The following is a 72,089-nucleotide window of genomic DNA, read 5'->3' on the forward strand; positions in this document are numbered from 1 at the left end:
AGTGTACAAGATTTTGTGACCATTTGAAAAAAGTATCCCCATTTCAGACACTTTAATGGCTACTAGCAGCAAGCCTGTAAAATCTCAAATGCTCTTTAAGGGGGTGTGAGTTCTCGAGGTTTGATAAGGGCTAGGGGGCCAATATAAGGGCCAAGTACCAGCACCCATTGCACATCATTGGCGCACACCCCCCCGGCCCCTTCGATCGTCGGAACCCAAATGCCGCCGGTCAGGTTCTCCGGTGATGCTCCGGCGATGGTGCACCAGCAAAGAAAAATGTAGCACCAGCATGTACTGCCGCAACCCTCGGTCCGATCCGATCCTAGACTTGGAATGAACTCCGTATGCCTAAGTCAACCCATGAAACTAGCGTGCGGGCGTTGAACCGATCAGAGGGGCAGGATGCACAAGCCGGGGATCGGCCTGGTCCCTCTCTGCATGCTATCGATCCTGCTGCCGCAACCCTCGGTCCGGTCTGATCTTAGACTGGGAATGAACTCCGTATGCCTAAGCGAACTGATGAAACGAGCAGGCGGGCGGGCGGGCGGGCACTATGCCGGTCAGAGAGACGGGATGCGCAAGCTATGGATCGATAGGGTGGTAGGTGGGTTTAGGCACATCTTCATATTTCTGCATGAAAATGCCATTTTTATGGCTTGTAAATTCATACAATGGTCCCTCAAGCCTTCACGTGAAGTTTCATGGCAAGACGACTCATTTTCTATTTTTCATGATTTTTGAAACTTTTTACGGTTCGGGATTTTTTAAAATTTTTTCAGAAGGAGTTTCGGCCCCAAACTTGGTAGACGTGATCCTTGTATTTTTGTTGGCATGCATAAAAAAATTCAGCTAAAAACTCGAAGTGTACAAGATTTTGTGACCATTTGAAAAAAGTGTCCCCATTTCAAACACTTTAATGGCTACTGGTAGCAAACATGTAAAATCTCAAATGCTCTTTAAGGGGGTGTGAGTTCTCGAGGTTTGATGAGGGATAGGGGGCCAATATAAGGACCAAGTATCAGCACCCATCGCACATCATGTGCGGACCCCCCCGGCCCCCTCGATCGCCGGAACCCCAATGCCGTTGGTCAGGTTCTCGACGATGCTCCGATGATGGTGCTTCGACGAAGAAAAATGCAGCACCAGCACATGCCCGAGCCCAGCATGTGCTGTTGCAATGCTCGGTCCGATCCGATCTTAGACTTTGAATGAACTCCGTATACTTAGACTGAGAATGAACTCCGTATGCCTAAGTCAACCCACAAAACGAGTGTGCGCGCTCAGTCGGCCAGAGGGGCGGGATGCGCAAGCTGGGGATAGGTCGGGTCCCCCTCTGCGTGCTGTCAATCTTGCTACCGCAACCATCGATCGGATCCAATCTTAGAATGGGAATGAACTCCGTATGCCTAAGCCAACCGACGAAACGAGCTGGCGGGCAGGCGGGCGGGAGGGCACTATGCCTGCCAGAGAGACGGGATGCGCAAGCCGTGGATCGATAGGGTGGTAGGTGGGTTTAGGCACATCTTCATATTTTTGCATGCCAATGCCATTTTTATGGCTTGTAAATTCAACCAATGGTCCTTCAAGCCTTCACGTGAAGTTTCATGGCAAGACGACTCATTTTGTATTTTTCACGATTTTTGAAACTTTTTGCGGTTCAGGATTCTTTTGAAATTTTTTCGGAAGGAGTTTCAGCCCAAACTTGGTAGACGTGATCCTTGTATTTTTGTTGGCAAGCATAAAAAAATTTAGCTAAAAAGTCGAAGTGTACAAGATTTTGTGACCATTTGAAAAATGTGTCCCCATTTCATACACTTTAATGGCTACTGGCAGCAAACCTGCAAAATCTCAAATTCTCTTTAACGGGGTGTGAGTTCTCGAGGTTTGATGAGGGATAGGGGGCCAATATAAGGGCCAAGTATCAGCACCCATCGCACATCATGTACGCACACCCCCAGCCCCCACGATCGTCGAAACCGCAATGCTTTCAGTCAGGTTCTCCGGCGATGCTCCGGCGATGGTGCCTCGACGAAGAAAAATGCGGCACCAGCACATGCCCAAGCCCAGCATGTGGTGTCGCAACCCTCGATCCGATCCTATCTTAGATTGGGAATGAACTCCGTATGCTTAGACTGGGAATGAACTCTGTATGCCTCAGTCAACCCACGAAACGAGCGTCCGGCCGCTCAGCCGGCTAGAGGGGCGGGATGCGCAAGCTGGGGATCGACCGGGGCCTCCTCTACGCGCTGTCGGTCCTACTGCCGCAACTCTCGGTCTGGTCCAATCTTAGACTGGGAATGAACTCCGTATGGGTAATCCAACTGATCAAACGAGCGGGCGGGCGGGCAGGCGGACAGGCGGGCACTACACCGGCCAAAGAGACAAGATGCGCAAGCCGTGGATAGATAGGGTGGTAGGTGGGTTTAGGCACATCTTCATATTTCTGTGTGCCAATGCCATTTTTATGGCTTGTAAATTCATACAATGGTCCCTTAAGCCTTCACGTGAAGTTTCCTGGCAAGACGACTCATTTTTTATTCTTCATGATTTTTGAATTTTTTGAGGTTCGGGATATTTTAAAATTTTTTCGAAAGGAGTTTTGGCCCCAAACATGGTAGACGTTATCCTTGTATTTTTGTTGGCATGCACAAAGAAATTCAGCTAAAAACTCGAAGTGTACAAGATTTTGTCACCATTTGAAAAAAGTGTCCTCATTTCAGACACTTTAATGGCTACTGGCAACAAACCTGTAAAATATCAAATGCTCTTTAAGAGGGTGTGAGTTCTCGAGGTTTGAGGAGGGATAAGGGGCCAGTATAAGGGCCAAGTACCAGCACCTATCGCACATCATGTGCGTACACCCCCCGCCCCCGGATCGTCGGAACCCCAATGCCGCCGGTCAGGTTCTCCGACGATGCTCCGTCGATGGTGCCCCAATGAACAAAAATGCAGCACCAGCACATGTCGAATCCCAGCATGTGCTGCCGTAACCCTCGGTCCGGTTGGATCTTAGACTGGGAATGAACTCCGTATGCTTAGACTGCAAATGAACTCCGTATACCTAAGTCAACACACAAAATGAACGTGCGGGCGCTCAGCTAGCCAGAGGGGTGGGATGCACAAGCCGGGGATTGGTCGGGTCCCCCTCTGTGTGCTACCGATCCTGCTGCAACAACCCTTAGTCTGGTCTGATCTTATACTGGGAATGAACTCCGTATGCCTAAGCCAACCGATGAAATGAGCGGGCGGGCGGGCATGCGGGCCCTATGCCGGCCAGAGAGACGAGATGCGCAAGCCGTGGATTGATAAGGTGGTAGGTGGGTTTAGGCACATCTTCATATTTCTACGTGCAAATGCCATTTTTATGGCTTGTAAATTCATACAGTGGTCCCTTAAGCCTTCACGTGAAGTTTCATGGCAAGACGACTCGTTTTCTATTTTTCACGATTTTTAAAACTTTTTACGGTTTGGGATTTTTTAAAATTTTTTCAGAAGGAGTTTTGGCCCCAAACTTGGTAGATGTGATCCTTGTATTTTTTTTGGCATGCACAAAAAAATTCAGCTAAAAACTCGATGCTTACAAGATTTTGTGACCATTTGAAAAAAGTGTCCCCATTTTAGACACTTTAATGGCTACTGGCAGCAAACTTGTAAAATCTTAAATGCTCTTTAAGGGGGTGTGAGTTCTCAAGGTTTGATTAGGGATAGGGGGCCAATATAAGGGCCAAGTACCAGCACCCATCACACATCATGTGCGCACACCCCCCGGCCCCCTCGATCGTCGGAACCCTAATGCCGCCAGTCAGGTTCTCCGGCGATGCTCCGACGATGGTGCCCCAACGAAGAAAAATGCGGCACCAGCACATGCAAAATCCCAGCATGTGCTGTCGTAACCCTCGGTCCGGTCGGATCTTAGACTGGGAATGAACTCCGTATGCTGAGACTGAGAATGAACTCTGTATGCCTAAGTCAACCCACGAAACGAGAGTGCGGGCGCTCAGCCGGCCAGAAGGGTGGGATGCGCAAGCCGACGATCGACCGGGTCCCCCTCTACATGCTGCCGATCCTCTTGCCGCAATACTTGGTCTGGGCTAATCTTAGACTGGGAATGAACACTGTATGCCTAAGCCAACCGACGAAACGAGCGACCGGGCGGGCACTACACCGGCCAGAGAGACAGGTGCGCAAGCCGTGGATCGATAGGGTGGTAGGTGGGTTTAGGCACATCTTCATATTTCTGCTTGCCAATGCCATTTTTATGTCTTGTAAATTCATACGATGGTCCCTTAAGCCTTCACGTGAAGTTTCATGGCAAGACGACTCGTTTTCTATTTTTCATCATTTTTGAAACTTTCTGCGGTTTGGGATTTTTTAAAATTTTTTGGGAAGGATTTTTGGCCCCAAACTTGGTAGATGTGATCCTTGTATTTTTTTTGGCATGCACAAAAAAATTCAGCTAAAAACTCAATGTGTACAAGATTTTTTGTGACCATTTAAAAAAAGTGTCCCATTTCAAACACTTTAATGGCTACTGGCAGCAAACCTGTAAAATCTCAAATGCTCTTTAAGGGGGTGTGAGTTCTCGAGGTTTGATAAGGGATAGGGGGCCAATATAAGGGCCAAGTACCAGCACCCACGCACATCATGTGCGTACACCCCCTGGCCCCCCCGATCGCCGGAACCCAATGTCGCCTATCAGGTTCTCCAGCGAAGAATAATACGGCACCAACACATGCCCGAGCCCAGCATGTGCTGCCACAACCCTCGGTCCGGTCTAATCTTAGACTGGGAATGAACTCCGTATGCCTAAGTCAACCCACAAAATGAGCGTGCTCAGCCTCGGCCGGGTCCCCCTCTGCGTGCTGTCCATCCTACTGCCGTAACCCTCGATCTGATCCAATCTTAGACTGAGAATGAACTTTGTATGCCTAAGCCAACTGACGAAACGATCGGGCGAGCGGGCAGGCACTACACCGGCCAGAGAGACGGGATGCGTAAGTTGTGGATCGATAGGGTGGTAGGTGGGTTTAGGCACATCTTCATATTTCTGTGTGCCAATGCCATTTTTATGGCTTGTAAATTCATACAATGGTCCCTTAAGCCTTCACGTGAAGTTTCATGGCAAGACGACTTGTTTTCTATTTTTCACGATTTTTGAAACTTTTTGCGGTTCGGTATTTTTTAAAATTTTTCAGCAAGGAGTTTTGGCCCCAAACTTTTTAGACATAATCCTTGTATTTTTGTTGGCATGCACAAAAAAATTCAGCTAAAAACTTGAACTGTACAAGATTTTGTGACCATTTGAAAAAAATGTCCCCATTTAAGACACTTTAATGGCTACTTCCAGCAAACCTGTAAAATCTCAAATGCTCTTTAAGGGTGTGTGAGTTCTCGAGGTTTGATGAGGGATAGGGGGCCAATATAAGGGCCAAGTACCAGCACCCATCGCACATCATGTGCGCACACCCCCCGGCCCCCACGATCGTCGGAACCCAATGCCACCTGTCAGGTTCTCCGGCGAAGAAAAATACGGCAACAACACATACCCGAGCCCAGCATGTGCTGCTGCAATCCCCGGTCTGGTCTAATCTTAGACTGGGAATGAACTCCGTATGCTTAGACTGAGAATGAACTCCGTATGCCTAAGTCAACCCACAAAATGAGCGTGTGGGTGCTCAGCCGGCCAGAGGGGCAGGATGCACAAGCTGGGGATCGGTCGTGTCCCCCTCTATGTGCTGCCGATTCTGCTGTCGCATCCCTCGGTCAGATCTGATCTTAGACTGGGAATGAACTCTGTATGCCTAGGCCAACCGATGAAACGAGTGGGCAGGCAGACGGGCGGGCACTACGGTGGCTAAAGAGACGGGATGCCCAAGCCGTGGATCGATTGGGTGGTAGGCGGGCTTAGGGACATCTTAATATTTTTGTGTGCCAATGCCATTTTTATGGCTTCTAAATTCATACAATGGTCCCTTAAGCCTTCACGTGAAGTTTCATGGCAAGACAACTCATTTTCTATTTTTCACGATTTTCAAAACTTTTTGTGGTTCAAGATTTTTTAAAATTTTTTCGAAAGGAGTTTTGGCCCCAAACTTGGTAGACGTGATCCTTGTATTTTTTTTTTGGCATGCACAAAAAAATTCAGCTAAAAACTCGAAGTGTACATGATTTTGTGACCATTTGAAAAAAGTGTCTGCATTTTAGACACTTTAATGGCTACTGGCAGCAAACCTGTAAAATCTCAAATGCTCTTTAAGGGGGTGTGAGTTCTCGAGGTTTGATGAGGGATAGGGGCCCAATATAAGGGCCAAGTACCAGCACCCATCACACATCATGTGCGCACACCCCTCGACCCCCCCGATCGTCGGAACCCCAATGCCGCCGGTCAGGTTCTCCGATGATTGTGCCCCGGTGAAGAAAAATACGGCACCAACACAAGCTCGGGCCCAACATGTGCTGCCACAACCCTCGGTCCGGTCTGATCTTAGACTAGGAATGAACTTCGTATGCTTAGACTGGGAATGAACTCCGTATGCTTAGACTGAGAATGAACTCCGTATGCCTAAGTCAACCCACGAAACGAGCGTGTGGGTGCTCAGCCAACCAGAGGGGCAGGATGCGCAAGCCAGGGATTGGTCAAGTCCCACTCTGCATGCTGTCCATCCTGCTACCGCAACCCTCGGTCCGATCTGATCTTAGACAAAGAATGAACTCCGTATGCCTAAGCCAACTGACAAAACGATCGGGCGAGCGAGCGGGCACTACGTCGGCCAGAGAGACAGGATGCGAAAGCTATGGATCGATAGGGTGGTAGGTGGGTTTAGGCACATCTTCATATTTTTATGTGCCAATGCCATTTTTATGGCTTCTAAATTCATACAATGTTCCCTTAAGCCTTCACGTGAAGTTTCATGGCAAGACGACTCGTTTTCTATTTTTCACGATTTTTAAAACTTTTTGCGGTTTGGGATTTTTTAAAATTTTTTTGGAAGGATTTTTAGCCTCGAACTTGGTAGACGTGATCCTTGTATTTTTGTTGGCATGCACAAAAAAATTCAGCTAAAAACTCAAAGTGTACAAGATTTTGTGACCATTTGAAAAAAGTGTCCCCATTTTGGACACTTTAATGGCTACTGGCAGCAAACCTGTAAAATCTCAAATGCTCTTTAAGGGGGTGTGAGTTCTCGAAGTTTGATGAGGGATAGGGGGCCAATATAAGGGCCAAGTACCTGCACCCATCACACATCATGTGCGCACACCCCCCCGGCGCCCTAGATCACCGAAACCCTAATGCCGTCGGTCATGTTCTCCGACGATGCTCCGGCGACAATGCCCCGACAAAGAAAAATGTGGCACCAACACATGTCCAAGCCCAGCATGTGCTGCCGTAACCCTCGGTCTGGTCCGATCTTAGACTGGGAATGAACTCCGTATGCTTAGACTGAGAATGAACTCCGTATGCTTAAGTCAACCCACGAAATGAACGTGCGGGTGCTCAACAGGCCAGAGGGGTGGGATGCGCAGGCCGGGGATCGGCTGGGCCCCCCTCTGCATGCTGCCAATCCTGCTGACACAACCCTCGGTCTGATCCGATCTTAGACTGGGAATGAACTCCATATGCCTAAGCCAACCGACGAAATGAGCGGGCGGGCGGGTACTACACCAGCCAGAGAGACGGGATGCACAAGCCGTGGATCGATAGGGTGGTAGGTGGGTTTAGGCACATCTTCATATTTCTACATGCCAATGCCATTTTTATGGCTTGTAAGTTCATACAATGGTCCCTTAAGCCTTCACGTGAAGTTTCATGGCAAGACGACTTGTTTTTTATTTTTCATAATTTTCAAAACTTTTTGGGGTTCAGGATTTTTTAAAATTTTTTCGGAAGGAGTTTTGGCCCCAAACTGGAAAGACAGGATCCTTGTATTTTTTTTGGCATGCAAAAAAAAATTCAGCTAAAAAATCGAAGTGTACAAGATTTTATGACCATTTGAAAAAAGAGTCCCCATTTCAGACATTTTAATGGCTACTGGCAACAAACCTGTAAAATCTCAAATGCTCTTTAAGGGGGTGTGAGTTCTTGAGGTTTGATGAGGGATAGGGGACCAATATAAGGGCCAAGTACCACCAACCATCGCACATCATTTGCGCACACCCCCTCGACCTCCCCAATTGTCGAAACCCCAATACCACCGGTCAGGTTCTCCGACGATGCTCCGGTGATGGTGCCCCGACGAAGAAAAATGTGGCACCAACACATGCCCAAGCCTAGCATGTGCTGTTGTAACCTTCGGTCCAGTCTGATCTTAGACTGGGAATGAACTCCGTATGCTTAGACTGGGAATGAACTCCGTATGCCTAAGTCAACCCACGAAATGAGGGTGTGGGGGCTCAACCGGCCAGAGGGAAGGGATGCGCAAGCCGGGGATCGACCGGGTCCCCTCCGCGTCTTGCCGATCTTGCTACCGCAATCCTCAGTTTGGTTCGATCTTAGACTGGGAATGAACTCTGCATGCCTAAGCCAACCGACGAAACGAACGGGTGGGCGGGCACTACGCCGGCCAGAGAGACGGGATGCGCAAGCCGTGGATTGATAGGGTGGTAGGTGGGTTTAGGTACATCTTCATATTTCTATGTGCCAATGCCATTTTTATGGACTGTAAATTCATACAATGGTCCCTTAAGCCTTCACGTGAGGTTTCATGGCAAGACGACTCGTTTTATATTTTTCACGATTTTTGAAACTTTTTATGGTTCGGGATTTTTTAAAATTTTTTTGAAAGGAGTTTTGCCCCAAACTTGGTAGACGTGATCCTTGTATTTTTGTTGGCATGCACAAAAAAATTCAGCTAAAAACTCATAGTGTACAAGATTTTGTGACCATTTGAAACAAGTGTCCCTATTTCCGGCACTTTAATGGCTACTGGCAGCAAACCTGTAAAATCTCAAATGCTCTTTAAGTGGGTGTGAGTTCTTGAGGTTTGATTAGGGATAGAGGGCCAATATAAGGGCCAAGTACCAGCACCCATCGCATATCATGTGAGCACACCCCCCCGACCCCCCCGATCGTCGGAACCCTAATGCCGCCGGTCAGGTTCTCCGATGATGCTCTGGCGACGGTGCCCCGGTGAAGAAAAATGCAGAACCAACACATGCCCGAGCCCAGGATGTAATACTGCAACCCTCGGTCCAGTTCGATCTTAGACTAGGAATGAACTCTGTATGCTTAGACGGGGAATGAACTCCATTTGCCTAAGTCAACCCACGAAACGAGCGTGTGGGTGCTCAGTCGGCTAGAGGGGCGGATGCGTAAGCCGGGGATCGACCAGGTCCCCCTCTGCGTGCTACCAATCTTGCTGCTGTAACCCTCAATCCAGTCCGATCTTAGACTGGCAATGTCCGTATGCCTAAGCCAACCGACCAAACGAGCGGGCGGGCGGGCGGGCACTGCGTCGGCCAGAGGGACGGGATGCGCAAGTTGTGGATCAATAGGGTTGCTGGTGGGTTTAGGCACATCTTCATATTTCTACGTGCCAATGCCATTTTTATGGCTTGTAAATTATACAATGGTCCCTTAAGCCTTCACGTGAAGTTTCATGGCAAGATGACTCATTTTTTATTTTTCACGATTTTCGAAACCTTTGCGGTTTGAGATTTTTTAAATTTTTTCGAAAGAAGTTTTGCCCCAAACTTGGTAGACCTGATCCTTGTATTTTTGTTAGCATGCACAAAAAAATTCAGCTAAAAACTCGAAGTGCACAAGATTTTGTGACCATTTGAAAAATGTGTTCCCATTTCAGACACTTTAATGGCTACTGGCAGCAAACCTGTAAAATCTCAAATGCTCTTTAAGGGGGTGTGAGTTCTCGAGGTTTGATGAGGGATAAGGGACCACTATAAGGGCCAAGTCCCAGCACCCATCACACATCATGTGCGCACACCCCCCCGCCCCCCCCGATCACCGGAACCCCAATGTCACCGATCAGGTTCTCCGACGATGCTCGGACGATGGTGCCCCGGTGAAGAAAAATGCTGCACCAACACATGCCCGAGCCCAGCATATGATGCCGCAACCCTTGGTCCGATCCGATCTTAGACTAGGAATGAACTCCGTATGCTTAGACTGGGAATGAACTCTATATGCCTAAGTCAACGACCAGAGGGGCAGAATGCGTAAGTCGGGGATCGGTCAGGTCCCCCTCTGCATGCTATCGATCCTGCTGGCCCAACCCTCAGTCCGATCTGATCTTAGACTGGGAATGAACTCTGTATGCCTAAGCCAACCGACGAAATGAGCGGGCGGGCGGGCGGGCACTATGTCGGCCAGAGAGATGGGATGCGCAAGCCGTGGATCGATAGGATGGTAGGTGGGTTTAGGCACATCTTCATATTTCTGTGTGCCAATGCCATTTTTATGGCTTGTAAATTCATACAATGGTCCCTTAAGCCTTCACATGAAGTGTCATGGCAAGATGACTCATTTTTTATTTTTCACAATTTTTAAAACTTTTTACGGTTTGGGATTTTTTAAAATTTTTTCGGAAGGAGTTTTGGCCCCAAACTTGGTAGACGTGACCTTGTATTTTTTTTGGCATGCACAAAAAACTTCAGCTAAAAATTCGAAGTGTACAAGATTTTGTGACCATTTGAAAAAAGTGTCCCCATTTCAGACACTTTAATGTCAACTGGCAGCAAACCTGTAAAATCTCAAATGCGCTTTAAGGGGGTGTGAGTTCTCGAGCTTTGATGAGGGATAGGGGCCCAATATAAGGGCCAAGTACCAGCACCCATCGCACATCATGTGCACACACCCCCCCAACCCCCCCGATCGTTGGAACCCTAATGCTGCCAGTCAGGTTCTTCGGTGATGCTCTGGCGAAGAAAAATGCGGCACCAACACATGCTCGAGCCCAGCATGTGCTGTGTAACCCTCGGTCTGGTCCGATCTTAGACTGGGAATGAACTCCGTATGCCTAAGCCAACCGATGAAACGATCGGGCGGGCGGGCACTACGCCGGCCAGAGAGACGGGATGCGCGAGTCGTGGATCGATAGCGTGTTAGATTGGTTTCGGCACATCTTCATATTTCTGCATGCCAATGCCATTTTTATGGCTTGTAAATTCATACAATGGTCCCTTAAGCCTTCACGTGAAGTTTCATGGCAAGACGACTCATTTTCTATTTTTCACGATTTTTGAAAATTTTTGCGGTTGGGATTTTTTAAAATTTTTTCGGAAGGAGTTTTGGCCCAAACTTGGTAGACGTGATCCTTGTATTTTTGTTGGCATGCACAAAAAAATTCAGCTAAAAGCTCGAAGTGTACAAGATTTTGTGACCATTTGAGAAAAGTGTTCCCATTTCAGACACTTTAATATCTACTGGTAGCAAACCTGTAAAATCTCAAATGCTCTTTAAGGGGGTGTGAGTTCTCGAGGTTTGATGAGGGATAGGGGGCCAATATAAGGGCCAAGTACCAGCACCCATCGCACATCATGTGCACACACCCCCCTCGACCCCCCCGATCGTCGGAACCCCAATGTCGTCGGTCAGGTTCTCCGGTGATGCTTCGACGAAGAAAAATACGGCACCAACACATGCTCGACCCCAACATTTGCTGCCGCAACCCTCGGTCCGGTCCGATATTAGACTGGGAATGAACTCTGTATGGTTAGACAGGGAATGAACTCTGTAAGCCTTAGTCAACCCACGAAACGAGCGTGCAGGTGCTCAACCGACCAGAGGGGCGGGATGCACAAGCTGGGGATCGACCCGGTCCCCCTTTGCGTGCTGTCGATCCTGCTGCCGCAACCCTTGGTCCGATCTGATCTTAGACTGAGAATGAACTCTGTATGCCTAAGCCAACTGACGAAACGAGCGGGCAGGCGGGCACTACGCCAGCCAGAGAGACGAGATGCGCAAGCCGTGGATCGATAGGATGGTAGGTGGGTTTCGGGACAACTTCATGTTTCTCCATGCCAATGCCATTTTTATGGCTTGTAAATTCATACAATGGTCCCTTAAGCCTTCACGTGAAGTTTCATGGCAAGACGACTCGTTTTCTATTTTTCATTATTTTCAAAAATTTTTGCGGTTCGGGATTTTTTAAAAATTTTTTGGAAGGACTTTTGGCCCCAAACTTGGTAGACGTGATCCTTGTATTTTTTTTGGCATTCATAAAAAAATTAAGCTAAAAACTCAAAGTGTAAAAGATTTTGTGACCATTTGAAAAAAGTGTCCCCATTTCAGACACTTTAATGGCTACTGGCAGCAAACCTGTAAAATCTCAAATGTTTTTTAAAGGGGTGTGAGTTCTCGAAGTTTGATGAGGGATAGGGGGCCAATATAAGGGCCAAGTACCAGCACCCATCACACATCCTGTGCGCACACCGCCCCCCGACCCCCCAGATCGTTGGAACCCCAATGCCGTCGATCAGGTTCTCCGGCGATGCTCCGACGGTGGTGCCCCGGTGAAGAAAAATGCGGCACCAACACATGCCTGAGCCCAACATGTGCTGTCGCAACCCTCGATCCGTTCCGATCTTAGACTAGGAATGAACTCCGTATGCTTGGACTGGGAATGAACTCCGCATGCCTAAGTCAACCCACGAAACGAGCGTGTGGGTGCTCAGCCAGCCAGAGGGGCAAGATGCCCAAGCCGAGGATCGATCGGATCCCTCTCTCCTTACTGGCGATCCTACTGCTGCAACCCTCGGTCTGATCCGATCTTAGACTGGGAATGAACTCTGTATGCCTAAACCAATCGATGAAACGAGCAGGCAGGCGGGCGGACACTACACCGGCCAGAGAGACGGCATGCGTAAGCTGTGGATCGATAGGGTGGTAGGTGGGTTTAGGCACATCTTCATATTTTTGCATGCCACTGCCATTTTTATGGCTTGTAAATTCATACAATGGTCCCCTAAGCCTTCACGTGAAGTTTCATGGCAAGACGACTCGTTTTCTATTTTTCACGATTTTCAAAACTTTTTACAGTTCGAGATTTTTTAAAATTTTTTCGTATGGAGTTTTGGCCCCAAACTTGGTAGACGTGATCCTTGTATTTTTGTTGGCATGCACAAGAAAATTAACCTAAAAACTCGAAGTGTACAAGATTTTGTGACCATTTGAAAAAAGTGTCCCCATTTCAGACACTTTAATGGTTACTGGCAGCAAACCTGTAAAATCTCAAATGCTCTTTAAGGGAGTGTGAGTTCTCGAGGTTTGATGATGGATAGGGGGCCCATATAAGGGCCAAGTACCAGAACCCATCACACATCATGTGCGCACACCCCCCTCGACCCCCCCGATCGCCGGAACCCCGATGTCGCCGGTCAGGTTCTCCGGTGATACTCCGGTGATGGTGCCCCGATGAAGAAAAATACGGCACCAACACATGCTCGAGCCCAGCATGTGCTACCGTAACCCTCGATTTGGTCCGATCTTAGACTGGGAATGAACTCCATATGCTTAGACTAGGAATGAACTCCATGCGGGTGCTCAGCCAGCCAGAGGGGCGGCATATGCAAGCCGAGGATCGGCCGGGTCCAACTCTACGTGCTGCCGATCCTACTGTCGCAACCCTTTGTCCGGTCTGATCTTAGACTGGGAATGAACTCTGTATGCCTAAGCCAACCGACGAAACGAGCGAGCGAGCGAGCGGGCGGGCGGGCGACACTACACTAGCTAGAGAGACGGGATGCGCAAGCCGTGGATCGATAGGGTGGTAGGTGGGTTTGGGTACATCTTCATATTTCTGCATGTGAATGCCATTTTTATGGCTTTTAAATTCATACAATGGTCCCTTAAGCCTTCACGTGAAGTTTCATGGCAAGATGACTCGTTTTCTATTTTTCATGATTTTTGAAACTTTTTGCGGTTCGGGATTTTTTAAAATTTTTTCGAAAGGAGTTTTGGGCCTAAACTTGGTAGACGTGATCCTTGTATTTTTGTTGGCATGCACAAAAAACTTCAACTAAAAACTCGAAGCGTACAAGATTTTGTGACCATTTAAAAAAAGTATCCCCATTCTAGACACTTTAATTGCTACTGACAGCAAACCTGTAAAATCTCAAATGCTCTTTAAAGGGGTGTGAGCTCTCGAGATTTGATGAGGGATAGGGGGCCAATATAAGGGCCAAGTACCAGCACCCATTGCATATCATGTGGGCACACCGCCCCCCGACCCCCCCGATCGTTGGAACCCCAATGCTGTCGGTCAGGTTCTCCGGTGATGCTCCGACGATGGTGCCCCGACAAAGAAAAATGTGGCACCAATAGATGCCCTAGCCCAGCATGTGCTGCCGCAACCCTCGGTCTGATCCGATCTTAGACTGGGAATGAACTCTGTATGCTTAGACTAGGAATGAACTCCGCACGCCTAAGTCAAACCACGAAATGAGTGTGTGGGTGCTCAACCGGCCAGAGGGGCAAGATGTGCAAGCTGAGGATCGATCGGATCCCCCTCTGCTTTCTGCCGATCCTACTACCGCAATCCTCAGTCTTATCTGATCTTAGACTCGGAATGAACTCCGTATGCCTAAGCCAACCGACGAAACGAGCGGGCGGGCGAGTTGGTGGGCACTACGTCGGCCAGAGAGACGGGATGCGCAAGCCGTGGATCGATAGGGTGGTAGGTGGGTTTAGGCACATCTTCATATTTTTGCATGCCAAAGCCATTTTTATGGCTTGTAAATTCATACAATGATCCCTTAAGCCTTCACGTGAAGTTTCATGTTAAGCAGACTCATTTTTTATTTTCCATGATTTTCGAAACATTTTGTGGTTCGGGATTTTTTAAAATTTTTTCAGAAGGAGTTTTGGCCCCAACTTGGTAGATGTGATCCTTGTATTTTTGTTGGCATGCACAAAAAAATTAAGCTAAAAACTCAAAGTGTACAAGATTTTGTGACCATTTGAAAAAAGTGTCCCCATTTTAGACACTTTAATGGCTACTGGTAGCAAACCTGTAAAATCCCAAATGCTCTTTAAGGGGCTATGAGTTCTTGAGGTTTGATGACGGATAGGGGGCCCATATAAGGGCCAAGTACCAGCACCCATTGCACATCATGTGCGCACACCCCCCCGATCATCGGAACCCTGATGCCGCCGCTCAGGTTCTCCGGTGATGCTCCGACGATGGTGCCCCGGTGAAGAAAAATACGGCACCAACATATGCCCGAGCCCAGCATGTGCTGCTGTAACCCTCGGTCTGGTCCGATCTTAGACTGGGAATGAACTTTGTATGCTTAGACTGGGAATGAACTCCGTATGCCTAAGACAACCCACGAAACGAGCGTGCGGGTGCTCAACCGGCCAGAGGGGCGAGATGCACAAGCCGGGGATCGATCGGGTCCCATTCTACGTGCTGCTGATCCTGTGGTCACAACCCTCGGTCCGATCTGATCTTAGACGGGAATGAACTCCGTATGTCTAAGCCGACCGACAAAACGAGCGGGGGGGCGGGCGGCACTGCGTCGGCCAGAGAGACGGGATGCGCAAGCCGTGGATCAATAGGGTGATACGTGGGTTTAGACACATCTTCATATTTCTGCATGCCAATGCCATTTTTATGGCTTTTAAATTCATACAATGGTCCCTTAAGCCTTCACATGAAGTTTCATGGCAAGACGACTTGTTTTCTATTTTTCACGATTTTCAAAACTTTTTGAGGTTCGACATTTTTTAAAATTTTTTCGAAAGGAGTTTTGGCCCCAAACTTGGTAGATGTGATCCTTGTATTTTTTTTGGCATGCACAAAAAAATTCAGCTAAAACCTCGAAGTGCACAAGATTTTGTGACCATTTGAAAAAAGTGTCCGCATGTTAGACACTTTAATGGCTACTGGCAGCAAACCTGTAAAATCTCAAATTCTCTTTAAGGGGGTGTGTGTTCTGGAGGTTTGAAGAGGGATAGGGGGCCAATATAATGGCCAAGTACCGAACCCATCGCACATCATGTACGCACACCCCTCGACCCCCCCGATCATCGAAACCCCAATGCCATCGGTCAGGTTCTCCGAGGATGCTCCGGCGATGGTGCCCCGATGAAGAAAAATACGGCTCCAACACATGCCCGAGCCCAGCATGTGCTGTCACAACCCTCGGTCCGATCCGATATTAGACTGGGAATGAACTCCGTATGCCTAAGTCAACCCACAAAATGAGCGTGCGGGTGCTCAGCCGGCCAGAGGGGCGGGATGTGCAAGCCAGGGATTGGTCAGGTCCCCCTCTGCGTGCTGTCGATCCTACTATCACAACCCTCACTCCAGTCCGATCTTAGACTGGGAATGAACTCCATATGCCTAAGCCAACCGACGAAACGAGCGGGCGGGCAGGCGGGCGTGCACTACGTCGACCAGAGAGGCGGGATGCATAAGCTGTGGACCGATAGGGTGGTAGGTGGGTTTACGCACATCTTCATATTTCTGTGTGCCAATGCCATTTTTCTGGCTTGTAAATTAATACAACGGTCCCTTAAGCCTTCACGTCAAGTTTCATGGCAAGACGACTTGTTTTCTATTTTTCACGATTTTCGAAACTTTTTGCGGTTTGAGATGTTTTAAAATTTTTTTGGAAGGAGTTTTGGCCCCAAACCTGGTAGCTGTGATCCTTGTATTTTTTTTGGCGTGCACAAAAAAATTCAGCTAAAAACTCGAAGTGTACAAGATTTTGTGACCATTTGAAAAAAGTGTCCCCATTTCAAACACTTTAATGGCTACTGGCAGCAAACCTGTAAAATCTCAAATGCTCTTTAAGGTGGTGTGAGTTCTCGAGATTTGATGAGGGATAGGGGGCCAATATAAGGGCCAAGTTCTAGCACCCATCACACATCATGTGCGCACACCCCCTCCCGCCCTCCCCGATCGTCGAAACCCCAATGTCGTCGGTCAGGTTTTTTGACGATGCCCCAGCGATGGTGCCCCGACGAAGAAAAATGCGGCACCAACACATGCCCGAGCCCAGCATGTGCTGCCGCAACCCTCGGTCCGGTCCGATCTTAGACTGGGAATGAACTCGTATGCCTAAGCCAACCGACGAAACGAGCGGGCGGGCACTACATCGGCCAGAGAGACGGGATGCGCAAAACGTGGATCGATAGGGTTGTAGGTGGGTTTACACACATCTTCATATTTCTGCATGTCAATACCATTTTTATGGCTTGTAAATTCATACAATGGTCCCTTAAGCCTTCACGTGAGGTTTCATGGCAAGACGACTCGTTTTCTATTTTTCACAATTTTTAAAACTTTTTTCGGTTCGGGATTTTTTAAAATTTTTACAGAAGGAGTTTCGGCCCCAAACTTGGTAGACATGATCCTTCTATTTTTTTTGGCATGCATAAAAAGATTCAGCTAAATTCTCGAAGTGTACAAGATTTTGTGACCATTTGAAAAAAGTGTCCCCATTTTAGACACTTTAATGGCTACTTGCAGCAAACCTGTAAAATCTGAAATGCTCTTTAAGGGGGTGTGAGTTCTTGAGGTTTGATGAGGGATAGGGGGCCAATATAAGGGCTAAGTACCAGCACCCATCGCACATCATGTGCGCACACCCCCCGGACCCTCCCGATCGTTGGAACCCCAATGCCGCTGGTCAGGTTCTCCGACGATGGTGCCCCGGTGAAGAAAAATGCGGCACCAACACATTCCTGAGCCCAGCATGGGCTGCCGCAACCCTCGGTCCGGTCCGTTCGTAGACTGGGAATGAACTCCGTATGCCTAAGCCAACCGAAGAAACAAGCAGACGGGCGGGCACTACGCCAGTCAAAGAGATGGGATGCGCAAGTCGTGTATCGATAGGGTGGTAATTGGGATAGAGGGCGAATATAAGGGCCAAGTACCAGCACCCATTACACATCATGTGCGCACACCCCCCCGACCGCTCGGATCGCCGAAACCCCAATTTCGCCGGTCAGGTTTTCTGGCAATGCTCCGACGATGGTGCCCCGGTGATGAAAAATACGACACCAACACATGCCCGAGCCCAGCATGTGCTACCGAAACCCTCGGTCTGGTCTGATCATAGACTGGGAATGAACTCCGTATACTTAGACTGGGAATGAACTCCGTATGCCTAATTCAACCCACAAAATGAGCGTGCGGGTGCCCAACCGGCTAGAGGGGCGAGATGCGCAAGCCGAGGATCGAACGGGTCCCCCTCTGTGTGCTATCGATCCTGCTGCCGCAACCCTTGGTCTAGTCTGATCTTAGACTGGGAATGAACTCCATATGCCTAAGCCAACCGATGAAACAAACGGGTGGGCGGGCAGGTAGGCACTACGCCGGCCAGAGAGACGGGATGCGCAAGCCGTGGATCGATAGGGTGGTAGGTGGGTTTAGGCACATACTCATATGTTTGTGTGCTAATGCCATTTTTATGGCTTGTAAATTCATACAATGGTCCCTTAAGCCTTCACGTGAAGTTTCATGGCAAGATGACTCATTTTCTATTTTTCATGATTTTTGAAACTTTTTGCGGTTCGGGATTTTTTTAAATTTTTTCGGAAGGATTTTCGGACCCAAACTTGGTAGACGTGATCCTTGTATTTTTGTTGGCATGCACAAAACAATTCAGCTAAAAACTCGAAGTGTACAAGATTTTGTGACCATTTGAATCTTTTTAGCAGAATCTTTTTGTGCGTGCCAAAAAAAATACAAGGATCACGTCTACCAGGTTTGCGGCCAGAACTCCTTCCAAAAAAATTTTAAAAAATCTCGAACCGTAAAAAGTTTCCAAAATCGTGAAAAATAGAAAACGAGTCGTCTTGCCTTGAAACTTCACGTGAAGGCCTAAGGGACCATTGTATGAATTTACAAGCCATAAAAATGGCATTGGCATGCAGAAACATGAAGATGTGCCAAAACCCACCTACCACCCTATTGATCCACGGCTTGCGCATCCCGTCTCTCTGGCCGACGTTGTGCCCGCCCGCCCGCCCGCTCGTTTTGTCGGTTGGCTTAGGCATATGGAATTCATTCCCAGTCTAAGATTGGACCAGACTAAGGGTTGTGGCAGTAAGATTGGCAGCACACAGAGGGGGACCTGGCCGATCCCCAGCTTGCGCAACCCACCCCTCTGGCCGACTGAGCACCCGCACGCTTGTTTCATGGGTTGACTTAGGCATACGGAGTTCATTCCCAGTCTAAGCATACGGAGTTCATTCCTAGTCTAAGATCGGACCAGACCGAGGGTTGCGACAGTACATGCTGGGCTCGGGCATGTGCTGGTGCCACATTTTTCTTCACCGGGGCACCATCGCCGAAGCATCGTCGGAGAACCTGACCGGCGACATTGGGGTTCTGGCGATCGGGGGGGCCGAGGGGGGTGTGCGCACATGATTTACGATGGGTGCGGGTACAGTGGCCCTTATATTGGCCCCCTATCCCTCATCAATCCTCGAGAACTCACACCCACTTAAAGATCATTTGAGATTTTACAGGTTTGCTGTCAATAGCCTTTAAAGTGTCTGAAATGGGGACACTTTTTTCAAAAGGTCACAAAATCTTGTACACTTCGAGTTTTTAGCTGAATTTTTTTGTGCATACCAAAAAAAATACAAGGATCACGTCTACCAAGTTTACGACCAAAACTCCTTTCCAAAAAATTTTAAAAAATATCGAACCATAAAAAGTTTCCAAAATCGTGAAAAATAGAAAACGAGTCGTCTTGCCTTGAAACTTTACGTGAAGGCCTAAGTGACCATTGTAAGAATTTACAAGCCGTAAAAATGGCATTGGTACACAGAAATATGAAGATGTGCCTAAACCCACCTACCGCCCTATCGATCCACGACTTGCGCATCCCGTCTCTCTGGCCGGTGTAGTGCCCGCCCGCCCGCCCGCCCGCTCACTCATTTTGTCGGTTGGCTTAGGCATACGGAGCGCATTCCCAGTCTAGGATCAGATTGGACCGAGGGTTGCGGCAGCAATATCGGCAGCACACAGAGGGGGACTCGACCAATCCCGACTTGCCCATCCCGCCCTTCTGGCCGGTTGAGCGCCCGCACGCTTGTTTCGTGGGTTGACTTAGGCATACGGAGTTCATTCCCAGTCTAAGCATACGGAGTTCATTCCCAGTCTAAGATCGGACCGGACCGAGGGTTGCGGCAGCACATGCTGGGCTCGGGCATGTGTTGGTGCCGCATTTTTCTTCGTCGAGGCACCATCGCCGGAGCGTCGCAGGAGAACCTGACTAGAGGCATTTGGGGTTCCGACGATCGGGGGGGCCGAGGGGGTGTGTGCGTACGTGATGTGCGATGGGTGCTGGTACTTGGCCCTTATATTGGCCCCCCATCCCTCATCAAACCTTGAGAACTCACACCCCTTAAAGAGCATTTGAGATTTTACAGGTTTGCTGCCAGCAGCGATTAAAGTGTCTGAAATGGGGACAATTTTTTCAAATGGTCACAAAATCTTGTACACTTCGAGTTTTTAGCTGAATTTTTTTGTGCATGCCAATAAAAATACAAGGATCATGTCCACCAAGTTTGGGGCCAAAAATCCTTCTAAAAAAATTTTAAAAAATCCTGAACAGCAAAAAGTTTCAAAAATCATGAAAAATAGAAAACGAGTCGTCTTACCATGGAACTTCACGTGAAGGCTTCAGGGATCGTTGTGTGAATTTACAAGCCATAAAAATGGCATTGGCATGCAGAAATATGAAGATGTGCCTAAACCCACCTACCACCCTATCGATCCACGGCTTGCGCATCCCGTCTCTCTAGCTGGCATAGTGACCACCCGTCTGCCGGCCCGCTCGTTTCGTTGGTTGGCTTAGGCATACGAAGTTCATTCCCAGTCTAAGATCGAATCGAACCGAGGGTTGCGGTAACAGGATCGGCAGCACACAGCTCGGCCGGCTAAACACCCGCACGATCCTTTCGTGGGTTGACTTAGGCATACAGAGATCATTCCCAGTCTAAGCATACGGAGTTCATTCCCAGCCTAAGATAAGACCAGACTGAGGGTTGCGGCAGCACATGTTGGGCTCGGGAATGTGTTGGTGGCGCATTTTTCTTCGTCGGGGCACCATCGTCAGAGCATCATCGGAGAACCTGACCGACGACATTGGGGTTCCAATGATCGGGGGGCCGGGGGGTGTGCGCACATGATGTGCGATGGGTGCTGGTACTTGGCCCTCATATTGGCCCCCTATCCCTCATCAAATCTCGAGAACTCACACCCCCTTAAAGAGCATTTGAGATTTTACAGGTTTGCTGCCAATAGCCATTAAAGTGTCTGAAATGGGGACACTTTTTTCAAATGGTCACAAAATCTTGTACACTTCAAGTTTTTAGCTCAATATTTTTGTGCATGCCAACAAAAATACAGGGATCACGTCTACCAAGTTTGGGGCCTCATTCCGAAGAAATTTTAAAAAACTCGAACTGCAAAAAGTTTTAAAAATCGTGAAAAATAGAAAACTGGTTGTCCTACCATGAAACTTCACATGAAGGCTTAAGGGACCATTGTATGAATTTACAAGCCATAAAAATGGCATTGGTACGTAGAAATATGAAGATGTACCTAAACCCACCTACCACCCTATCGATCCACGGCTTGCGCATCCCGTCTCTCTGGCTGGCGTAGAGCCCGCCCGGCCCGCCCGCTCGTTTCATCGGTTGGCTTAGGTATACGGAGTTCATTCCCAGTCTAAGATCTGACCGGACTGAGGGTTGCGGCAACAGGATCGACAGCACGCAGAGGGGGACCCGATCGATCCCCGGCTTGCGCATCCCGCCCCTCTGGCTGGCTGAGCGCCCGCACGCTTGTTTCGTGGGTTGACTTAGGCATACGGAGTTCATTTCGAGTCTAAGATTGAACTGGACTGAGGGTTGTGGCAATAGGATCGACAGCACGCATAGGGGGACCTGGTCGATCCCCGGCTTGCGCATCCCGCCCCTCTGGCCGGCTGAGCACCCGCACGTTCATTTCATGGGTTGACTTAGGCATACGGAGTTCATTCCCAGTCTAAGCATACGGAGTTCATTCCCAGTCTAAGATCGGATCGGACCAAGGGTTGCGGCAGCACATGCTAGGCTTGGGAATGTGTTGGTGCCGCATTTTTCTTCGTCGGGGCACCATCATCGGAGCATCACCAAAGAACCTGACCGACGGCATTGGGGTTCCGAGGATCGAGGGGGCCGAGGGGGTGTGCACACAAGATGTGCGATGAGTGCTGGTCCTTGGCCCTTGTATTGGCCCCTTATCACTCATCAAGCCTCGAGAACTCACACCCCCTTAAAGAGCATTTGAGATTTTACAGGTTTGCTGCCAGTAGCCATTAAATTGTCTGAAATGGGGACACTTTTTTCAAATGGTCACAAAATCTTGGACACTTCGAGTTTTTAGCTGAATTTTTTTGTGCATGCCAACAAAAATACAAGGATCACGTCTACCATGTTTGGGGCCAAAACTCCTTTCGAAAAAATTTTAAAAAATCTTGAATTGCAAAAAGTTTCAAAAATCGTAAGGAACAGAAAACGAGTCGTCTTGCCATGAAACTTAACTTGAAGGCTTAAGGGACCATTGTATCAATTTACAAGCCATAAGAATGGCATTGGCACGTAGAAATATGAAGATGTGCCTAAACCCACCTACCAACCTATCGATCCATGACTTACGCATCCCATCTCTCTGGCTGGCGTAATGCCCGCCTACCAGCCCGCCCGCTCGTTTTATCGGTTGGCTTAGGCATACGGAGTTCATTCCCAGTCTAAGATCGAACCAAACCAAGGGTTGCATTAGTAGGATCGGCAGCACGTGGAGGGGGACTGGTCGATCCCCGGCTTGTGCATCCCGCCCCTCTAGCCGACTGAGCGTCCGCACGCTTGTTTCATGGGTTGACTTAGGCATACGGAGCTTATTCCCAGTCTAAGCATACAGAGTTCATTCCCAGTCTAAGATCAGACCGGACCGAGGGTTGCAGCATTACATGCTGGGCTCGGGCATTTGCTGGTGCCGCATTTTTCTGCACCAGGGCACCATCACCGGAGCATCGCCAGAGAACCTGACCAACGACGTTGGGGTTCCGGCGATCGAGGGGGCCGGGGGTGTGCACACAAGATGTGTGATGGGTGCTGGTGCTTGGCCCTTATATTGGCCCCCTATCCCTCACCAAACCTCAAGAACTCACACCCCCTTAAAGATCATTTGAGATTTTACAGTTTTGCTATCAGTAGCAATTAAAGCGTCTGAAATGGGGACACTTTTTTCAAATGGCCACAAAATCTTGTACACTTTGAGTTTTTAGCTGAATTTTTTTGTGCACGCCAACAAAAGTAGAAGGATCACGTTTACCAAGTTTCGGGCCAAAACACCATTCGAAAAATTTTAAAAAATCCCAAATCATAAAAAGTTTCCAAAATTGTCAAAAATAGAAAATGAGTCATCCTGCCATGAAACTTCACGTGAAGGCTTAAGGGACCATTGTATGAATTTACAAGTAATAAAAATGGCATTGGCATGTAGAAATATGAAGATGTGCCTAAACCCACCTACCACCCTATCGATCCACGACTGGCGCATCCCGTCTCTCTGGTCGGCGTAGTGCCCGCCCGTCTGCTCGTTTCGTCGGTTGGCTTAGGCATACAGAGTTCATTCCTAGTCTAAGATCAGACCAGATCGAGGGTTGTGACAGTAGGATCGGCAGCACACAAAAGGGGACTCGGCCGATCCCCGGCTTGCCCAGCCCGCCTCTCTGGCCGGTTGAGTAACCGCACGCTCGTTTCGTGGGTTGACTTAGGCATATGGAGTTCATTCCCAGTCTAAGCATAGGAGTTCATTGCCAGTCTAAGATCGAACTAGACCGAGGGTTGCGATAGCACATACTGGGCTCAGGCATTTGTTGGTGCCGTATTTTTCTTCGCCGGGGCATCATCACAGGAGCATCGCCGGAGAACCTTACCGACGGCATTAGGGTTCTGGCGATTGGGGGGGCCGAGGGGGGTGTGTGCACACATGATGTGCGATGGGTGCTCGTACTTGGCCCTTATATTGTTCCTCTATCCCTCATCAAACCATGAGAACTCACACCCCCTTAAAGAGCATTTGAGATTTTACAGGTTTGCTGTCAGTAGCCATTAAAGTGTCTGAAATGGGGACACTTTTTTTAAATGGTCACAAAATCTTGTACACTTCGAGTTTTTAGCTGAAGTTTTTTGTGCATGCCAAAAAAAAAATACAAGGATCACGTCTACCAAGTTTGGGGCCAAACCTCCTTCCGAAAAAATTTTAAAAAATCCCGAACCGTAAAAAGTTTCAAAAATCGTGAAAAATAGAAAACGAGCCGTCTTGCCATGAAACTTCACGTGAAGACTTAAAGGACCACTGTATAAATTTACAAGCCATAAAAATGGCATTGGCACGTAGAAATATGAAGATGTGCATAAACCCACCTACCACCCTATCGATCCACGGCTTGCGCATCCCGTCTCTCTGGTCGGCATAGTGCTCGCCCGCTCGTTTTGTCGGTTGGCTTAGCCATACGGAGTTCATTCCCAGTTTAAGATCAGACCAAACCGAGAGTTGCGGCAGCAGGATCAGTAGCGCGTAGAGGGGGACTCGGCCGATCCCCAGCTTGCAGATCCCGCCCCTCTGGCCGGCTGAGCGCCTGCACGCTCATTTCGTGGGTTGACTTAGGCATACGGAGTTCATTCCCAGTCTAATATCGGACTGGACGGAGGGTTACGGCAACACATGCAGGGCTCGAGCACTTGCTGGTGTCTCATTTTTCCTCATCGGGTCACCATCGCCGGAGCATCACCGAAAAACGTGACCGACTTCATTGGGGTTCCGACGATCGGGGGGGCCAAGGGGGGTGTGCGCACATGATGTGCAATGGGTGCTGGTACTTGGCCTTTATATTGGCCCCCTATCCCTCATCAAACCTTGAGAACTCACACTCCCTTAAAGAGCATTTGAGATTTTATAGGTTTGCTATCAGTAGCCATTAAAGTGTCTGAAATGGGGACATTTTTTTCAAATGGTCACAAAATCCTGTAGACTTCGAGTTTTTAGCTGAATTTTTCTATGCAAGCCAACAAAAATACAAGGATCACGTCTACCAAGTTTGGGCCAAAAATCCTTTCGAAAAAATTTAAAAAAATCTTGAACCGTAAAAAGTTTCAAAAATCATGAAAAATCGAAAATGAGTCATCTTGCCATGAAACTTCACGTGAAGGCTTAAGTGACCATTGTATGAATTTACAAGCCATAAAAATGGCATTGGCATGCAAAAATATGAAGATGTGCCTAAACTCACCTACCACCCTATCGATCCACGGCTTGCGCATCTTGTCTCTTTGGCCAGCATAGTGCCCACCCACCCGCTCATTTCGTCGGTTGGCTTACGCATACAGAGTTCATTCCCAGTCTAAGATCAGATCGAATCGAGCGCTACAGCAGCAGGATCGACAGCATACGGAGGGGGAACCCCGCCGATCCCCGGCTTACGCATCCTACCCCTCTGGCGGGCTGAGCGCCCGTACGCTCGTTTCGTGGGTTGACTTAGGCAAACGGAGTTCATTCCTAGTCTAAGCATACAGAGTTCATTCCCACTCTAAGATCAGATCAGACCGAGGGTTGCGGCAGCACATGCTAGGCTCGGGTATGTGTTGGTGCCATATTTTTCTTCGTCAGGGCACCATCGCCGGAGCATCGTCGGAGAATCGGATCGACGACATTGGGGTTCCGACGATCGGGGGGCCGGGGGGGTTGTGCGCACATGATGTGCGATGGGTGCTGGTACTTGGCCCTTATATTGGCCCCCTATCCCTCATCAAATCTCGAGAACTCAGACCCCCTTAAAGAGCATTTGAGATTTTACAGGTTTGCTGCCAATAGCCATTAAAGTGTCTGAAATGGGGACACTTTTTTCAAATGGTCACAAAATCTTGTACACTTCGAGTTTTTAGCTGAATTTTTTTGTGCATGCTAACAAAAATACAAGGATCACATCTACCAAGTTTGGGACCAAAACTCCTTCCGAAAAAATTTTAAAAAACCCGAACCTAAAAAAGTTTCAAAAATCATGAAAAATAGAAAGCGAGTCATCTTGCCATGAAACTTCACGTGAAGGCTTAAGGGACCATTGTATGAATTTACAAGCCATAAAAATGGCATTGGCACATAGAAATATGAAGATGTGCCTAAACCTACCTACCACCCTATCGATCCACGGCTTGCGCATCTCGTCTAACTGGCCGACGTAGTGCCCGCCCGCCCGCCCGTCCACTCATTTTGTCGGTTGGCTTAGGCAAACGGAGTTCATTCCCAGTCTAAGATCAGACTGGACCGAGGGTTACAGCAGTAGGATCGACAGCACGCAGAGGGGGACCCGGCTTGTGCATCCCACCCCTCTGGCCGACTGAGAGCCCGTACGCTTATTTCATTGGTGCACTTAGGCATACGGAGTTCATTCCCAGTCTAAGTATACAAAATTCATTCCCAGTCTAAGATCAGACCGGATCGAGGGTTGCGGTAGCACATGCTGGGCTTTGGCATGTGCTGGTGCCACATTTTTCTTCGTCGGGGCACCATCGTCGGAGCATCGCCGGAGAACCTGACCGATGGCATTGGGGTTCTGGCGATCAGGGGGCCAGGGGGGTGTGCGCACATGATGTGCGATGGGTGCTGGTACTTGGCCCTTATACTGGCCTCATATCCCTCATCAAACCTCGAGAACTCACACCCCCTTAAAGAGCATTTGAGATTTTACAAGTTGTCTGAAATAGGGACACTTTTTTCAAATGGTCATAAAATCTTATGCACTTCAAGTTTTTAGCTGAATGTTTTTGGGCATCCCAACAAAAATACAAGGATCACGTCTACCAAGTTTGCGGCCAAAACTCCTTTTGAAAAAATTTTAAAAAATCTCGAACCGTAAAAAGTTTCAAAAATCATGAAAAATAGAAAACGAGTCCTCTTGCCATGAAACTTCACGTGAAGGCTTAAGGGACCATTGTATGAATTTACAAGCCATAAAAATGGCATTGGCACATAGAAATATGAAGATGTGCCTAAACCCACCTACCACCCTATCTATCCATGGCTTACGCACCCCGTCTCTCTGGCCGGCGTAGTGCCCGCCCGCCTGTCTGCCTGCTCATTTCATCGGTTGGCTTAGGCATACGAGTTCATTCCCAGTATAAGATCAGACCGCATCAAGGGTTACGACAGCAGGATCGGCACCACGCAGAGGGGGACCCGACCGATCCCCAGCTTGATCATCCTATCCCTCTGGTCGGCTGAGCCCCCGCACGCTCGTTTCGTGGGTTGACTTAGGCATACGGAGTTCATTCCCAGTCTAAACATACGGAGTTCATTCCCAGTCTAAGATCGAACTTGACCAAGGGTTGCGGCAGCACATGTTGGGCTCAGGCATGTGCTGGTGCCACATTTTTCTTCGTCGGGGCGCCATCGCCGGAGAACCTGACTGGCGGCATTGGGGTTCCGGCGATCAGGGGGTCCGGGGCATGTGCGCACATGATGTGCAATGGGTGCTGGTTCTTGGCCCTTATATTGGCCCCCTATCCCTCATCAAACCTCAAGAACTCACACCCCCTTAAAGAGCACTTGAGATTTTACAGGTTTGCTACCAGTAGCCATTAAAGTGTTTGAAATCGGGACACTTTTTTCAAATGGTCACAAAATCTTGTACACTTAGAGTTTTTAGCTGAATTTTTTTGTTCATGCCAAAAAAAATACAAGGATCACATCTACCAAGTTTGGGGGCAAAACTCTTTCCGAAAAAATTTTAAAAAATCCCAAACCGCAAAAAGTTTCAAAAATCATGAAAAATAGAAAACGAGTTGTCTTACCATGAAACTTCGCGTGAAGGCTTAAGGGACCATTGTATGAATTTACAAGCCATAAAAATATCATTGGCACGTAGAAATATGAAGATGTGCCAAAACCCACCTACCATCCTATTGATCAATGGCTTGCGCATCCCGTCTCTCTGGCCGACATAGTGCTCGCCCGCCCACCCGTCCGCTCGTTTCGTCGGTTGGCTTAGGTATACGGAGTACATTCCCAGTCTAAGATCAGAGTGGATTGAGGGTTACGGTAGTAGGATCGGCAGCATGCAGAGGGGGACCCGACCGATCCCTTGCTTGCGCATCCCGTCCGTCTGGCCGGTTGAGCGCCCGCACGCTCGTTTCATCGGTTGACTTAGGCATACGGAGTTCATTCCCAGTCTAAGCATACGGAGTTCATTCCCAGTCTAAGATCAAACTGGACCGAGAGTTGCGGTAGCACATGCTGGGCTCATGCATGTGCTAGTGCCGGATTTTTCTTCGTCGGGGCACCATCGCCGGAGCATCGCCGGAGAACCTGACCGACGGTATTAGGGTTCCAGCGATCGGGGGGTCGGGGGGTGTGCGCACATGATGTGCGATGGGTGCTGGTACTTGGCCCTTATATTGGCCCCCTATCCCTCATCAAACCTCGAGAACTCACACTCCCTTAGAGAGCATTTGAGATTTTACAGGTTTGCTGCCAGTAGCCATTAAAGTGTTTGAAAATGGGGACACTTTTTTCAAATGGTTACAAAATCTTGTACACTTTGAGTTTTTAGCTGAATTTTTTTGTGCATGCCAAAAAAAATACAAGGATCATGTCTACCAAGTTTGGGGACAAAACTCCTTCCAAAAAAATTTAAAAAAATCCCGAACCGGAAAAATGTTCAAAAATCATGAAAAATAGAAAACGAGTCGTCTTACCATGAAACTTCACGTGATGGCTTAAGGGACCATTGTATGAATTTACAAGCCATAAAATTATCATTGGCACAGAGAAATATGAAGATGTGCCTAAACCCACCTACCATCCTATTGATCCGTGGCTTGCGCATCCCATCTCTCTGGCCGACGTAGTGCCTGCCTGCCCGCCTGCCCGCCCGCTCATTTTGTTGGTTGGCTTAGGTAGATAGAGTTCATTCCCAGTCTAAGATTAGACCAGACCGAGGGTTGCAGCAACAGGATAGGCGGCATGCAGAGGGGGGCCCGACCGATCCTTGGCTTGTGCATCCCGCCCCTCTGGCCGGCTGAGTGCCCGCACGCTCATTTCATGGGTTGACTTAGGCATACGGAGTTCATTCCCAGTCTAAGATCAAACCAGACCGAGGGTTACGACAGCACATGCTGGGCTCGAGCATGTGTTGGTGGCACTTTTTTCTTCATCAGGGCACCATCGTCGGAGCATCACCGGAGAACCTGACCGCTGGCATTGGGTTCCAGCGATCAAGGGGGCCGAGGGGGTGGTGTGTGCACATGATGTGCGATGGGTGCTGGTACTTGGCCCTTATATGGGCCCCCTATCCCTCATCAAACCTCGAGAACTCACACCCCTTAAAAGGCATTTGAGATTTTGCATGTTTGCTGCCAGTAGCCATTAAAGGGTCTGAAATGGGGACACTTTTTTCAAGTGGTCACAAAATCTTGTACACTTCGAGTTTTACAGGTTTGCTGCCAGTAGCCATTAAGGGACCATTGTATGAATTTACAAGCCATAAAAATGGCATTGGCATGCAGAAATATGAAGATGTTCCTAAACCCACATACCACCCTATCGATCCACGGGTTGCGCATCCCGCCTCTCTGGCCGGCGTAGTGCCCGCCCGCCCGCTCATTTTGTCGGTTGGCTTAGGCATACGGAGTTCATTCCTAGTCTAAGATTGGATGGGACCTAGGGTTGCTGCAGCAGGATTAGCGGCACATAGAGGGGGACCCGACCGATCCCCAACTTGCGCATCCCGCCCCTCTAGCCGGCTGAGCACCCGTACGCTCGTTTCGTGGGTTGACTTAGGCATACGGAGTTCATTCCCAGTCTAAGATCGAACCGGATCAAGGGTTGCGGCAGCACATGCTGGGCTCGTGCATGTGTTGGTGTCGCATTTTTCATCGTCGGGGCACCATCGCTGGAGCATCATCGGAGAACCTGACCAACGGCATTCGGGTTCCGATGATTTGGGGGCCGGGGGCGGTGTGCGCACATGATGTGCGATGGGTTCTGGTACTTAGCCCTTATATTGGCCCCCTATCCCTCATCAAAACTCGAGAACTCACACCTCCTTAAAGAGCATTCGAGATTTTACAGGTTTGCTGCCAGTAGATATTAAAGTGTCTGAAATGGGGATACTTTTTTCAAATGGTCACAAAATCTTGTACACTTCGAGTTTTTAGCTGAATATTTTTGTGCATACCAACAAAAATAAAAGGATTACGTCTACCGAGTTTGGGGTTAAAACTCCTTCCGAAAAAATTTTAAAAAATCTCAAACCGTAAAAAGTTTCAAAAATCGTGAAAAATAGAAAACGAGTCGTCTTGCCATGAAACTTCACGTGAAGGCTTAAGGGACCATTGTATGAATTTACAAGCCATAAAAATGGCATTGTCATGCAGAAATATGAAGATGTGCCTAAACCCACCTACCACCCTATCGATCCACGGCTTGCGCATCCCGTCTCTCTAGCCGGTGTAGTGCCCGCCCGCCCGCTCATTTTGACGGTTGGCTTAGGCATACGGAGTTCATTCCCAGTCTAAGATCAGACCAGATCGAGGGTTGTGGCAGCACATGCTGGGCTCGGGCTTGTGTTGGTGCCATATTTTTATTCATCGGGGCATCGTGGGAGAACCTGACCAGCGGCATTGGGGTTCCGACGATCGGGGGGGCCGGGGGGGTGTGCGCACGTGATGTGCGAGGGGTGCTGGTACTTGGCCCTTATATTGGCCCCCTATCCCTCATCAAACCTTAAGAACTCACACCTCCTTAAAGAGCATTTGAGATTTTACAGGTTTGCTGACAGTAGCGATTAAAGTGTCTGAAATGGGGACACTTTTTTCAAATTGTCACAAAATCTTGTACACTTCAAGTTTTTAGCTGAATATTTTTATGCATGCCAAAAAAAATAAAAGGATCACGTCTACCAAGTTTGGGGCCAAAAATCCTTCTGAAAAAATTTAAAAAAAATCCTGAACCACAAAAAGTTTTGAAAATCGTGAAAAATAGAAAACGAGTCGCCTTGCCATGAAACTTCACGTGAAGGCTTAAGGGACCATTGTATGAATTTACAAGCCATAAAAATGGCATTGACACACAGAAATATGAAGATGTCCCTAAACCCACCTACCACCCTATCGATCCACGGCTTGCGCATCCCGTCTCTCTGGCCTACGTAGTGCCCGCCTGCCTGCCTGCCCGCTCGTTTTGTCAGTTGGCTTAAGCATACGGAGTTCATTCCCAGTCTAAGATTAGACCAGATTGAGGGTTGCGGTAGTAGGATCGATAGCACGTAGAGGGGGACCCCGTCGATCCCTGGCTTGCGCATCCCGCCCCTCTAGCTGGCTGAGTACCCGCACGCTTGTTTCATGGGTTGACTTAGGCATACGGACTTCATTCCCAGTCTAAGCATACGGAGTTCATTCCCAGCTAAGATTGGACCAGATCAAGGGTTGCGACAGCACATGTTGGGCTTGGGCATGTGTTGGTGCCGCATTTTTCATCGTCGGGGCACCATCATCGGAGCATCACCAGAGAACTTGACCGGCGGTAATGGGGTTCCGGTGATCGAGGGGGCCGGGGGGGTGTGCGCACATGATGTGCAATGGGTGCTGGTACTTGGCCCTTATATTGGCCCCCTATCCCTCATCAAACCTTGGGAGCTCACACCCCCTTAAAGAGGATTTGAGATTTTACAGGTTTACTGCCAGTAGCCATTAAAGTGTCTGAAATGGGGACATTTTTTTCAAATGGTCACAAAATCTTGTACACTTCGAGTTTTTAGCTAAAGTTTTTTATGCATGCCAAAAAAAATACAAGGATCACTCTACCAAGTTTGGGGTGAAAAATCCTTCCAAAAAAATTTTAAAAAATTTTGATCCGCAACAAGTTTCGAAAATCATGAAAAATAGAAAATGAGTCATCTTGCCATTAAACTTCACATGAAGGCTTAAGGGACCATTGTATGAATTTACAAGCCATAAAAATGGCATTGGCACATAGAAAAATGAGGATGTGCCTAAACCCACCTACCACCCCATCGATCCACGGCTTGCGTATCCCGTCTTTCTGGCCGGTATAGTGCCCGCCCGTCCGTTCGCCCGCTCGTTTCATCAGTTGGCTTAGGGATACGAAATTCATTCCCAGTCTAGGATCAGACCAGAATGAGGGTTGCAGTAGCCAGATCAATAGCATGCAGAGGGGGACTCAGTCGATCCCCAGCTTGCGCATCCCGCCCGTCTAGTCGGCTGAGCACCCACACGCTCGTTTCATGGGTTGACTTAGGCATACAGAGTTCATTCCCAGTCTAAGCATATGGAGTTCATTCCCAGTCTAAGATCGGACCAGACTGAGGGTTCCAAAAGCACATGCTGGGCTCGGGCATGTGCTGGTGCTGCATTTTTCTTCGTCGGGGCACCATCGTCGGAGCATCGCCGGAGATCTTGACCGACGGCATTGGGGTTCCGACGATCGGGGGGGTCGGAGGGTGTGCGCACATGATGTGTGATGGGTGCTGGTACTTGGCCTTTATATTGGCCCCCCATCCCTCATCAAGCCTTGAGAAAGCACACCTCCTTAAAGAGCATTTGAGATTTTACAGGTTTGCTGCCAGTAGCCATTAAAGTGTCTGAAATGGGGACACTTTTTTCAAATGGTAACAAAATCTTGTACACTTTGATTTTTTAGCTAAATGTTTTTGTGCATGCCAAGAAAAAAACAAGGATCATGTCTACCATGTTTGGGGCCAAAAATCCTTCCGAAAAGATTTTAAAAAATCCCAAACCGCAAAAAGTTTCAAAAATTATGAAAAATAGAAAATGAGTCTTCTTGCCATGAAACTTCACGTGAAGGCTTAAGGGACCATTTTATGAATTTACAAGCCATAAAAATGGCATTGGCACGCAGAAATATGAAGATGTGCCTGAACTTGGTAGTGTGATCCTTGTATTTTTTTTGGCATGCATAAAAAACTTCAGCTAAAAACTCGAAGTGTACAAGATTTTGTGACCATTTGAAAAAAGTGTCCCCATTTCAGACACATTAATGGCTACTAGCAACAAACCTGTAAAATCTCAAATGCTCTTTAAGGGGGTGTGAGTTCTCGAGGTTTGATGAGGGATAGGGGGCCAATATAAGGGCCAAGTATCAGCACCCATCACACATCATGTGCGTACACCCCCTGATCGTCAGAATCCCAATGTCGTCGGTCAGGTACTCCGACGTTGTTCAGACGATGGTGCCCCGACGAAGAAAAATACAACACCAACACATAATCGAGCCCAGCATATGCTACCATAACCCTCGGTCCGGTCTGATCTTAGACTGGGAATGAACTCCATATGCTTAGACTGGGAATGAACTCTGTATGCCTAAGTCAACCCACGAAACGAACGTGCGGTTGCTCAACCGGCCAGAGGGGCGGGATGCACAAGCTGGAGATCGATCGGGTCCCCCTCTTCATGTTGCCGATCTTGCTACCGTAACCCTCGGTCCGGTCTGATCTTAGACTGGGAATGAACTTCGTATGCCTAAGCCAATCGATGAAACGAACGTGCGGATGGGGGGGCGGGCACTACGTCAGCCAGAGAAACGGGATGCGCAAGCCGTGGATCGATAGGGTGGTAGGTGGGTTTAAGCACATCTTCATATTTCTGCATGCCAATGCCATTTTTATGGGTTTTAAATTCATACAATGGTCCCTTAAGCCTTCACGTGAAGTTTCATGGCAAGACGACTCGTTTTCTATTTTTCATGATTTTTGAAACTTTTTACGTTTTGGGATTTTTTAAAATTTTTTTGGAAGGAGTTTTGGCCCCAAACTAGGTAGAGGTGATCCTTGTATTTTTTTCGGCATGCAAAAAAGAATTCAGCTAAAAACTTGAAGTGTACAAGATTTTGGGACCATTTGAAAAAAGTGTCCCCATTTTTGACACTTTAATGGCTACTGGCAGCAAATTTGTAAAATCTCAAATGCTCTTTAAGGGGTGTAGTTCTCGAGGTTTGATGAGGGATAGGGGGCCAATATAAGGGCCAAGTACCAGCACCCATCGCACATCATGTGCGCACACCCCCCGGCCCCCCGATCGTCGGAACCCCAATGCCGTCGGTCAGGTTCTCCGGTGATGCTCTGGCGATGGTGCCCCGACGAAGAAAAATGCGGTACCAAGACATGCCCAAGCCCAGCATGTGCTGCCGCAACCCTCGGTCTGATCCGATCTTAGACTGGGAATGAACTCCGTATGCTTAGACTGGAAATGATCTCCGTATGCCTAAGTCAACCCATGAAATGAGCGCGCGGATGCTCAACTGGCCAAAGGGGCGGGATGCGCAAGCCGGGGATCGATCGGGTCCCCCACTGCCGCAACCTTCAATCTGGTCTAATCTTAGACTTGGAATTAACTCTGTATGCCTAAGCCAACCGACGAAACAAGCGGGCGGACGGGCGGCTGGGCACTACGCCTACCAAAAAGATGGGATGCGCAACCGTGGATCGATAGGGTGGTAGGTGGGTTTAGGTGCATCTTCATATTTCTACATTCCAATGCCATTTTTATGCCTTGTAAATTAATACAATGGTCCCTTAAGGCTTCATGTGAAATTTCATGGCAAGACGACTCGTTTTCTATTTCTCACGATTTTAAAAACTTTTTACGGTTCGAGATTTTTTAAAATTTTCTCGTAAGAAGTTTTGGCCCCAAACTTGGTAGATGTGAGCCTTGTATTCTGTTGGAATGCACAAAAAAATTCAGCTAAAAACTCGAAGTGTACAAGATTTTGTGACCATTTGAAAAAAGTGTCCCCATTTGAGACACTTTAATGGCTACTGGCAGCAAACCCGTAAAATCTCAAATGCTCTTTAAAGGGGTGTGAGTTCTCGAGGTTTGATGAGGGATAGGGGGCCAATATAAGGGCCAAGTACCATTACCCATCGCACATCATGTGCACACACCCGCCCGGCCCCCTCGATCGCTGGAACCCTAATGTCGCCGGTCACATTCTCCGGCGACGCTCCGGCGATGGTGCCCCGGCAAAGAAAAATGTGGCACCAACACATGGCCGAGCCCAGCATGTGCTATCGCAATCCTTGGTCCAGTCCAATCTTAGATTGGGAATGAACTCTGTATGCTTAGACTGCGAATGAACTCTATATGCCTAAGTCAACCCACTAAATGAGCATATGGGTGCTCAGCCAGCCAGAGTGGCGGGATTTGCAAGTTGGGTATCGGTCGAGTACCCCTCTGCATGCTGCCAATCCTACTACCGCAACCCTCAGTTTGGTCCAATCTTAGACTGGGAATGAACTTCGTATGCCTAAGCCAACTGACGAAACGAGCGGGCGGGCGGGCGGGCGGGCACTATACCGACCAGAGAGACGGGATGCGCAAGCCGAGGATCGATAGGGTGGTAGGTGGGTTTAGGCATGTCTTCATATTTCTACATTCCAATGCCATTTTTATGGCTTGTAAATTCATACAATGGTCCCTTAAGCCTTCACGTGAAGTTTCATGGCAAGACGACTCGTTTTCTATTTTTCATGATTTTTGAAACTTTTTACGGTTCGGGATTTTTTAAAATTTTTTCAGAAGGAGTTTTGGCCCCAAACTTAGTAGACATGATCCTTGTATTTTTGTTGGCATGCACAAAAAAATTCAGCTAAATACTAGAAGTGTACAAGATTTTGTGACCATTTGAAAAAAGTGTCCCCATTGAGACACTTTAATGGCTACTGGCAACAAACCTGTAAAATCTCAAATGCTCTTTAAAGGGGTGTGAGTTCTCAAGGTTTGATGAGGGATAGGTGGCCAATATAAGGGCCAAGTACCAGCACCCATCTCACATCATGTGCGCACACCCCCCCGGCCCCCCCGATCGTCGGAACCCCAAAGCCGCCGGTCAGGTTCTCCGAGGATGCTCCGACGACGGTGCCTCGGCTAAGAAAAATGCAGCACCAGCTCATGCCCGAGTCCAGCATGTGATGCCGCAACCCTCGGTCTGGTCTGATCTTAGATTGGGAATGAACTCCGTCTGCTTGGACTGGGAATGAACTCCGTATGCCTAAGTCAACCCACGAAACGAGCGTGTGGGCGCTCAGCCGGCCAGAGGGACGGGATGCGTAAGTCGCGGATCGGCCGGGTTCCCCTTCGCGTGCTGTCGATCTTGTTGCCACAACCCTCATTCCAGTCCGATCTTAGATTGGGAATGAACTCCATATGCCTAAGCCAACCGACGAAATGAGCGGGCGGGCGAGCGGGCGGGCACTACGCCGGCTAGAGAGACGGGATGCGCAAGCCATGGATCGATAGGGTGGTACGTGGGTGTAGGCATATCTTCATATTTCTACATGCCAATGCCATTTTTGTGGCTTGTAAATTCATACAATGGTCCCTTAAGCCTTCACAAGAAGTTTCATGGCAAGACGGCTCGTTTTCTATTTTTCATGATTTTTGAAAATTTTTACGGTTCGGGATTTTTTTAAATTATTTCGGAAGGAGTTTTGGCCCCAAACTTGGTAGACGTGATCCTTGTATTTTTGTTGGCATGCAAAATATAAGGGCCAACTATCAGCACCAATCGCACATCATGTGTGCACACCCCCCGGCCCCCTCGATCACCGGAACCCCAACGCCACTGGTCAGGTTCTCCGGTGATGCTCCGGTGATGGTGCCCCGATGAAGAAAAATGCGGCACCAGCACATGCCCGAGTCCAGCATGTGCTGCCACAACCCTCGGTCTGGCCTGATCTTAGACTGGGAATGAACTCCGTATGCTTAAGCCATACGAGGAAATGAGCGGACGGGCGGGTGGGCAGGCACTAGGCCGGCCAGAGAGACGAGATGCGCAAGCCGTGGATCGATAGGGTGGTAGGTGGGTTTAGGCACATCTTCATATTTCTGCATGCCAATGCCATTTTTATGGCTTGTAAATTCATACAATGGTCCCTTAAGCCTTCACGTGAAGTTTCATGGCAAGATGACTCGTTTTCTATTTTTCACAATTTTTGAAACTTTTTGCGGTTCAAGATTTTTTAAAATTTTTTCGGAAGGATTTTTGGCGCCAAACTTAGTAGACATGATCCTTGTATTTTTTTTGGCATGCACAAAATAATTCAGCTAAAAACTCGAAGTGTACAAGATTTTGTGACCATTTGAAAAAAGTGTCCCCATTTGAGACACTTTAATTACTACTGGCAGCAAACCTGTAAAATCTCAAATGCTCTTTAAGAGGGTGTGAGTTCTCAAGGTTTGATGAGGGATAAGGGGCCAATATAATGGCCAAGTACCATTACCCATCGTACATCATGTGCACACACCCCCCCGGCCCCCCCGATCACTGGAACCCCAATGCCGCCGATCACGTTCTCCGACGATGCTCCGGCGATGGTGCCCCGGCAAAGAAAAATGCAGCACCAACACATGGCCGAGCCCAGCTTGTGCTGCCGCAATCCTCGGTCCAGTCCAATCTTAGATTGGGAATGAACTCCGTATGCTTAGACTGGGAATGAACTCCGTATGCCTAAGTCAACCCACTAAATGAGCATACGGATGCTCAGTCAGCCAGAGTGGCGGGATGTGCAAGTCGGGTATCGGTCGAGTCCCCCTCTGCGTGCTACCAATCCGACTACCGCAACCTTCAGTTCGGTCCAATCTTAGACTGGGAATGAACTTCGTATGCCTAAGCCAACTGACGAAACGAGCGGGCGGGCGGGCACTATACCGACCAGAGAGACGGGATGCGCAAGTCGTGGATCGATAGGGTGGTAGGTGGGTTTAGGTACGTCTTCATATTTCTGCATGCCAATGCCATTTTTATGGCTTGTAAATTCATACAATAGTCCCTTAAGCCTTCACGTGAAGTTTCATGGCAAGACGACTCGTTTTCTATTTTTCATGATTTTTGAAACTTTTTACGGTTGAGGATTTTTTAAAATTTTTTCGAAAGGAATTTTGGCCCTAAACTTGGTAGATGTGATCCTTGTATTTTTGTTGGCGTGCAAAAAAAAAAATTCAGCTAACAACTTGAAGTGTACAAGATTTTGTGACCATTTGAAAAAAGTGTCCCTATTTCAGACACTTTAATGGCTACTGGCAGCAAACCTATAAAATCTGAAACACTCTTTAAGGGGGTGTGAGTTCTCGAGGTTTGATGAGGGATAAGGGGCCAATATAGGGGCCAAGTAGCAGCACACATCACACATCATGTGTGCACACCCCCCGCCCCCCGATGGCCGGAACCCCAATGCCACCGATCAGGTTCTCCAGGGATGGTGCCCCGACAAACTCCGTATGCCTAAGCCAACCCATGAAACGAGCATGCGGGCGCTCTACCGGCCAGAAGGGTAGGATGTGCAAGCCGGGGATCGGCCGAGTCCCCCTCTACGTGCTGCCGATCTTGCTGCCACAACCCTCGTTCCGGTTTGATCTTAGACTGTGAATGAACTCCGTATGCCTAAGCCATACGAAGAAACGAACGGACGGGCGAGCGAGCAGGCACTACGCCAGCCAGAGAGACGGGATGCGCAAGCCTTGGATCGATAGGGTGGTAGTTGGGTTTAGGCACATCTTCATATTTCTGCATGCCAATGCCATTTTTATGGCTTGTAAATTCATACAATGGTCCCTTAAGCCTTCATCTAAAGTTTCATGGCAAGACGACTCGTTTTCTATTTTTCACGATTTTTGAAACTTTTCGCGGTTTGAGATTTTTTAAAATATTTTCAGAAAGAGTTTTAGCCCCAAACTTGGTAGATGTGATCCTTGAATTTTTGTTGGCATGCACAAAAAAACTCTAAGTGTACAAGATTTTGTGACCATTTGAAAAAAGTGTCCCCATTTCAGACACTTTAATGGCTACTGGCAGCAAACCTGTAAAATCTCAAATGCTCTTTAAGGGGGTGTGAGTTCTCGAGGTTTGATGAGGGATAGGGGGCCAATATAAGGGGCAAGTACCAGCACCCATCTCACATCATGTGCGCACACCCCTCCGGCCCCCCCGATCGTAGGAACCCCAACGCCGCCGGTCAGGTTCTCCGGCGATGCTCCGGCGATGGCACCCCAGCGAAGAAAAATATGGCTCCAGCACATGCCCGAGCCCAGCATGTGCTGTCGCAACCCTCGATCCGGTCCGATCTTAGACTGGGAATGAACTCCGTATGCTTAGACTGGGAATGAACTTCGTATGCCTAAGTCAACCCACGATACGAGCGTGCGGGCGCTCAGCCGGCCAGAGGGGCGGCAGGTGCAAGCCAGGGATCGACCGGGTCCCCCTTTGCGGGCTGTCGATCCTGCTGCCACAACCCTCATCTGGTCTGATCTTAGGCTGGGAATGAACTCCGTATGCCTAAGCCAACCGATGAAACGAGCGGACGGGTGGGCACAACGCCGGCCTGAGAGACGGGATGCGCAAGCCGTGGATCGATAGGGTGGTAGGTGGGTTTAGGCACATCTTCATATTTTTGTGTGCTAATGCCATTTTTATGGCATGTAAATTCATATAATGGTCCCTTAAGCCTTCAGGTGAAGTTTCATGGCAACACGACTCGTTTTGTATTTCTCACGATTTTTGAAAATTTTTGTGATTCGGGATTTTTTAAAATTTTTTCAGAAGGAGTTTCGGCCCCAAACTTGGAAGATGTGATCCTTGTATTTTTTTTGGCATGCACAAAAAAATTCATCTAAAAACTCGAAGTGTACAAGATTTTGTGACCATTTGAAAAAAGTGTCCCCATTTCAGACACTTTAACGGCTACTGGCATCAAACCTGCAAAATCTCAACTGCTCTTTAAGGGGGTGTGAGTTCTCGAGGTTTGATGAGGGATAGGGGGCCAATATAGGGGCCAAGTACCAGAACCCATCGCCCATCATGTGCGTACACCCCCCCGGCCCCCCCGATCGCCGGAACCCAATGCCGCCGGTCAGGTTCTCCGACGATGCTCCGACGATGGTGCCCTGACGAAGAAAAATGTTGCACCAGCACATGCTCGAGCCTAGCATGTGCTGTCGTAACCCTCGGTTCGATCCAATCTTAGACTGGGAATGAACTTCGTATGCCTAAGTTAACCCACGAAATGAGCGTGCGGGTGCTCGTCGGCCAGAAGGGCGGGATGTGCAAGTCGGGGATTAATCGGGTCCCCCTTTGCGTGCTGTCGATCCTGCTGCCGCAACCCTCAGTCTGGTTCAATCTTAGACTAGGAATAAATTTTGTATGCTTAGACTGGGAATGAACTCCGTATGCCTAAGTCAACCCACAAAACGAGCGTGCGGGCACGCAGCCGGCCAGAGGGGTGGGATTCGCAAGTCGGGGATCGGCCAGGTCCCCCTCTGCATGCTACTGATCCTAGTGTCGCAACCCTCGATTCGGTCTGATCGTCAGAACCCCAATGCCGCTGGTCAGGTTCTCTGGCAATGCTCCGGCGATAGTGCCTCGACGAAGAAAAATGCGGCACCAGCACATGCCCAAGCCCAAATGTGTTGCTGCAACCCTTGGTCCGATCCGGTCTTAGACTGGGAATGAACTCTGTATGCTTAAATTGGGAATGAACTCCATATGCCTAAGTCAACCCACGAAACGTGCCTGCGGGCGTTCAGTCGGCCAGAGGGGCGGGATGCGTAAGCCGAGGATTGGTAGGGTCCCCCTCTACGTACTGCCGCAACCCTCAGTCCGGTCTGATCTTAGACAGGGAATGAACTCCGTATGCCTAAGCCAACCGATGAAATGAGCGGGCGGGTAGGCAGGCATGTACTATGCCAACCAGAGAGACGGGATGCGCAAGCCGTGGATCGATAGGGTGGTAGGTGGGTTTAGGCACATCTTCATATTTCTACGTGCCAATGCCATTTTTATGGCTTGTAAATTCATACAATGGTCCTTTAAGCCTTCACGTTAAGTTTCATGGCAAGACGACTCGTTTTCTATTTTTCACAATTTTTGAAACTTTTTGCAGTTTGGGATTTTCTAAAATTTTTTCCAAAAGGAGTTTTGGCCCCAAACTTGGTAGACGTGATCCTTGGATTTTTGTTGGCATGCACAAAAAAATACAGCTAAAAACTCAAAGTGTACAAGATTTTGTGACCATTTGAAAAAAGTGTCCTCATTTTAGACACTTTAATGGACTTTAATGGCTACTGGTAACAAACCTGTAAAATCTCAAATGCTCTTTAAGGGGGCGTGAGTTCTCAAGGTTTGATGAGGGATAGGGGGCCAATCTAAGGGCCAAGTACCAGCACCCATCACACATCATGTGCGCACACCCTCCCGGCCCCCCGATCCTCGGAACCCCAATGCCGCCGGTCAGGTTCTTCGATGATGCTCCAGCGATGGTGCCCCGGCGAAGAAAAATATGACACCAGCACATGCCTGAGCCCAGCATGTGCTGTCGTAACCCTCGGTCCATTCCAATCTTAGACTGGGAATGAACTCTGTATGCCTAAGTTAACCCACGAAATGAGCGTGCGGGTGCTCGTCGGCCATAAGGGCGGGATGCGCAAGCCAAGGATCAATAGGGTCCCCCTCTACGTGCTATCGATCCCGCTGCCGCAACCCTTAGTCTGGTCTGATCTTAGACTGGGAATGAACTCTGTATGCCTAAGCCAACCGATGAAATGAGCGAGCGGGCGGGTAGACAGGCACTATGTCGACCAGAGAGACGGGATGCGCAAGCCATGGATCGATAGGGTGGTAGGTGGGTTTGGGCACATCTTCATATTTTCGTGTGCCAATGCCATTTTTTTGGCTTGTAAATTCATACAATGGTCCCTTAAGCCTTCACATGAAGTTTCATGGCCGGATGACTCGTTTTCTATTTTTCACAATTTTTGAAACTTTTTACGATTTGTGATTTTTTAAAATTTTTTCGGAAGGAGTTTTGGCCCCAAACTTGGTAGACGTGATCCTTGTATTTTTTTTGGCATGCACAAAAACATTCAGCTAAAAACTCAAAGTGTACAACATTTTGTGACCATTTGAAAAAAGTGTCCCCATTTTAGACACTTTAATGGCTACTGGCCGCAAACCTATAAAATCTCAAATGCTCTTTAAGGGGGTGTGAGTTCTTGAGGTTTGATGAGGGATAGGGGGCCAATATAAGGGCCAAGTACCGACACCCATCGTACATCATGTGCACACACCCCCTGGCCCCCCCGATCGTCGGAACCCCGATACCGCCGGTCAGGTTCTCCGACGATGGTGCCCCAGCAAAGAAAAATGTGCCTCCAGCACATGCTCGAGCCCAGCATGTGCTGCCACAACCCTCGGTCTGGTCTGATCTTAGACTGGGAGTGAACTCCGTATGCTTAGACTGGGAATGAACTTCGTACGCCTAAGTCAACCCTCGAAACGAGCGTGCGGGTGCTCAGCCGGCCAGAAGGGATGGATGCGCAAGCCGAGGATTGACTTGGTCCCCCTTTGTGTGCTGTCGATCTTGCTACCACAACTCTCAATCTGGTTCGATCTTATACTGGGAATGAACTCCGTATGCCTAAGCCAACCGACGAAAGGAGCGGGCGGGCGGGCACTACATCCACCAGAGAGACGGGATGCGTAAGCCGTGGATCGATAGGGTGGTAGGTGGGTTTAGGCACATCTTCATATTTCTATGTGCCAATGCCATTTTATGGCTTGTACATTCATACAATGGTCCCTTAAGCCTTCACGTGAAGTTCATGGCAAGACGACTTGTTTTTTATTTTTCATGATTTTTAAAACTTTTTACGGTTCAGGATTTTTTAAAATTTTTTTGGAAGGAGTTTTGGCCCTAAACTTCGTAGATGTGATCCTTGTATTTTTGATGGCATGCGCAAAAAAATTCAGCTAAAAACTCGAAGTGTACAAGAGTTTGTGACCATTTGAAAAAAGTGTCCCCATTTCAGACACTTTAATGGCTACTGGCAGCAAACCTATAAAATCTCAAATGCTCTTTAAGGGGGTGTGAGTTCTCGAGGTTTGATGAGGGATTGGGGGCCAATATAAGGGCCAAGAACCAGCACCCATCGCACATCATGTGCGCACACCCCCTCCGGCCCCCTCGATCATCGAAACCCCAATGCCGCCGGTCAGGTTCTCCCGTAATGCTCCGGCGATGGTGCCCCGATGAAGAAAAATGCGGCACCAACACATGCCCGAGCCCAACATGTGCTACCACAACCCTCAGTCGGGTCTGATTTAGACTGGGAATGAATTTCGTGTGCTTAGATTGGGAATGAACTCCGTATGCCTAAGTCAACCCACGAAACGAGTGTGCGGGTGCTCAACCGGCCAGAGGGGCGGGATGCACAAGCCGAGGATCGATCGGGTCCCCCTCTGCATGCTACCGATCCTGTTGCCACAACCCTCGATCCGGTTCAATCTTACACTAGGAATCAACTCCGTATGCCTAAGCCAGCTGATGAAACGAGCGAGCGGGCGGGCACTACGCCGGCCAAATAGACGGGATGCGCAAGCCATGGATCGATAGGGTGGTAGGTGGGTTTAGGCACATCTTCATATTTCAGCGTGCCAATGCCATTTTTATGGCTTGTAAATTCATACAATGGTCCCTTAAGCCTTCACGTGAAGTTTCATGGCAAGACGACTCATTTTCTATTTCTCATGAACTTTGAAAGTTTTTGCGAGTCGAGATTTTTTAAAATTTTTTTGGAAGGAGTTTTGGCCCCAACCTTCGTAGGCATGATCCTTGTATTTTTGTTGGCACGCATAAAAATATTCAGCTAAAAACTCGAACTGTACAAGATTTTGTGATCATTTGAAAAAAGTGTCCCCATTTTAGACGCTTTAATGGCTACTGGCAGCAAACCTGTAAAATCTCAAATGCTCTTTAAGGGGGTGTGATTTCTCAAGGTTTGATGAGGGATAGGGGGCAAATATAAGGGCCAAGTACCAGCACCCATCGCACATCATGTGCACACACCCCCCGGCCCCCCCGATCGTCGGAACTCCAATGCTGCCGGTCAGGTTCTCCGGCGATGGTGCCCCGACGAAGAAAAATGTGGCACCAACACATGCCCGAGCCAAGCATGTGCTGCCGCAACCCTCAGTCCAGTCCGATCTTAGACTGGGAATGAACTCCGTATGCTTAGACTGGAAATCAACTTCGTATGCCTAAGTCAACCCATGAAATGAGCGTGCGGGTGCTCAACTGGCTAGAGGGGCAGGATACGCAAGCCGAGGATCGGTCGGGTCCCCCTTTACGTGCTGCTGATCCTGCTACCGTAACCCTCACTCTGGTCTGATCTAAGACTGGGAATGAACTTCGTAACCTAAGCCGATCGACGAAACGAGTGGGCGGGCAGGCGGGCACTACGCCGACCAAAGAGACGGGATGCGCAAGCCGTGGATCGATAGGGTGGTAGGTGCCAATGCCATTTTTATGGCTTGTAAATTCATACAATGGTCCCTTAAGACTTCACATGAAGTTTCATGGCAAGACGACTCGTTTTTTATTTCTCATGATTTTTGAAACTTTTTACGAGTCGGGATTTTTTAAAATTTTTTCGGAAGGAGTTTTGGCCCCAAACTTCATAGACATGATCCCTGTATTTTTGTTGGCATGCACAAAAAAATTCAGCAAAAAACTCGAAGTGTACCAGATTTTGTGACCATTTGGAAAAAGTGTCCCCATTTCAGACACTTTAATGGCTACTGGCAGCAAACTTGTAAAATCTCAAATGCTCTTTAAGGGGGTGTGAGTTCTCGAGGTTTGATGAGGGATAGGGGGCCAATATAATGTCCAAGTACCAGCACCCATCGCACATCATGTGCGCACACCCCTCCCGGCCCCCCGATCACTGAAACCCCAATACCGCCGGTTAGGTTCTTCGGTGATGGTGCCCCGGCGAAGAAAAATGCGACACCAACACATGCCCGAGCCCAGCATGTGCTGCCGCAACCTGTGGTCCGGTCCGATATTAGACTGGGAATGAACTCCGCATGCTTAGACTGGGAATGAACTCCGTATGCCTAAGTCAACCCATGAAATGAGCGTGCGGGTGCTCAGCCGGCCAGAGGGGAAGGATGCGTAAGCCAGGGATCGGTCGGGTCCCCCACTACGTGCTATCGATCCTACTATCGCAACCCTCAGTCCGATCCAATGTTAGACTGGGAATGAACTCCGTATGCTAAGCCAACCGACGAAACGAGCGGGTGGACGGGCGGGCGGGCACTATGTCGGCCAGAGAGACAGGATGCGCAAGTCGTGGATCGATAGGGTGGTAGGTGGGTTTGGGCACATCTTCATATTTCTGCATTCCAATGTCATTTTTATGGCTTGTAAATTCTTACAATGGTCCCTTAACGCTTCACGTAAAGTTTCATGGCAAGACGACTCGTTTTCAATTTTTCATGATTTTTGAAACTTTTTACGGTTCGGGATTTTTTTAAATTTTTTCGGAAGGAGTTTTGGCCCCAAACTTGGTAGACGTGATCCTTGTATATTTTGTTGGCAAGCACAAAAAAACTCAGCTAAAAACTCAAAGTGTACAAGATTTTGTGACCATTTGAAAAAAGTGTCCCCATTTCAGACACTTTAATGGCTACTGGCAGCAAACCTATAAAATCTCAAATGCCCTTTAAGGGGGTGTGAGTTCTCGAGGTTTGATGAGGGATAGGGGCCAATATAAGGGCCAAGTACCAGCACCCATCGCACATCATGTGCGCACACCCCCCGGTCCCCTCGATCACCGGAAACCCAATGCCGTCGATCAGGTTCTCCAGTGATGGTGTCGCAACGAAGAAAAATGTGACACCAACACATGCCCGAGCCCAGCATGTGCTACCGCAACCCTCGAACCATTCCGATCTTACACTGGGAATGAACTCCATAAGCTTAGACTGGGAATGAACTCCGTATGCCTAAGTCAACCGATGAAACGAGCGGCGGGTGCCCAGCCGACCAGAGGGGTGGGATACGCAAGCTGGGGATCGGTAGGGACCCCCTCTGCATGCTGCCGATCCTGCTACCATAACCCTCGGTCCGGTCTAAACTTAGACTGGGAATGAACTCCGTATGCCTAAGCCAACCGACGAAATGAGCGGGCGGGCGGGCACTACACCGGCCAGAGAGACGGGATGCGCAAGCCATGGATCGATAGGGTGGTAGGTGGGTTTAGGCACATCTTCATATTTCTACGTGCGAATGCCATTTTTATAGCTTGTAAATTCGTACAATGGTCCCTTAAGCCTTCACGTTAAGTTTCATGGCAAGATGACTTGTTTTCTATTTTTCACAATTTTTAAAACTTTTTGCGGTTCGGGATTTTTGAAAATTTTTTCGGAAGGAGTTTTGACCCCAAACTTGGTAGACGTTATCCTTGTATTTTTGTTGGTGTGCACAAAAAAATTCAGCTAGAAACTCGAAGTGTACAAGATTTTGTGACCATATGAAAAAAGTGTCCCCATTTCAGACACTTTAATGGCTACTGACAGCAAACCTATAAAATCTCAAATGCTCTTTAAGGGGGTGTGAGTTCTTGAGGTTTGTTGAGGGATAGCGGGCCAATATAAGGGCCATGTACCAGCACCCATTGCACATAATGTGCGCACAACCCCCCCGGCCCCCTGATCGCCGGAACCCCAATGCCGTCGGTCAAGTTCTCCGACGATGCTCCGGCGATGGTGCCCCGACAAAGAAAAATGCGGCACCAACACATGCCTGAGCCCAGCATGTGCTGCCTTAACCCTCGATCTGATCCGATCTTAGACTGGGAATGAACTCCGTACGCTTAGACTGGGAATGAACTCCGTATGCCTAAGTCAACCCACGAAATGAGTGTGCGGGTGCTCAGCCAGCCAGAGGGGCGGGATGCGCAAGCCGCGGATCGGTCAGGTCCCCCTCTGCGTGCTGTCAATGCTGCTGCTACAATCCTCAGTCTGGTCTGATCTTATACTAGGAATGAACTCCGTATGCCTAAGCCAATCGACGAAACGATCGGGCAGGCGGGCACTACGCCAGCTAGAGAGACGAGATACGCAAGCTGTGGATCGATAGGGTGGTAGGTGGGTTTAGGCACATCTTCATATTTCTGCATGCCAATGCCATTTTTATGGATTGTAAATCCATACAATGGTCCCTTAAGCCTTCACGTGAAGTTTCATCGCAAGACAACTTGTTTTTTATTTTTCACGATTTTCCAAACTTTTTGTGGTTCGGGATTTTTTAAAATTTTTTCGAAAGGAGTTTTGGCCCCAAACTTGGTAGACGTCATCATTGTATTTTTGTTGGCATGCACAGAAAAATTCAGCTAAAAACTCGAAGTGTACAAGATTTTGTGACCATTCGAAAAAAGTGTCCCCATTTTAGACACTTTAATGGCTACTGGCAGCAAACCTGTAAAATCTCAAATGCTCTTTAAGGGGGTGTGAGTTCTTGAGGTTTGATGAGGGATAGGGGGCCAATATAAGGGCCAAGTACTAGCACCCATCGCACATCATGTGCGCACACCCCCCTCCCCGACCCCCCCGATCATCGGAACCCCAATGCCGCTGGTCAGCTTCTCCGGCGATGCTCCGACGATGCTGCCCCAACAAAGAAAAATGCGGCACCAGCACATGCCCGAGCCCAGCATGTGCTGCGACTACCCTCGGTCCAGTCCGATCTTAGACTGGGAATAAACTCCGTATGCCTAAGTCAAACCATGGAACGAGCGTACGAGCGCTCAGTCGGCCAGAGGGGCGGGATGCGCAATCCGAGGATCGGTTGGGTCTCCCTCTGCATGCTCCCGATCCTGCTGCCGCAACCCTTGGTCCAGTCCGATCTCAGACTGGGAATGAACTTCGTATACCTAAGCCAGCCGATGAAATGAGCGGACGAGCGGGCGGGCAGGCACTGCGCTGGCCAGAGAGACGGGATGCGCAAGCCGTGGATCGATAGGGTGGTAGGTGGGTTTATGCACATCTTCATATTTCTACGTGCCAATGCCATTTTTATGGCTGGTAAATTCATACAATGGTCCCTTAAGCCTTCACGTGAAGTTTCGTGGCAAGATGACTCCTTTTCTATTTTTCACGATTTTCCAAACTTTTTGTGGTTCAGGATTTTTAAAATTTTTTCGGAAGGAGTTTTGGCCCCAAACTTAGTAGATGCGATCCTTGTATTTTTTTAGCATGCACAAAAAAATTCAGCTAAAAAATCGAAGTGTACAAGATTTTGTGACCATTTGAAAAAAGTGTCTCCTTTTCAGACACTTTAATGGCTACTGGCAGCAAACCTGTAAAATCTCAAATGCTTTTTAAGGGGGTATGAGTTCTTGAGGTTTGATGAGGGATAGGGGGCAATATGAGGGCCTAGTACTAGCACCCATTGCATATCATGTGCGCAAACCCCCCTCCCCGGCCCCCTCGATCACCAGAACCCCAATGTCGCTAGTTAGGTTCTCCGACGATTCTCCGACGATTCTCCGACGATGGTGCCCCGATGAAGAAAAATGCGGCACCAACACATGCCCGAGCCCAGCATGTGCTGCCGCAACCCTCGGTCCCATCCATTCTTAGACTAGGAATGAACTCCGTATGCTTAGACTGGGAATGAACTCCGTATGCCTAAGTCAACCCATGAAATGAGCGTGCGGGCGCTCAACCATTTTCTATAGGGAAAGATGCACAAGCTGGGGATCGATCGAGTCCCCTCTGCATGTTGCCAATCCTGCTACCATAACCCTCAGTTCGATCCAATCTTAGACTGGGAATGAACTCCGTATGCCTAAGCCAATCGACGAAATGAGCGGGCGGGCGGGGGGACGGGCACTACGTTGGCCAGAGAGGCGGGATGCGCAAGCCATGGATCGATAGGGTGGTAGGTGGGTTTACGCACATTTTCATATTTCTGAATGCCAAAGCCATTTTTATGGCTTGTAAATTCATACAATGGTCCCTTAAGCCTTCACGTTAAGTTTCATGGCAATATGACTCGTTTTCTATTTTTCATGATTTTTGAAATTGTTTACGGTTTGGGATTTTGTAAAATTTTTTCAGAATGAGTTTTGGCCCCAAACTTGGTAGACGTGATCCTTGTATTTTTGTTGGCATGCACAAAAAAATTCAGCTAAAAACTCAAACTGTACAAGATTTTGTGACCATTTGAAAAACATGTCCCCATTTCAGAAACTTTAATGGCTACTAGCAGCAAACCTGTAAAATCTCAAATGCTCTTTAAGGGGGTGTGAGTTCTCGAGGTTTGATGAGGGATAGGGGGCCAATATAAGGGCAAAGAACTAGCACCCATCGCACATCATGTGTGCACACCCCCCGACCCCCCTGATCGTCGAAACACCAATGCTGTCGGTCAAGTTCTCCGACGATGCTCCAACGATGGTGCCTCGACGAAGAAAAATGAGCCTCCAGCACATGCTCGAGCCCGGCATGTGCTGCCGTAACCCTCAGTTCGGTCCGATCTTAGACTGGGAATGAACTCCGTATGCCTAAGTCAACCCATGAAAGGAGCGTGCCGACGCTTAGCCGGCCAGAGGGGTGGGATGCGCAAGTCAGGGATCGGTCGGGTCCCCCTTTGCGTGCTGCCGATCCTGCTACTGCAACCCTCAGTCTGGTCCGATCTTAGACTGGGAATGAACTTTGTATGCTTAAGCCAACTAACGAAATGAATGGGCGGGCGGGCAGACGGGCACTACATCAGCCAAAGAGACGGGGTGCGCAAGCCGTGGATCGATAGGGTGGTAGGTGGGTTTAGGCACATCTTCATATTTCTACGTGCCAATGCCATTTGTATCTGTGAATTCATACAACGGTCCCTTAAGCCTTCGCGTGAAGTTTCATCGCAAGACGACTTCTTTTCTATTTTTCATGATTTTTGAAACTTTTTAAGGTTCAGGATTTTTTAAAATTTTTTCGGAAGGAATTTTGGCCCCAAACTTAATAGACATGATCCTTGCATTTTTTTTGGCATGCACAAAAAAATTCAGCTAAAAACTCGAAGTGTACAAGATTTTGTGACCATTTGAAAAAAGTGTCCCCATTTTCGACACTTTAATGGCTACTGGCAGCAAACTTGTAAAATCTCAAATGCTTTTTAAGAGGGCGTGAGTTCTCGAGGTTTGATGAGGGATAGGGGGCAAATATAAGGGCCAAGTACCAGCACCTATCGCACATCATGTGCACACACCCCCCGGCCCCCCCGATCGCCGGAACACCAATGCCGCCGGTCAGGTTCTCCGGCAATGCTCCGGCGATGGTGCCCTAACGAAGAAAAATTCGGAACCAGCACATGCTCGAGCCCAGCATGTGCTGCTGCAACCCTCGGTCTGGTTCGATCTTAGACTGGGAATCAACTCCGTATGCTTAGACTGGGAATGAACTCCCTATGCCTAAGTCAACCCACGAAACGAACGTACGGGCGCTCAACCAACCAGAGGGGCGAGATGCACAAGTCGGGGATCGGCCGGGTCTCTCTCTGTGTGCTGCCGATCCTGCTGTCTTAACCCTCAGCCTGGTTCAATCTTAGACTGGGGATGAACTCCGTATGCCTAAGCCAACCGACGAAACGAGCAGACGGGCAGTATGCCGGCCAGAGAGATAGGATGCGCAAGCCATGGATCGATAGGATGGTAGGTGGGTTTAGGCATATCTTTATATTTCTATGTGCCAATGCCATTTTTATGGCTTGTAAATTCATACAATGGTCCCTTAAGCCTTCACGTGAAGTTTCATGGCAAGACGACTCGTTTTCTATTTTTCACAATTTTTGAAACTTTTTGCGGTTCAGGATTTTTTCAAATTTTTTCGGAAGGAGTTTTAGTCCCAAACTCGGTAGACATGATCCTTATATTTTTCTTGGCATGCACAAAAAAATTTAGCTAAAAACTAGAAGTGTACAAGATTTTGTGACCATTTGAAAAAAGTGTCCCCATTTCAGACACTTTAATGGCTACTAGTAGCAAACATGTAAAATGCTCTTTAAGGGGGTGTGAGTTCTCGAGGTTTGATGAGGGATAGAGGGCCAATATAACGCCAAGTGCCAGCACCCACCGCACATCATGTGCGCACACCCCCCCGGCCCCCTGATCGTCGGAACCCCAATGCCGCCGGTTAGGTTCTCAGGTGATGCTCCGGCGATGGTGCCCCGGCGAAGAAAAATGCGGCACCAGCACATGCCCCAGCCCAGCATGTGCTGCCATAACCCTCGGTTCATCCGATCTTAGACTGGGAATGAACTCCGTATGCCTAAGTCAACCCACGAAACAAGCGTGCGGGCGCTCAACCGACCAAAGGGGCGGGATGCGCAAGCCGGGGATCGATCGGGTCCCCCTCTTCGTGCTGTCGATCCTGCTGCCGCAACCCTTAGTCTGATCTGATCTTAGATTGGGAATGAACTCTATATGTCTAAGCCAACCGACAAAATGAGTGGACGGACGGGCGGACACTATACCGGCCAGACAGACAGGATTTGCAAGCCGTGGATCGATAGGGTGGTAGGTGGGTTTAGCCATATCTTCATATTTCTACCTACCAATGCCATTTTTATGGCTTGTAAATTCATACAATGGTCCCTTAAGCCTTCACGTGAAGTTTCATGGCAAGAGAACTCATTTTCTATTTTTCATAATTTTTCAAACCTTTTACGATTCGAGATTTTTTAAAATTTTTTCGGAAAAGGTTTTGGCCCCAAACTTCGTAGACGTGATCCTTGTATTTTTGTTGGCATGCACAAAACAATTCAGCTAAAAACTCAAAGTGTACAAGATTTTGTGACCATTTGAAAAAAGTGTCCACATTTGAGACACTTTAATGGCTACTGGCAGCAAACCTGTAAAAACTCAAATGCTCTTTAAGGGGGTGTGAGTTCTCGAGGTCTGATGAGGGATAGGGGGCCAATATAAGAGCCAAGTACCAGCACCCATCACACATCATGTGCACACACCCCCCTCCGGCCCCCCCGATCGCCGGAACCCCAATGCTGCCGGTCAGGTTCTCCGGTGATGCTCCGACGATGGTGCCCCAACAAAGAAAAATGCGGAACCAGCACATGCTCGAGCCCAGCATGTGCTGCCGTAACCCTCGGTCCAGTTCGATCTTAGACTGGGAATCAACTCCGTATGCTTAGATTGGAATGAACTCCGTATGCCTAAGTCAACCCACGAAACGAGCGTGCAGGCGCTCAGCCAACTAGAGGGGCGAGATGCGCAAGTCGGGGACCGGTCGGGTCTCTCTCTGTGTGCTGCCGATCCTGCTGTCGCAACCCTCGGTCCGGTTCAATCTTAGACTGGGAATGAGCTCCGTATGCCTAAGCCAACAGACGAAACGAGCGGGCGGGCGGGCGGGCAGTATGCCGGCCAGAGAGACGGGATGCGCAAGCCGTGGATCGATAGGGTGGTAGGTGGGTTTAGGTACATCTTTATATTTCTATGTGCCAATGCCATTTTTATGGCTTGTAAATTCATACAATGGTCCCTTAAGCCTTCACGTGAAGTTTCATGGCAACACGACTCGTTTTCTATTTTTCACAATTTTTGAAACTTTTCGCAATTCGAGATTTTTTAAAATTTTTTCGGAAGGAGTTTTGGCCCCAAACTCGATAGACATGATCCTTGTATTTTTCTTGGCATGCACAAAAAAATTCAGCTAAAAAACTAGAAGTGTACAAGATTTTGTGACCATTTGAAAAAAGTGTCCCCATTTCAGACACTTTAATGGCTACTGGCAGCAAACCAATAAAAACTCAAATGCTCTTTAAGGGGGTGTGAGTTCTCGAGGTCTAATGAGGGATAGGGGGCCAATATAAGGGCCAAGTACCAGCACCCATCACACATCATGTGCGCATACCCTCTCCGGCCCCCCCGATCATCGGAACCCCAATGCTACCGGTCAGGTTCTCCGGTGATGCTCCGGCGATGGTGCCTCGACGAAGAAAAATGCGGGACGAGCACATGCCCGAGCCTAGCATGTGCTGCCGCAACCCTCGGTCCGGTCAGATCTTAGACTGGGAATGAACTTCGTATGCTGAGACTATGAATGAACTCCATATGCCTAAGTCAACCCACGAAACGAGCGTGTGGGCGCTCAGCCGGCCAAAGGGGTGGGATCCGCAAGCCGAGGGTCATCAGGTCCCTCTCTACGTGCTGTCGATCTTGCTGCGGCAACCCTTGGTCTGGTTTGATCTTAGACTAGGAATGAACTTCGTATGCCTATGCCAATCGACAAAATGAGCAGGCGGGCGGGCGGGTGGGCACTACGTCGGCCAGAGAGACGGGATGCGCAAGCCGTGGATCGATAGGGTGGTAGGTGGGTTTAGGCACATTTTCATATTTCTACATGCCAATGCCATTTTTATGGTTCGTAAATTCATACAATGGTCCCTTAAGCCTTCACATGAAGTTTCATGGCAAGACGACTCGTTTTCTATTTTTCATGATTTTTGAAACTTTTAGCAGTTCGGGATTTTTTAAATTTTTTTTGGAAGGAGTTTTGGCCCCAAACTTGGCAGAGGTGATCCTTGTATTTTTGTTGGCATGTGCAAAAAAATTCAGCTAAAAACTCAAGGTGTACAAGATTTTGTGACCATTTGAATAAAGTGTCCCCATTTTAGACACTTTAATGGCTACTGGCAGCAAACCTATAAAATCTCAAATGCTTTTTAAGGGGGTGTGAGTTCTCGAGGTTTGATGAAGGATAGGGGGCCAATATAAGGGCCAAGTACCAGCACCCATTGCACATCATGTGCGCACACCCCCCTCCGGCCCCCCGATCGTCAGAACCCCAATGTCGTCGATCAGGTTCCCCGATGATGCTCCGACGATGGTGCCCCGGTGAAGAAAAATCGGCACCAGCACATGCCCGAGCCCAGCATGTGCTATCGTAACCCTTGGTCTGATCCGTCTTAGACTGGGAATGAACTCTGTATGCTTAGACTGAGAATGAACTTTGTATGCCTAAGTCAACCCACGAAACGAGCGTGCAGGCACTCAGCCGGCCAGAGAGGCGGGATGCGCGAGCCGGGGATCGGTCGGGTCCCCCTCTGCGTGCTACCGATCCTATTGCCGCAACCCTCGGTCTAGTCTAATCTTAGACTGGGAATGAACTCCGTATGCCTAAGCCAACCGGTGAAACAAGCGGGCGGGCAGGCGGGCGGGTACTACATCGGCCAAAGAGACGGGATGCACAAGCCGTGGATCGATAGGGTGGTAGGTGGGTTTAGGCACATCTTCATATTTCTGTGTGCCAATGCCATTTTTATGGCTTGTAAATTCATACAATGGTCCCTGCAGGGTTAGTCCATTTGCAGAAAGATTAAGACCAAGAAATTCAATTTCGGTTTTTTCAAGTTCAACCTTTTTGGGACTTAAAATAATACCGTGTAAAATAAATTCTTGAGCAATGAGATTTAAGTGTTTCCTATGCTCATCTAAAGTATTAGAAAATATCAAAATATCATCAATATATACACAGCAAAATTGTTTATGTTTGCTGAAAATACTATCCATCCAATGCTGAAATATTTGAAAGGCATTGCATAGATCGAAAGGCATAACAGTCCATTGGTAATGGCCTGCTTGTGCACTAAAAGCAGTAAGGGGTTTAAAAGTTTCATTTAGCATGATTTGCCAAAAACCTGACTTACAATCAAATTTAGAAAAGTATTTAGCATTTTTTGCTAAATTAATTAAAACATCTTTTCGAGGGATAAAATAGCCATCAAAAACAAGATTTTGGTTTAATTTCTTGTAATTAATAACCATACGGGGTTTACCTCGTTTAATCTCAGAATGGTTTCTTACCAAAAATGCTGGACTAGAATGTGGACTGGTAGTAGGTTCTATCAGACCTTTGTCGAGCAACTTCCCTCACCATGGGATGAATTAAGTTCTCAAAATTACCCTGTTTACCTTGAGTTAAAACTCAAAACTGTTCATGCTGCAAATCCCAGTATAGAACTATATGATACTCTTGGATGTAGAATACACTATGTTCAAACACAGGTAACAGAATACTGTTTGAAGCAAAAAGCTGTAAAACAGATAAAATCCAAACTTTCGTATAAACAATGTACAAAGATTTTGGAAAATGAATTTGAATTTGGTTGCAACAAACCATCTTTTTCAAAGAAACCTCGTTTTAAGAAAAAACAAAAATATTTTTTGGAAAAAATGGAAACCTACAACTTTTAAACCTAAAAAAGGTAAATTTGTTGTTAAAAAGAAGAAAAAACCATCTTCTAAAACAACTTGTAAATGTTTTCTTTGTGATCAAGAAGGTCACTATGCAAACGCTTGTCCTAACAAAGGAAAAAGTGGGAAGAAAATGATCAAAAAACTTGATGAAAGTTTTCTTCAAATTTGTTTTGCTGAAGAATTATCTGATGAAGAAATTTGTTATGAAGGACCACCGTTTTCAAAACCCTGCTAATGCTATAATCGGAGGAATCCAATCCAATTTAGCAGCAGGCATAGTTTTATTTAAAGTTAAACCAAACTATTTTATTTCTATTTTTTATGAAAACATTGAAAAATGTTTATGTCTTCGAATCAAAATACTCAATTCTGATTTCGAATCGACATTGCATGATCTTTCAATCAACTGGTCAGCGGTTTATGAATTTACAAATACTACTAATACCTCTATCAAACCGATAGATCCAAATGTTATTGAAATTTTTAAACCAAACTCTTTTGATTCAGAAATTAAACCTAGATTAGTAAATCTTACAGATTTATCAATCCCAAAAGGATGGTGTCTCGAAGATCTTACTATTACTTCTGAAAAACAGAAAGTTCCAAGTTTAGAATTTTTCAGCCATAGAAAATGGTGTACAACAATTTCACATCTATTTAGCCCTGGAGTTCTTTGTTATTCGAACAGATAACCAAGCAGTCAAAAATTTTCTCCAAAACAGAAAGCTTTCTGATAATCCCAGGCGAATTAGGTGGTACAATTTTCTTTCTTCTTATCATTTTTAGGTAGAGTTCATCAACGGAGACAACAATCTCCTTGCAGACTTCCTAAGTAGACCCCCTCTGGCCCCTCCTATCGTCGGAACCCCAATGCTATCGGTCAGGTTCTCCGGTGATGCTCCGACAATGGTGCCTCGACGAAGAAGAATGAAAGACCAGCACATGCCCGAGCCCAGCATGTGCTGCCGTAACCCTCGGTCCGATCCGATCTTTGACTGGGAATGAACTTCATATGCTTAGACTGGGAATGAACTCCATATGCCTAAGTCAACCGATGAAATGAGCAGGCGGGTGCTCAACCAGCCAGAGGGGCGGGATACGCAAGCCGGGCATCGGTCGGGTCCCCCTCTGCTTGCTACCTATCCTGCAACCGCAACCCTCAGTCCGGTCTGATCTTAGATGGGGAATGAACTATGTATGCCTAAGCCAACTGATTAAATGAGCGGGCGGGCGGGCAGGCACTACGCCGGTCAGAGACACGGGATGCGCAAGCCGTGGATCGATAGGGTGGTAGGTGGGTTTAGGCACATCTTCATATTTCTACATGCCAATGCTATTTTTATGGCTTGTAAATTCATACAATGGTCCCTTAAGCCTTCACGCGAAGTTTCATGGCAAGACGACTCATTTTCTATTTTTCATGATTTTCAAAATTTTTTACGGTTTGGGATTTTTTAAAATTTTTTTGGAAGGAGTTTTGGCCCCAAACTTGGTAGACGTGATCCTTTTATTTTTGTTGGCATTCACAAAAAAAATTAAGCTAAAAACTCAAAGTGTACAAGATTTTGTGACCATTTGAAAAAAGTGTCCCCATTTCAAACACTTTAATGGCTACTGGCAGCAAACCTGTAAAATCTCAAATGCTCTTTAAGGGGGTGTGGGTTCTCGAGGTTTGATGAGGGATAGGGGGCCAACATAAGGGCCAAGTACCAGCACCCATCGAACATCATGTGCGCACACCCCCCTCCGCCCCCCCCGATCGTCGGAACCCCAATGCCGTCGGTTAGGTTCCCCGGCGATGCTCCGACGATGGTGCCTCGGTGAAGAAAAATACGGCACAAGCACATGCCCGAGCCTAGCATGTGCTGTCGCAACCCTCGGTCTGATCCGATCTTAGACAGGGAATGAACTCCGTATGCTTAGACTAAGAATGAACTCTGTATGCCTAAGTTAACCCACGAAATGAGCGTGCAGGCGCTCAGCCGGCTAGAGGGGTGGGATGCACGAGCCAGGGATCGGTCGGGTCCTCCTCTACGTGCTACCGATCCTGCTGCCACAACCTTCAGTCCAGTCTGATCTTAGACTGGGAATGAACTTCGTATGCCTAAGCCAACCGATGAAACAAACGGGCGGACAAACGGGCGGGTACTACATCGGCCAAATAGACGGGATGCACAAGCCGTGGATCGATAGGGTGGTAGGTGGGTTTAGGCACATCTTCATATTTTTATGTGCCAATGCCATTTTTATGGCTTGTAAATTCATACAATGGTCCCTTAAGCCTTCACGTGAAGTTCATGGCAAGACGACTCATTTTCTATTTTTCACGATTTTTGAAACTTTTTGTGGTTCGAGATTTTTTAAAATTTTTTCGGAAAGAGTTTTGGCCCCAAACCTGGTAGACGTGATCCTTGTATTTTTGTTGGCTTGCACAAAAAATTCAGCTAAAAACTCGAAGTGTACAAGATTTTGTGACTATTTTGAAAAAAGTGTCTTCATTTCAGACACTTTAATGGCTACTGGCAGCAAACCTGTAAAATCTCAAATGCTCTTTAAGGGGGTGTGAGTTCTTGAGGTTTGATGAGGGATAGGGGGCCAATATAAGGGCCAAGTACCAGCACCCATCGCACATCATGTGCGCACACCCCCCCCGATCGCCAGAACCCTAATGCCATCGATTAGGTTCTCTGGCGATGGTGCTCCGACGAAGAAAAATGTGACCCCAGCACATGCCCGAGCCCAGCATCTGCTGCCACAACCCTCGGTCCGGTCCGATCTTAGACTGGGAATGAACTTCGTATGCCTAAGTCAACCCACGAAACGAGCATGTGGGCACTCAGTCGACCAGAGGGATGGGATGCGCAAGCCAGGGATCGCTCGGGTCTTCCTCTGCATACTGCTGATGCTGCTGTCGCAACCCTCAATCTGGTCTGATCTTAGATTGGGAATGAACTCCGTATGCCTAAGCCAACCGACGGAACGAGCAGGTGGGTGGGCGGGCAGGCACTACGTCGGCCAAAGAGACGGGATGGGCAAGCCGTGGATGGATAGGGTGGTAGGTGGGTTTAGGCACATCTTCATATTTCTGCGTGCCAATGCCATTTTCATGGCTTGTAAATTAATGCAGTGGTCCTTTAAGCCTTCACGTGAAGTTTCATGGCAAGATGACTCATTTTTATTTTTCACAATTTTTGAAACTTTTTGTGGTTTAAGATTTTTTAAAATTTTTTCGGAAGGAGTTTTGGCCCCAAACTTGGTAGACATGATCCTTGTACTTTTTTTGGCATGCACAAAAAAATTCAGCTAAAAGGTTGAAGTGTATAATATTTTGTGACTATTTGAAAAAAGTGTCCCCATTTCAGACACTTTAATGGCTACTGGCAGCAAACCTGTAAAATCTCAAATGCTCCTTAAGGGGGTGTGAGTTCTTGAGGTTTGATGAGGGATACGAGGCCAATATAAGGGCCAAGTACCAGCACCCATCTCACATCATGTGCGCACACCCCCCGGCCCCCCCGATCATTGGAACCCCAATTCTGCCGGTCAGGTTCTCCGACGATGCTCCGATGATGGTGCCCCGACGAAGAAAAATGCGGCACCAGCACACGCCCGAGCCCAGCATGTGCTGCCGTAACCCTTGGTCCGGTCTGATCTTACACTGGGAATGAACTCCGTATGCCTAAGTCAACGCATGAAATGAGCGTGCGGGCGTTCAGCCGGCCAGAGGGGCGGGATGCACAAGCTTGGGATCGATCGGGTCCCCCTTTGCGTGGTATTGATCCTACTGTCGCAACCCTCAGTCTGGTCCGATCTTAGATTGGAATGAACTCTGTATGCCTAAACCAACCGACGAAATGTGTGGGAGGGCGGGCGGGCAGGCACTACACTGTCTAGAGAGACGGGATGCGCAAGCCGTGGATCGATAGGGTGGTAGGTGGGTTTAGGCACATCTTGATATTTCTACATGCCAATGCCATTTTTATGCCTTGTAAATTTATACAATGGTCCCTTAAGCCTTCACGTGAAGTTTCATGGCAAGACGACTCATTTTCTATTTTTCATGATTTTTAAAACTTTTTACGGTTCGGGATTTTTTAAAATTTTTCGGAAGGAGTTTTGGCCCCAAACTTGGTAGACATGATCCTTGTATTTTTGTTGGCATGCACAAAAAAATTCAGCTAAAAACTCAAAGTGTATAAGATTTGTCACCATTTGAAAGAAGTGTCCCCATTTGAGGCACTTTAGTGGCTATTGGCAGCAAACCTGTAAAATCTCAAATGCTCTTTAAGGGGGTGTGAGTTCTCGAGGTTTGATGAGTGATTGGGGGCCAATATAAGGGCCAAGTACCAGCAACCATCGCACATCATGTGTGCACACCCCCCGGCCCCCCCGATCGTCGGAACCCAAATGCCGCCGGTCAGGTTCTCTAGCGATGGTGCCCCGGTGAAGAAAAATGCGACACCAGCAAATGCCCGAGCCCATCATGTGCTATCGTAACGCTCGGTTCGGTCCGATCTTAGACTAGGAATGAACTCCGTATGCCTAAGTCAACCCACAAAACGAGCGTGCGGGCACTCAGCCTGCCAGAGGGACGGGATGCGCAAGCCGGGGATCGATCGGGTCCCCTTCCGCGTGCTACTGATCCTGGTGCCACAACCCTCAGTCTGGTCTGATCTTAGACTGGGAATAAACTCCGTATGCCTAAGCCAACCGATGAAACGAGTGGGCGGGCGGGCGCTACGCTGGCCAGAGAGACGGGATGCGCAAGCCGTGGATCGATAGGGTGGTAGGTGGGTTTAGGCACATCTTCATATTTCTGAATTCCAATGCCATTTTTATGGCTTGTAAATTCATACAATGGTCCCTTAAGCCTTCACGTGAAGTTTCATGGCAAGACGACTCGTTTTTGTATTTTTCACGATTTTCAAAACTTTTTTCGGTTCGAGATTTTTTAAAATTTTTTTAGAAGGAGTTTTGGCCCCAAACTTGGTAGACGTGATCCTTGTATTTTTTTTGGCGTGCATAAAAAAAATTTAGCTAAAAACTCGAAGTGTACAAGATTTTGTGACCATTTGAAAAAAGTGTCCCCATTTCAGACACATTAATGGCTACTACCAGTAAACCTGTAAAATCTCAAATGCTCTTTAAGGGGTGTGAGTTCTCGAGGTTTGATGAGGGATAGGGGGCCAATATAAGGACCAACTACCAGCACCCATCACACATCATGTGTGCACACCCCCCGACCCCCCCGATCGCTGGAACCTCAATGCCGCCGGTTAGGTTCTCCGACTAAGAAAAATGTGGCAGTAACACATGCCCGAGCCCAGCATGTGTTACCACAACCCTTGGTCCGGTTCGAGCTTAGATTGGGAATGAACTTCGTATGCTTAGACTGGGAATGAACTCCGTATGCTTAAGTCAACCCACGAAACGAGCGTGCGGGCGCTCAGCCGGCCAAAGGGGCAGGATGCATAAGCTGGGGATTGGTCGGGTCCCCCTCTGCGTGCCGCCAATCCTGTTGCAGCAACCCTCGCTCCAATCCAATCTAAGACTGGGAATGAACTCCGTATGCCTAAGCCAACCGATGAAACGATTGGGCGGGCGGGCACTACGTCGGCCAGAGAGGTGGGATGCGCAAGCCATGGATCGATAGGGTGGTAGGTGGGTTTAGGCACATCTTCATATTTCTACGTGCCAATGCCATTTTAATGGCTTGTAAATTCATACAATGGTCCGTTAAGCCTTCACATGAAGTTCATGGAAAGATGACTCGTTTTATATTTTTCATGATTTTCAAAACTTATTACGGTTTGGCATTTTTTAAAATTTTTTCGGAAGGAGTTTTCACCCCAAACTTTGTAGACATGATCCTTGTATTTTTGTTGGCATGTACAAAAAAATTCACCTAAAAACTCGACGTGTACAAGATTTTGTGACCATTTGAAAAAAGTGTCCCCATTTCAGACACTTTAATGGCTACTGGCAGCAAACCTGTAAAATCTCAAATGCTCTTTAAGGGGGTGTGAGTTAGCGAGGTTTGATGAGGGATAGGGGCCAATATAAGGGCCAAGTGCCAGCAACCATCGCACATCATGGGCGCACACCCCCTCGACCCCCTCTATCGTCGGAACCCCAATGCCGCCAGTCAGGTTCTTCGACGAAGAAAAATGTGGCAGCAGCACATGCCCGAGCCCAGCATGTGTTACCACAACCCTCGATCCCGTCCGATCTTAGATTGGGAATGAACTCCGTATGCTTAGACTGGGAATGAACTCCGTATACCTAAGTCAACCCACGAAACGAGCGTGCGGGCACTCAACCAGCTAAGGGACGGGATGCGCAAGCTGGGGATTGGCCGGGTCCCCCTCTACGTGCCGCCAATCCTGTTGTAGGAACCCTCGATCCAATCCAATCTAAGACTCGGAATGAACTCCGTATGCCTAAGCCAACTGATGAAACGAGTGGGCGGGCGGGAGGGCACTACGTCGCCCAGAGAGGCGGGATGTGTAAGCCGTGGATCGATAGGGTGGTAGGTGGGTTTAGGCACATCTTCATATTTCTATGTGCCAATGCCATTTTTATGGCTTGTAAATTCGTACAATGGTCCCTTAAGCCTTCATGTGAAGTTTCATGGCAAGACGACTCATTTTTTATTTTTCATGATTTTTGAAACTTTTTGCTGTTCGGGATTTTTTAAAATTTTTTCTTAAGGAGTTTTCACCCCAAACTTCGAAGATGTGATCCTTGTATTTTTTTTGGCATGCACAAAAAAATTCAGCTAAAAACTCGAAGTGTACAAGATTTTGTGACCATTTGAAAAAAGTGTCCCCATTTTAGACACTTTAATGGCTACTGGCAGTAAACCTATAAAATCTCAAATGCTCTTTAAGGGGTATGAGTTCTCGAGGCTTGATGAGGGATAGGGGACCAATATAAGGGCCAAGTGCCAGCACCCATTGCACATCATGTGCGCACACCCCCCGGCTCCCCCGATCGCCAGAACCCCAGTGCCGCCGGTCAGGTTCTCTAGTGATGCTCCGGTGATGGTGCCCCGATGAAGAAAAATGCGGCACCAGCACATGCATGAGCCCAGCATGTGCTGCCGTAACCCTCGGTCTGTTCCGATCATAGACTGGGAATGAACTCCGTATCCTTAGACTGGGAATGAACTTCGTATGCCTAAGTCAACCCACGAAACGAGCATGCGGGCGCTCAGTCGGCCAGAGGGGCGGGATGCGCAAGACGGGGATCAGTCGGGTCCCCACTTCATGCTGCCAATCTTGCTGTCACAACCCTTGGTTCGGTCTAATCTTCGACTGGGAATGAACTCCATATATCTAAGCCAACCGACGAAATGAGCGGGCGAGCGGGCGGGCGGGCGGGCACTACGTCGACCAGAGAGATGGGATGCGCAAGCCGTGGATCGATAGGGTGGTAGGTGGGTTTAGGCACATCTTCATTTTTTTGCGTGCCAATGCCATTTTTATGGCTTGTAAATTTATACAATGGCCCTTTAAGCCTTCACGTGAAGTTTCATGGCAAGACGACTCGTTTTCTATTTTTCACAATTTTTGAAACTTTTTGCGGTTCGAGATTTTTTTAAATTTTTTCAGTAAGAGTTTTGGCCCCAAACCTGGTAAACGTGATCCTTGTATTTTTTTTGGCATGCAAAAAAAAAATTCAGCTAGAAACTTGAAGTGTACAAGATTTTGTGACCATTTGAAAAAAGTGTCCCCATTTCAGACACTTTAATGGCTACTGGCAGCAAACCTATAAAATCTCAAGGGGGTGTCAGTTCTTGAGGTTTGATGAGGGATAGGGGGCCAATATAAGGGCCAAGTGCCAGCACCCATCACACATCATGTGCGCACACCCCCCCGGCCCCCCCGATCGTCGGAACGTCAATGCCGTTGGTTAGGTTCTCCGATGATGCTTCGGCGATGGTGCCCCGACGAAGACAAATGCAGCACCAGCACATGCTCGAGCCCAGCATGTGCTGCTGCAACCCTCGATCCGATCCAATCTTAGACTGGGAATGAACTCCATATGCCTAAGTCAACCCACGAAACGAGCGTGCGGGCCCTCAGCCGGCCAAAGGGGCGGGATGCGCAAGCTGGGGATCGGCCGGCTCCCCCTTTGCGTGCTACCGATCCCACTGCTGCAACCATCAGTCCGGTCCAATCTTAGACTGGGAATGAACTCAGTATGCCCGAGCCAACCAACGAAACGAACGGGCGGGCAGGCACTATGCTGGCCAAAGAGACAGCATGCGCAAGCTGTGGATCGATAGGGTGGTAGGTTGGTTTAGGCAAATCTTCATATTTCTACATGCCAATGCCATTTTTATGGCTTGTAAATTCGTACAATGGTCCCTTAAGCCTTCATGTGAAGTTTCATGGCAAGACGACTCGTTTTTTATTTTTCATGATTTTTGAAACTTTTTGCGGTTCGGGATTTTTTAAAATTTTTTCTTAAGGAGTTTTCACCCCAAACTTCGAAGATGTGATCCTTGTATTTTTTTTGGCATGCACAAAAAATTAAGCTAAAAACTCGAAGTGTACAAGATTTGTGACCATTTGAAAAAATTATCGCCATTTCAGACACTTTAATGGCTACTGGCAGCAAAACTGTAAAATCTCAAATGTTCTCTAAAGGTGTGTGAGTTCTCAAGGTTTGATGAGAGATAGGGGCCAATATAAGGGCCAAGTACCAGCACCCATCGTACATCATGTGCGCACACCCCGCCCGGCCCCCTCGATTGTCGGAACCCCAATGCCGTCGGTCAGGTTCTCTGACGATGCTCCGACGATAGTGCCCCGGTGAAAAAAAATGCGACACCAACACATGCCCGAGCCCAGCATGTGCTGCCGCAACCCATGGTCCGGTCCGATCTTAGACTGGGAATGAACTCCGTATGCTTAGACTGGGAATGAACTCCGTATGCCTAAGTTAACCCACGAAACGAGCGTGCGGGTGCTCAGTCGGCCAGAGGGGCGGGATGCGCAAGCCGAGGATCGACCGGGTCCCCTTCTGCATGCTGTCGATCCTGCTACCACAACCCTCGATCTGGTCCTATCTTAGACTGGGAATCAACTCCGTATGCCTAAGCCAACCGACGAAACGAGCCGGCGGGCTGGCGGGCGGGACTACGCTGGCCAGATAGACGGGATGCGCAAGCCTTGGATCGATAGGGTGGTAGGTGGGTTTAGGCACATCTTCATATTTTTGTGTGCCAATGCCATTTTTATGGCTTGTAAATCCATATAATGGTTGCTTAAGCCTTCACGTGAAGCTTCATGGCAAGACGACTCATTTTCTATTTCTCATTATTTTCGAAACTTTTTGCGATTCGAGATTTTTTAAAATTTTTTAGAAAGTACTTTTGGCCCAAACTTGGTAGACGTGATCCTTTCTTTTTGTTGGCATGCACAAAACAATTCAGCTAAAAACTTGAAATGTACAAGATTTTGTGATCATTTGAAAAAAGTGTCCCCATTTCAGACACTTTAATGGCTACTGGCAGCAAACATGTAAAATCTTAAATGCTCTTTAAGGGGGTGTGAGTTCTCGAGGTTTGATGATGGATAGGGGCCAATATAAGGGCCAAGTACCAGCACCCATCACACATCATGTGCGCACACCCCCTCGGCACCGCCAATCGTCGGAACCCCAATACCGCCGGTCAGGTTCTCCGACGATGCTCTGGCGATTGTGCCCCGACGAAGAAAAATGCGACACCAACACATGCCTGAGCCCAGCATGTGCTGCCGTAACCCTCGGTCCGGTCCAATCTTGGACCAGGAATGAACTCCCAATGCTTAGACTGGGAATGAACTCTGTATGCCTATGTCAACCCACGAAACGAACGTGCGGGTGCTTAGTCGGCCTGAGGGGCGGGATGCACAAGCCGGGGATCGGTCGGGTCCCCCCCTCCATGCTGCCGATCCTGCTACCGCAACCCTCAGTCCGGTCTGATCTTAGACTGGGAATGAACTCCGTATGCCTAAGCCAACCGACGAAACGAGCGGGAGGGCGGGCACTACGTCAGCCAGAGAGATGGGATGCGCAAGTCGCGGATCGATAGGGTTGTAGGTGGGTTTAGGCACATCTTCATATTTCTCCATGCCAATGCCATTTTTATGGCTTGTAAATTTATACAGTGGTCCCTTAAGCCTTCACGTGAAGTTTCATGGCAAGACGATTCGTTTTCTATTTTTCACGATTTTTGAAACTTTTTACGGGCCGGGATTTTTTAAAATTTTTGCGGAAGGAGTTTTGGCCCCAAACTTGGTAAACGTGATCCTTGTATTTTTTTTGGCATGCACAAAACAATTCAGCTAAACACACGAAGTGTACAAGATTTTGTGACCATATGAAAAAAGTGTCCCCATTTCAGACACTTTAATGGCTACTGGCAGCAAACCTGTAAAATCTGAAATGCTCTTTAAGGGGTGTGAGTTCTCGAGGTTTGATGAGTGATAGGGGGCCAATATAAGGGCCAAGTACCAGCACCCATCGCACATCATGTGCGCACACCCCCTTGGCCCCCCGATCGCCTGAGCCCTAATGCCACTGATCAGGTTCTCCGACGATGCTCCGACAAAGAAAAATGCGGCACCAACACATGCCCGAGCCCAGCATGTGCTACCGTAACCCTTGGTCTGGTTCGATCTTAGACTAGGAATGAACTCCGTATGCTTGACTGGGAATGAACTCCGTATGCCTAAGTCAACCCACCAAACGAGCGTTTGGGTGCTCAACCGGCCAAAGGGGCAGGATGCGTAACCCGGGGATCGGCCGGGTCCCCCTCTGCGTGCTGTCGATCTTGTTTTCACAAAATTCGGTCTGGTCTGATCTTAGACTGGGAATGAACTCTGTATACCTAAGCGAACTGATGAAACGAGCGGTCGGGCGGGCACTACGCAGGCCAGAGAGACGGGATGCGTAAGCTATGGATCGATAGGGTGAAAGGTGGGTTTAGGCACGTCTTCATATTTCTGCGTGCCAATGCCTTTTTTATGGCTTGTAAATTCATACAATGGTCCCTTATGCCTTGACGTGAAGTTTCATGCCATTTTTGTGGGCATGCACAAAAAAATTCAGCTAAAAACTCGAAGTGTACAAGATTTTGTGACCATTTGAAAAAATTGTCCCTATTTTAGACACTTTAATGGCTACTGGTAGCAAAACTGTAAAATCTCAAATGCTCTTTAAGGGGGTGTGAGTTGTCTAGGTTTGATGAGGGATAGGGGTCCAATATAAGGGCCAAGTACTAGCACCCATCGAACATCATGTGTGCATACCCCCCGGCCCCTCTGATCATCAGAACGCCAATGCCGTCGGTCAGGTTCTCCGACGATGCTCCAACGATGGTGCCCCGAAAAAGAAAAATGCAGCACCAACACATGCCCGAGCCCTGCAAGTGCTGCCACAACCCTCGGTCTGATCCGATCTTAGACTAGGAATGAACTCCGTATGCCTAAGTCAACCTACGAAATGAGCGTGCGAGTGCTCAGCCGACCAGAGGGGCCGGATGCGCAAGCAGGGGATCGGCCGGGTCCCCCTCTGCATGTTACCGTAACCTTTGGTTCGGTCCAATCTTAGACTGGGAATGAACTCTGTATCCCTAAGCCAACCGATGAAACGAGCGGGCGAACGGGCAGGCGGGCACTATGCCAGCCAGAGAGACGGGATGCGCAAGCCATAGATCGATAGAGTGGTAGGTGGGTTTAGGCACATCTTCATATTTCTACGTGCCAATGCCATTTTTATGGCTTGTAAATTGATACAATGGTCCCTTAAGCCTTCACGTGAAGTTTCATGGCAAGACGACTCGTTTTCTATTTTTCATGATTTTTGAAACTTTTTATGGTTCGGGATTTTTTAAAATTTTTTTGGAAAGCGTTTTTACCCCAAACTTGGTAGACGTGATAGTATTATTTTTGTTGGCATGCACAAAAAACTTCAGCTAAAAATTTGAAGTGTACAAGATGTTGTGACCATTTGAAAAAAGTGTCTCGATTTCAGACACTTTAATGGCTACTAGCAGTAAATCTGTAAAATCTCAAATGCTCTTTAAGGGGGTGTGAGTTCTCAAGGTTTGATGAGGGATAGGGGGCCAATATAAGGGCCAAGTACCAGCACCCATCGCACACCCCCCGGCCCTCCCGATCGTCGGAACCCCAATGCCGCCGGTCAAGTTCTCCAACGATCGTGAGCCCAGCATGTGCTGTCGCAACCCTTGGTTCGTATGCTTAGACTGGGAATGAACTCCGTATGCCTAAGTCAAACCATGAAACGAGCGTGCGGGTGCTTAGCCGGCCAGAGGGGCGGGATGCGCAAGCCGGGGATCGATCGGGTCCCCCTCTGCGTGCTACCGATCATGCTGCCACAACCCTCGCTCTGGTCTGATCTTATCTTGGAAATGAACTTCGTATGCCTAAGCCAACTGATGAAACGAGCGGGCGGGCACTACGTCGGCCAAAGAGATGGGATGCGCAAGCCGTGGATCAATAGGATGGTAGGTGGGTTTAGGCACATCATCATATTTCTGCATGCCTATGACATTTTTATGGCTTCTAAATTCATACAATGGTCCCTTAAGCCATCACGTGAATTTTCATGGCAAGATAACTCGTTTTCTATTTTTCACGATTTTTGAAACTTTTTGTGGTTCAGGATTTTTTTAAATTTTTTCGGAAGCAGTTTTGGCCCCAAACTTGGTAGACGTGATCCTTGTATTTTTTTTGGCATGGACAAAAACATTCAGCTAAAAACTCAAAGTGTACAAGATTTTGTGACCATTTGAAAAAAGTGTCCCCATTTCAGACACTTTAATGGCTACTGGCAGCAAACCTGTAAAATCTCAAATGCTTTTTAAGGGGGTGTGTGGTATCAAGGTTTGATGAGGGATAGGAGGCCAATATAAGGGCTAAGTACCAGCACCCATCGCACATCATGTGCGCACACCATCCCCGGCCCCCTCGATCGTCGGAACCCCAATGCCACCGGTCAGGTTCTCCGGCATGCTCCAGCGATGGTGCCTCGACGAAGAAAAATGTGGCACCAACACATGCTCGAGCCCAGCATGTGCTGTCGCAACCCTTGGTCTGATCTGATGATAGATAGGGAAAAAACTTCGTACGCTTAGAATGGGAATGAACTCCGTATGCCTAAGTCAACCTACGAAACGAGCGTACGAGCACTCAGTCCGCCAGAGGGGCAGGATGCACAAGCCGAGGATCGGCCAGGCCCCTCTGTGTGCTGTCGATCCTATTGCCGCAACCCTCGGTCTGGTCTGATCTTAGACTGGGAATGAACTTCGTATACCTAAGCCAACCGACGAAATGAGCGGGCGGCGGGGCGGGCGGGCACTACGCCGGCCAGAGAGATGGGATGCGCAAGCCGTGGATCGATAGGGTGGTAGGTGGGTTTAGGCACATCTTCATATTTATGCATGCCAATGCCAGTTTTATGGTTTGTAAATTCATACAATGGTCGCTTAAGTCTTCACATGAAGTTTCATGGCAAGATGACTCGTTTTTTATTTTTCACGATTTTTGAAACTTTTTACGATTCGGGATTTTTTAAAATTTTTTCGGCTACTGGTAGCAAAACTGTAAAATCTCAAATGCACTTTAAGGGGGTGTGAGTTCTTAAGGTTTGATGAGGGATAGGGGCCAATATAAGGGTCATGTACCAGCACCCATCGCACATCATGTGCACACACACCCCCGGCCCCCCCGATCATCGAAACCCCAATGCCGTCGGTCAGGTTCTCCAGCAATGCTCCGGTGATGGTGCCCCGGTGAAGAAAAATGTGGTACCAGCACATGCTCGAACCTAGCATGTGCTGCCGTAACCCTTGGTCTGATCCGATCTTTGACTGGGAATGAACTTCATATGCTTAGACTGGGAATGAACTCCGTATGCCAAAGTCAACAAATGAAACGAGCATGCGGGCGCTCAATCGGCTAGAGGGGCGGTATGCGCAAGCTGGGGATCGATCGAGTCCCCCTCTACGTGTTGCCAATCCTGCTACCATAACCCTCGATCTGGTCTGATCTTAGACTGGGAATGAACTCCGTATGCCTAAGCCAACCAATGAAACGAGCGGACTGGTAGGTGGTAGGTGGGTTTAGGCACATCTTCATATTTCTATGTGCCAATGCCATTTTTGTGGCTTGTAAATTCATACAATGGTCCCTTAAGCCTTCACATGAAGTTTCATGGCAAGACGACTCGTTTTCTATTTTTCACGATTTCTGAAACTTTTTTCGGTTCGAGATTTTTTAAAATTTTTTTGGAAGGAGTTTTGGCCCCAAACTTGGTAGACGTGATCCTTATATTTTTTTTTGGCATGCACAAAAAAATTCTGCAAAAAACTTGAAGTGTACAAGATTTTGTGACCATTTGGAGAAAGTGTCCCCATTTCAGACACTTTAATTGCTACTGGCAGCAAACCTGAAAAATCTCAAATGCTTTTTAAGGGGGTGTGAGTTCTAGAGGTTTGATGAGGGATTGGGGGCCAATATAAGGGCCAAGTACCAGCACCCATCACACATCATGTGCGCACACCCCCCGGCCCCCCCGATCACCAGAACCCCAATGCCGTCAGTCAAATTCTCCGATGATGCTCCGGCAATGGTGCCCCCACGAAGCAAAATGCGGCACCAGCACATGCTCGAGCCCAGCATGTGTTGTCGCAACCCACGGTCCGTCCGATCTTAGACTGGGAATGAACTCCGTATGCTTAGACTAGGAATGAACTCCGTATGCCTAAGTCAACCCACGAAACGAGCGTACGGGCACACAGTCACCAGAGGGGCGACAAGCGCAAGCCGGGGATCGATCAGGTCCCCCTCTGCGTACTGCCGATCCTGTTGCTACAACCCTCAATTCGGTTCGATCTTAGACTGGGAATGAACTCCGTATGCCTAAGCCAACATATGGAACGAGCGGGCGTGCGGGCGGGCGGGCACTATGCCGACCAAAAAGACGGGATGCAGAAGCCGTGGATCGATAGGGCGGTTGGTGGGTTTAGGCACATCTTCATATTTCTGCATGCCAATGCCATTTTTATGGCTTGTAAATTCATACAATGGTCCCTTATGCCTTCACGTGAAGTTTCATGGCAAGACGACTCGTTTTCTATTTTTCACGATTTTTGAAACATTTTGCGGTTCAGGATTTTTTTAAATTTTTTTGGAAGGATTTTTTGCCCTAAACTTGGTAGACATGATCCTTGTATTTTTTTTGGCATGCACAAAAAATTTCAACTAAAAACTCAAAGTGTACAAGATTTTGTGACCATTCAAAAAATGTGTCTGCATTTCAGACACTTTAATGGCTACTGGCAGCAAACCTGTAAAATCTCAAATGCTCTTTAAGGGGGTGTGAGTTCTTAAGGTTTGATGAGGGATAGGGGGCCAATATAAGGGCCAAGTACCAGTACCCAACACATATCATGTGCGCACACACCCCCGGCCCCCCCAATCGCTGGAACCCCAAAGTCGCCGGTCAGGTTCTCCGACGATGCTCCGGCGATGGTGCCCCGACGAAGAAAAATGCAGCACGAACACATGCTCGAGCCCAGCATGTGCTGCCACAACCCTCGGTCTGGTCCGATCTTAGACTGGGAATGAACTCCGTATGCTTAGACTGGGAATGAACTCGTATGCCTAAGTCAACCCATGAAACGAGCGTGCGGGTGCTCAATCGACCAGAGGGGTGAGATGCGCAAGCCAGGGATCGTCCGGGTCCCCCTCTATGTGCTGTCGATCCTACTGCTGCAACCCTTGGTCCGGTCTGATCTTAGACTGGGAATGAACTCCGTATGCCTAAGCCAACCGACGTAACGAAAGGGCGGGCAGGCGGGCGAGCACTACGTCAGCCAGAGAGATGGGATGCGCAAGCCGTGGATCGATAGGGTGGTAGGTGGGTTTAGGCACAACTTCTTATTTTTGTGTGCCAATGCCATTTTTACAGCTTGTAAATTCATACAATGGTCCCTTAAGCCTTCACGTGAAGTTTCATGGGAAGACGACTCCTTTTTTATTTTTCACGATTTTCAAAACTTTTTACGGTTCGGGGTTTTTCAAATTTTTTTCGGAAGGTTTTTTGGCCCCAAACTTGGTTGACGTGATCCTTGTATTCTTTTTGGCTTGCACAAAAAAATTCAGCTAAAAACTGGAAGTGTACAAGATTTTGTGACCATTTGAAAAAAGTGTCCCCATTTCAGACACTTTAATTAGCTACTGGCAGCAAACCTATAAAATCTCAAATGCTCTTTAAGGGGGTGTGAGTTCCCGAGCTTTGATGAGGGATAAGGAGCCAATATAAGGGCCAAGTACTAGAACCCATCGCACATCATGTGCGCACACCCCCCGGCCCTCCCGATCGTCGAAACCCCAATGTCGTCGGTCAGGTTCTCTGACGATGCTCTGGCAATGGTGCCCCCACGAAGCAAAATGCGGCACCAGCACATGCCCGAGCCCAGCATGTGTTGCCGCAACCCTCAGTCCGATCCGAACTTAGACTGGGAATGAACTCCTATGCCTAAGTCAACCCACGAAACGAGCGTGCGGCCGCTCATTCAGCCAGAGGGGCGAGATGCGCAAGCCAGGGTTCGGCTGGGTCCCCCTCTGCGTGCTACTGATCTTGTTGCCACAACCCTCGGTTCGGTCCAATCTTAGACTGGGAATGAACTCCGTATGCCTAAGCCAACCAACGAAACGAGCGGACGGGCTGATGGGCGGACACTACGTCGGCTAGAAGGGCGAGATGCATAAGCTGGGGATCGGCTGGGTCCCCCTCTGCGTGCTATCGATCTTGCTGCCACAACCCTCAGTCTGGTCAGATCTTAGACTGGGAATGAACTTCGTATGCCTAAGCCAACTGATGAAACGAGGGGGCAGGCGGGCACTATGTCGGATAGAGAGACGGGATGCACAAGCCATGGATCGATAGGGTGGTAGGTGGGTTTAAG

This window comes from Durio zibethinus, chromosome 5 (genome assembly GCF_047325235.1).
Source record: "Durio zibethinus cultivar Kanyao isolate XHJ-2024 chromosome 5, ASM4732523v1, whole genome shotgun sequence".
NCBI classification, from domain to species: domain Eukaryota; kingdom Viridiplantae; phylum Streptophyta; class Magnoliopsida; order Malvales; family Malvaceae; genus Durio; species Durio zibethinus.